General features: G+C 45.5%; 1 protein-coding gene across 1 annotated transcript; it reads left to right on the top strand.

Moving 5' to 3' along the window:
- The first annotated feature begins 19,132 nt into the window (after positions 1–19,132).
- Positions 19,133–66,764, top strand: LOC137347631 (alpha-N-acetylgalactosaminide alpha-2,6-sialyltransferase 6-like). The gene is made up of 8 exons (XM_068012239.1): positions 19,133–19,304; positions 35,028–35,162; positions 53,543–53,718; positions 55,147–55,219; positions 56,446–56,634; positions 61,506–61,912; positions 63,781–63,888; positions 65,576–66,764. Exons 4-8 carry the CDS (start codon positions 55,208–55,210, stop codon positions 65,757–65,759), a joined length of 900 nt encoding a protein of 299 aa, XP_067868340.1. The 5' UTR covers positions 19,133–19,304; positions 35,028–35,162; positions 53,543–53,718; positions 55,147–55,207; the 3' UTR covers positions 65,760–66,764.
- The last annotated feature ends 5,325 nt before the right edge of the window (positions 66,765–72,089 follow it).

The raw sequence follows: 72,089 nt of genomic DNA, 5'->3' as shown, positions 1-72,089 counted from the left end.
AGGCTTTGATCAGTTATACTGAAGATGTCCAGCCATGGCCAGGTGAGAGATTGCTGTTCAAGGCACTCCTTCTTTCAGAGAGTGCTTTCACTGTTTGGTAGGTGATTGCCGACTTCTTGGAAGGCACTTCACCTGTCAGGCACTTCACTTACTTTCCGTTGCACTTTCCTGCTGCCAGCCTTCAGCTTGGCAGCAGCTTATCCAGCTCCACCGTCCCCCTCTGCTGAGGGTCAAGAGCAGATGCTGTACCACCACCAACTGCTCCAGCAGTAGCAGGAGCAACACCAGCAGCAGCACCAGCTGCCTTCGCCTCAGTCGCATGCCTCACCATAGGGAAGAAGGGATGGACCCAGCTGGAGGGAGGCAAGACCCCCAAAACAGGGTCTAAGAGAGATCAGCTCTCTCGATGTGTTTGAGCACCAGTGCCTCAGGAGGCTCACTCTCTCACAGCAGATCGCTGCTAACATCTGGAGCCTTCTGGAAGAAGACCTCCTTCCCAATGGAGCAGGTGGGCACACATGGCCAATGGCCAACAGGGTGCCTGTCACTGGAGGGCCATCCTGTCCCCCTCTGCCCCCTCCCCGCCCCCATGAGTCTCTGCCCCTCTCCAAGTTGAGTACACTTCTCTCATGCAAGGAGAGAAAGCAGAGATATGTGCGCTGGTGATGGCTTGTGTGGGGAGGAGGGTGGCTGTGAGGCATGGGTGTGAGAGAGCAATAGGCTGAGGGTGAGTGTACTGCTCAGATGGGGATGTGAGGTGCCTGCAGGGAGAGGAATGAGTGGAACTCCAAGGTATGATGGCCTGAGGCTTCCTATGAAGGAGAATGCTGGGCATGTCATAATGCACAGTCCGGCATCCGCAAGTGTAACACTACGCACCTGTCATCCCTCCTGAGGTCCTGGATTCTCTTGGTACATTGTTTCCAGGTTGGAGGGAACACACTCCTGATACTGATTTCCTCAGCCACTTCCATCCACACCTACTTGGTTGGAGAGGTTGTCCTCTTTCTCCCATCCTTGGGAGAGCTCACCTCACTGCAACCCCTCAGAACTTCCAAGTAAGAGAGAGAGTTCCAGGGGGCAGCCTTGCAAGATCTCCTCTCAATTCTTGTGGACTCTGTTGCCTGAAAAATTCAAGTGCTGTTTTGCTTTTCTGACTTTAATTAGAAATCCTTTCTTTGACAACATGGATGCATCATCTGGTAGGCCCTCAACAATTGGTCGGGGAGCCCAGAGGCAGGATGATAATTGGTTTGGATGATAGAGGTAATGAGCAACGACCAGACACTTCATCAGACGAGTCGGGTTACAGACTCGAAAAAGGCTCCACCATTCCAACTGTAAGATTATTAAACATTTAGCTGTACTAAAAACCCTTTTTGTATTCTTCTTCTTTGGCCTCCTTATCTCGAGAGACAATGGGTAAGCGCCTGGAGGTGGTCAGTGGTGTGTGGAGCAGCGCCTGGAGTGGCTATAAAGGCCAATTCTAGAGTGACGGGCTCTTCCACAGGTGCTGTAGAAAAATTTGATTGTCGGGGCTGTGACACAGTTGGCTCTCCCCTTGCGCTTTTGTCTTTTTTCCTGCCAACTGCTATGTCTCTTCAACTCGCCACACTTTAGCCCCGCCTTTATTTCTACCCGCCTGCTCTGGCGAATGCTGTAGAAACATAGGGAATAGTATAAAAGATGCCAAGGCTGTGGGAAATCGTGTCAAGCTGTAAAAAGCTCACTGCAGCTAAAGCTAAAGGTCCTTGAAAGCTGTCTGAGTCTGTATATACTGCCTAGCAGGAATGCAGAGGCCCCTCCCAAGTAGGTAAGAGATTATGGGATGTAGGAACCTTGAGATAAGGAGAAAATAAGATAGTGATGAAAAAAGTGGAATTACGTAATTATGTAGGATTGGTAACACCTACATGAACAAATACCTGATTGGCCAAGAAAGGCATGCACAGCGCATGATAGCCACAAGGATAAACCTGATTGGGAACGGGGAGGGGTTAATTAGATAAGAACCAGGATAAAAGAGACACTCCCAGTCAGGTCTGTACAGTGGAGAGAACGAGAAAGAAGAAAACAAAGAGAAAAGAAGAATAGATTGAAAACCAAAAGCTGCAAGAGAAGATGTGCGTTCCCTATCCAGGACGAATACCTAAGTATATAGCCCGTATTAGACTGTAAATTGCTGCCTGTTTTTATTGCCACAGTTTGCATGAAACTTGTTTGGACTTTGTCTCAATAAGTAGCTTCATAACTGAACTGTTGTCACGTCCGATCCAGTTGCGTGTAAGGGGTTAAATCTTCACAGCTTGACTCCTGTCTACAGACAGTGCCTAAGGTGTGAAGATTCCGCCTGTGTTATCTGGAGCATCATGAATAGACACTTCCTACCCGCAACCAACACAGCCATGTAATTTCGTAGGAGAAACAAAATACTGGGGAGGAAAAACTCAGGGCCAGTAAGAGAAAAAATATCATGGAAAATTCATCTCCCACCCACTCAGGCGATCGAAATCAGTCCAAGAAGATCACCTGGATCAAGTGTTATCAGTAAATTGACTCACCTTCCAAAGGCCCCATGGTGCTTCACAGGGAGTTTACTCTGACTGTAACTTGCCAGGCGCGTATCCATTGTCTCTCGAGATAAGGAGGCCCAAAAGAACACTATGGAAAAGAACTTGTCACAAACCATTAGGTTTGTGTTAAGAGAAAAGGAATTCAGGTGCTCCAGGTAAATTGATGGAAATGGGTGTTTGTAATGCTTGGTGTTGAATCCCATGGAATGATGAAGTGCTGATGTCTAACTAACCATCAAATGGTTACGGGCTTACTAATAGCTTGGGAAGGCTCTGTTAAAATCTGTAGGATGACTCTGGCTATGACCTAACAGTACACATGTTTTTTAAAATGATTAATAACTGTGTAGCAGCAGGTGGAGAAGGATGGAGAGAGGGGATGCAGAGGGCATGGGAGGAGTGTCGCAGTCCAAAGATATCTGACCACCACAAGGGTCTGAGGTTTAATATGGATGGAGTGAGCGAGCTCTGCTACCTTGTTCATTGCAATCACAGCCAGAGAGATTCCTTCATGACTGCCTGTTTGAGTCTTGAGACATAGAGACGCTTCTGGACTTTCATGCCCTGGGGGCGTCTGTGGGGATGGATCTTGATGTTTAGCTTCGAGATGGTGAGATGGTGGTCAGTCCAGCAGTCAGTGCTACACATGGATTTTGTTACACACATATCTTGCCTATCTCTGTCAATTAGATGCCAATGCATGGAACAGGATACATCCAAGACATCTGGTTGTGCTTAGGGATGTGGAAAACTGTGTTGATTAAGAGTTCATGCTCAGCTCGTGTCTTCAGCAAGAAGAGACCATTGCTCTTACATATGTCAATCCAATGTTTTGCGATGGCATATTCCGATGCCTGGTGATCTGCACCAACTCTTGTGTTGAAGTCACTAAGAATGATTAGCTTGTCTGACTTTGGCACAGCAGCAATCAAGGAGGGGAGGTCATCAGAAAATTTATCCTTGACTTCATCGGGGTTGGTCATGGTAGGGGCGTACACACTAATGAGTGTTACCTGCCTGTTGCTGTGTAGGGGGAGTTTAAGCACCATCAGACGATCTTTAATACCTTTGGGATGGCAAGTCAACTTACTGACGAGATAGTTCATGACAGCAAAGACTACACCAGCTTCGTGTGGTTCTTCTTTTCCGTGGCTGCTCCAAAGGAATGTGTAACCTGCACCAATTTCCCTGAGCTGATCCGCCTCAGGTAGATGAGTCTCATTGAGGGCGGCGATCTGGACATTGTACTTAACCAACTCTCTACCAACAAGAGCAGTTCTTCCCTCAGGTCTGTTGGCTGTGGCGTTGTGCACGATGCTGTGCATGTTCCATGTGCCAATGGGGACTGGGGTCACCCTTACTTTCTTTTTTTGAAGGATGACAGATAAAGAAAGATGATGAAAGTGACGTGCGCGCTGATTGGATTTTAGTGAGGGAGAGTTACACATCGTCAGCCTTACTGTCTCATCCTGGCCTATTTTGTTCCAGTGGCAGGACAGGTCTAGATGGCTGGAGATAGATCTAGGTGCAGTGGGTGACCAGGATGTCTTCTGTGTCTTGTCGAGCTCTACGCGTCCCACAACATGGTGCTGAACTGCCTTCAAGGCCGTTGGACCATAGATTGGTCTCGTTTGCCCAATCTGCTGGAATCCATCTTTGCAAGCCAGGGTAGACACACCCTAATTTGTCAAGGGTAGGAGACCCGATGGCCAACCTCAGCTGGTTTGCCCTGCCCGTCCAAGTGGTTTACTGTGGTGTGGCTACCTTTGCATGCTAACAGCTGCTTGGTGCCACTGAGAGCTGGGCGACAGAACAACACAGGACGAGCCACTCCAAAAAGTGCAGCAAACCTGCCTGTGACAGGTGCTACCCCTCCCTTACGCCCCTTACACTCCTTTAGAAAGGGTATTAAGATGACACAGGGAGTTTATAATGACAGCAGGGCAAAGCAGTTCCCACCTTGTTAAAGTGCAGTTACCTTAGTGATGTGTGTAAATGGTGACTATTCAGCTATCTCCCTTGTTTCTGTCACAAATTTGGAAGGAAGAGTTACTCTTTGTTCTAAATTTTCAGCATTTGCAGTTGCAAAGTGGAGACCATTAAGCCTGCTTTTAAAAAAAAGTTACATCCTTTCTATTTTGGTTTTACCATCTCCACAAGCAAATCACATTAACACCAATGCACCTGCTATAACTAGCGGGGAGAGTAAATCCAAGAGCACACCACTGCCGTTGCATGATCTTCCAATTTTGTTAAACTATCGTCTTTTTTTTCCCTTCAAGTGTTTATCCCAGGAATCAGAGCCCGTTATTATCACTACCGCAGGTGCAGAAGGCTCCCCATAAAAAATTATACCAAGGCCATCATCGAGAAGGCAGTCCTGGGTGGTTGGGCTGCCAAGAGAATCAAATTTTCTCACCCATCATGGGCTTCAGGTGATCATGCATGATGTGCAAAGGCACTCTTACAGCTTCTATTAGATATGCATTGTTGCATTGTAATAACCTTCTGCAAGATTCTTGAACTCCATTTTGAGAAGAGGGTTGTGAATCTTTGGAATTCTCTACCCCCCGAGCGTTGTGGACTCTCCATGTTTGAATATATTCAAGGCTGAGGCAGACAGACTTTTGATCTCTCAGGGTATCAAGTGTTATGGGCAGCAGGCAGGAAAATGGAGTTGAGGTAGAAAATCATCCATGTTCGCATTGAATGGCGGAGCAGGCTCAAAGGGGCTATATGGCCTACTCCTGCTCCTATTTCTTACGTCCTGATATTATGGCTTTCCTTTACTTTTCCTGGATGAACTTTCAAACGTGGCTTCGAATTCTGTCAGCTTCTGGATGAAAATCATAAAGCATGTGATCCTGAGAGATTTCTAATTGTACTTGGGAACTGAAGGACAGAGTCATTTGGAATGGAATGCTAATGTATGATGATTTTTGCCTCTGTTGCATTTTCTTTCAGTCTGTGGTATTGTATGATAATAACATGTTGTGGGAGCCACTAATTTCAGTTATGCCAGTAAGAATATTGCACTGTTGTCTTGAACTATGGCCTATATTTTCTGCTTTGAGCCAACCACTCCATTACAATACTTCATTGTCTCCAGTGCAAGGTTTTTGTGAAAGACACAAGATGTACCTTTGCAATCAATGATGCTCGCACCCTGGGAAACACAGTATTGTTTTCCCAGTGTGCACTGGTACTGGGGTGGGTTTGTCTTCCTGTCATTTTCTGATATGGATCTAGTGATGGCTGAGGTTCTCCACTATGAGCCCATACATGGAAAATGATGACTTTCATGGCCTTGAGAAGTCCCATTCTTCTTGCTTGTACTTTTAATTTGGTATCAATATACAGACCTTGGGCTGGATTTTATGGGCCCCCTGAGGCAGGGTTGGAGGTGGGCGGCCCGTAGAAGAGCAACAGGTGGCGGGGGTTGGGGGGGGGTGGGTGCGTGGTCTGGAGGGCACATCGCCACTTCATCGCCAAGCGATTAATCCCAGAGGCGGGATAGGCTGACTATGGTCTTCCCACCCACAAGCCAATTGAGGTCCTTAAGTGGCCTATTAACGGCCACTTAAGGGCCTCATCCGCCCACTGTTGGGAGCTAACCAGCGGTGGCGGGGGTGGGGGGGGGTGCTTCTGCCACGCAGGGAGGGTGCCTTATAAAATGAGGCGCCCTCTCTGCGGGCTTGGTGGAGGGGGTCCCTCCTGTATGGGGAACCTGTGGCCCACAGAGGGCCCCAGTCGGGAAACAATGCACCACCCAGGACCACCCCCATCCCCGGGACTTTACGACCACTCCCCCAACCCCGCTCGCCGGCCTAGCCGCAGCTACCCCTCCTCGCTTGTCTGAGGTCCGGGGTTCCAGCACTGTGCCTGGGTCCAAGGCCTCTGCAGTACCGACAGGAGCCGCTGCTCCCGGTGGCGCTTCCGATACTGCTGAACTGCTGGCCATGTGGTTGGCCGGCAGCTCCTGGAGACAGGATGCCCGTCTTTAAAGGGATGGAGATCCTGGTGCTGGAAACTGCCTCTGGAACAACGGACGATCGTGCCGGGGTGTCCACATCCTGAGAATGGATTTTTAAAAATCAGTGGGGGTGGTATTACGGGCCTCAGTGTCCCGGATTAGGGAAGAAATTAGTGAAAGTTCTCACTCCCAGTCAGTGACCTCAACTGGAAAGTGGAACACTGTGAGAATGTTGTGTGTGGACTTTTTTAAAAAATTCATGGGATATGGGCGTCGCTGACAAGGCCAGCATTTATTGCCCATCCCTAATTGCCCTTGAGATGGTGGTGGTGAGCTGCCTTCTTGAACTGCTGCAGTCCATGTGGTGTAGGAACACCCACAGTGCTGTGAGGAAGGGAGTTCCTGGATTTTAACCCAGCGACAGTGAAGGAACGGCGATATAGTTCCAACTCAGGATGGTGTGTAGTTTGGAGGGGAACTTTCAGGTGGTTGTGTTCCCGTGCAACTGCTGTCCTTGTCCTTCTAGGTGGTAGAGGTTGTGGGTTTGGAAGGTGCTGTCTAAGGAGCCTTGGTTCATTGCTGCAGTGCATCTTGTAGATGGTACATGCTGCTGCCACTGTGCGTCGGTGGTGAAGGGAGTGAATGTTTGTGGGCTGCTTTGTCCTGGATGGTGTGGAGCTTCTTGAGTGTTGTTGGAGCTGCACACATCCAGGCAAGTGGAGAATATTCCATCACACTCCAGACTTGTGCCTTGTATGTGGTGGACAGGCTTTGGGGAGTCAGGAGGTGAGTTACTCGCCGCAGGATTCCCTAGCCTCTGACCTGCTACTCCAGTTCAGTATCTGGTCAATGGTAACCCCAAGGATGTTGTTAGTGGGGGATTCAGTGATCGTAATGCCATTGAATGTCAAGGGGAGATGGTTAGATTCTCTCTTGTGGAGATGGTCATTGCCTGGCACTTGTGTGGGTGAATGTTACTTGCCACTTATCAGCCCAAGCCTGGATATTGTCCAGTCTTGCTGCATTTCTACAGGGACTGCTTCAGTATCTGAGGAGACACGAATGGTGCTGCACATTTTGCAATCATCAGCGAACATCCCCACTTCTGACCTTATGATTGAAGGAAGGTTATTGATGAAGCAGCTGAAGATGGTTGGGCCTAGGACACTACCTGAATCAGGTTTGGTTGTGAGTTCCTCCTGTCTTTGAGTAGCCTGTGAACACTCAATATCAGGGCTCACATACAAAGTATAACCACCTGAAAGAGGGCTGTTGGCATCTAAAGATCAATTCTCCAACAAGAATTAGCATCGCTATGAACTGTACTCCGATGTTGCGTTTATTATGTGGTTCTCATGCAACATGATGTACAGCTCTCCAGAACCCTGAATTCATAACTGATATTCAATGTGAGCCCACACAGTTGGGCTGCTATTTCTCCATGGAGGGTACCACATCCATTCTGATCCTGCTCTCACTTGATGTTGATGCACACCACATGCACACACCAACTTTCACTGCAGCACCGTTGGATAGCGTCCAGGAATGGGAAACTTAGCTGCTCATTCTGCTGCCTCGTCCAAACCCAGCTGCTTCCCTGACTGACAGCACAGACACTTGGGGAACAATAGGGATGAACATGGGTCCTTAAAGTCTGTAGATGCTACACCTTTAACTACTTAGGGCATCAGGGGAACTTTTCAACTGGAGTAAGACTAAGAATGAAAGGAAAGCTTACATTCATAGAGAGCCTTTCATGAGCTCAGGACATTGAAAAGTGCTTTACCTACCTTGAAGTCCAAGAAGGTACATGGGATGAAGGGAGAATAGCTCTGATGAAATGCAGGTTAAACTCATTATATTGCCTGGAGATGAGTAAGTTAAGAGGTGATTTGATTTGAGTTGTTTAATGTTTGAAGGGAATTGACAGGGCAGTTAGGACAAAGGAATCCGCAATGAGGAAAAATGATCCTAGAACTTGGATTAATCCAATAAATTGAATACAGAAAAAAAATCTTCCTGCAGAAAGGGTTTTGAGAAGGTAGGATGTACTGCTCCACAAGGGCTTGGATGAAAAAGACAATGACTTGCATTTATATAGCGCCATTAACATTAAAAAACACTACACAGTGCTTTACAGGAGTGCAATCACATTAAATTGACACGGAGCCAAAGAAGGAGATAGTGAGACAGGTGAATAAAAGCTTGGTCAAAGAGGTAGGTTTTAAGAAGCATCTTAAAGGAGGAGAGAGAGTTGGAGAGGTTTAGGGAGGGAATTCTAAAGCTTGGGGCCTGGATATTTGAAGGTACAGATACCAATTATGGCATGAAGGGAGTGGGGAATGCACAATTCCAAAGATGAAGGAACAAAGAGTTCTTGGAGATTTGTAGGGCTGTAGGAAGGAACATAGATAGAAAGGGGTGAAGTCATGGAGGGATTTGAACACTAGGATGAGAATTTAAAAATCACAACATTGGTGAACCAGGAGCCAATGTAGCTACGATGAAATATACATATTTGATTCAATGTAAAATTATGCAAAGAACATGAAATAAAGAGATGGAAAGAAATATGGTATTAGGAGATAAACATTTTTTTAAAAACCTATAATCTAAATTTTTAGTTTAAAAAAAATCTCCAATATTAAAATCTGAAGGAATGAGACTCCACATTTGTAAAGGTAAATTTTCAGTACCAAAGAGATTAACACTTATCACACCATTAAAACTTCACTTACACTTGAATGGACAAGCTCTACCTTTTTCTGGCATGGTTAGAGGGTAACTAGTGGGTAAGTATAGCAAGTTCACATCCTTCATGTGTTTGAATGCTGAATCTCTCATTGACGTAGTGAAACTTCTGGAGAAGCAGGGCAAAGTGGACAACAACTTTCTGACTTCTGTGTTTAACTGCGCATGTGTAGACACTGGAAGTTGCTGTCTAATTTATCCCATAATAACGGTGAGCGCCGATAGATGTTATACTTATAGCAACATCCAGACCACTTTAATATGTATAAGACATATTTATATTGTAAGTCCATCTGACCTCATAACTGATAAGGGATGAATTCACGCATCTTCTAAAATCCTATATTCTAGTTTATATGGTATAATGTTTCTCTTATAAAACATATCCTCATTATTCAATCTGTTCCTGCTGCACCTCCACAGACAAGATTCCCCCCGACCACCTTTATGTCCTGTGTGTTATTTGATTATTTCTTAAAGCTTTTGACAAGGTTCAACATGTGTAATTACTGGTCTGGGTGAACAGTCACGGCAGCAGTGAAAATATGCTACTAGGCAGGTAATTGGCTTAATAATTGGAAGCAAATGGCAGCTGGTTGCAAAGAGATTCTGAACATTGCATCCCAGGAATCATTTTTAGGCCATTTCCTTTCTTTTCTATCTATTATCTTATAAAAATGACAAAATTTGGTACGCATTTCCTGCTGAGGGGAATTGCCAACATTGAGGAGAAGTCGGACCAGACTCTGGTGCATTCTGACCTGCCAACAGGGGGCATGGGCAACAGGCCAGTCTGGCCAAGGTCTTTTGAAGTTTCCAAACCGTTTTTTCAGCTACACCTTGGAATTTAATGCACAGATTTGAACAGGATTCCTGGGGGAGCTTCCAAAAGTGACATCGGCATGAGAGGATCTGGGGAGAAGATGCAGAAGAAGCACCCATAGTTGAAAGCTACTAGAGGAGGCCAAGGAAACATGGTGGGAAAGAGGTCCTTCTCAAAGAGTTGCTCCTGCACTCTGAACAGTCCAACTTTCAACCCAAAAAGGAGTGGAAATTCTAGGCTACTGTTACTAGTTCATCTCCCATAGCATTGCTATGGGAAGTCAAGATCAAGTCCTGTCTTCAGGTGAAGCAGGGTTAGGGGGAAAGGATAGATAATTAGACCCAGGTACATAGATGCAAAATTGAGGCACCATAGCACAACTGTTGGTGGGAGGCTGTAATTACAGTGTGGTAAGTCTACACTGGCAATTGCCATTATAAATATGGAACATAGGTATTTATAATGAAAAAGTGACACAAAATGTGGCAGAAAACATGACAATAGGAAATTAGTGCAGATCTAAGATTTTTAATCTATTATAGATTAGTGAATATCCAGTGGCCTAGTTCACGTAAATGAGCGGATGTGCTGAGATCGATAGATTTTTGGACTCTTTAGGGAATCAAGGGATGTGAGAATCAATGGGACAGTGGAGCTGAGGTTGAGGATCAGCCATGATCTTAGTGAACAGTGGAGCAGGCTCGAGGGGCCGAATGGCTTCCTCCAGCTCCTATTTCTTATGCTCTTATAAGAACAGGAACATTATGCAATGTAAACTAGAATGTAGGGGCTGGATTTTGTATTCCTGCCGCTGCTGCGGAACGTGGCGGCCATCCCCCCCCCCATGGGACCTGTGCCGATGTGATTATGCAGTGGGCAGCCATTTTACATATTCATGGGGCTGCACCCCCCCCCCCCCCCTCAACCCCCGCAATCACATGGCGGGGTTGCTTTGGTGACGCCAGTCACAGTGCCACCTGTTGAAGGAGCGGGCGCTGGTGCCATTTTTAAAAGGCTGCCATCCCTGCAAACATAGGAACATTGGAGCAGGAGTAGGCCATTCAGCCCATCAAGCCTGCCCTACCATTCAATATGATCATGGCTGATCATCTACTTCAATGCCTTTTCCCCCACACTATCCTCATATACCCTTATGTCATTTTTATTTAGAAATCTGTCAATCTCTGCTTTAAACATACTCAATGACTGAGCTTCCACAGCCCTCTGGGTTAGGGAATTCCAAAGATTCACAACCCTCTGAGTAAAGACATTTCCTCTCATCTCTGTCCTAAGTGGCTTCCCCCTTATTTTGAAATTGTGTCTCCATGGTTCTAGACTCCCCAACCAGGGGAAACATCTTACCTGCATCTACCCTATCTATCCCTTTAAATATTTTGTAGGTTTCAATGAGATCTCTCATTCTTCGAAACACTAGAGAATACAGGCCCAGTTTCTCCAATCTCTCTTCATAGGACAGTCCCGCCATTCCGGGAACAAGTCTGGTGAACCTTTCCCTGGATGGGAAAGTGAAGGTGCGTGAGTGCAACACATCGCGCTGAGGATCGGGAACAGAAAGTAGGATCGCTGCGGGTTATATTTTAACTCATGCAAATATGTAATTTAAATATGCTAACTTGGATCGCATTGCGGAGGGGCTGAGGGGCCGCCATGGAGCTTCCCCGCCGCCAAGTAGATCGGGCCCGACAATCCCGGTGTCGGGTTCCATGGTGGCCGTCGCCGCTCCGATTTTCTGGCCCCCCGCTCCCCACCCTGCCACAGAACCCGACGTCAGGCTGGGAACAAATTCCAGCCCTAGGTGAGTGTCTCTTTAAGAGTAGGAGTTGTCATTCTTTTGGGTTTATTGTAATTAATTTGTGTGGGGCCTGCAGTAGCCTTTGAAAAAGGAGAGATGATGTCTAGGAGTTAATCACGCATACAATATTGCATCTAGCACACTTTTTGTGGGTTACAATTTAGGTATCACTCCTGTACAATGCCACTTTCTGTGTCATACATGTGCACAATAGGCTCAAATTCCATGTAGATAAAATATTTTTTTTTAAATTATTTAGGGACTGCAACAATCAGAACATAATAGACATTAATGAATATAACCAATCATGAAGTTCAAAAAGAATTTCCATAAAATGAGCTATACCCTTAGAAAAATGTGTTGCATCTGCTAGTAGTCTCTCGAGGGAGGTACAAACAGATTTTGTGGCACTGATGAAAGGTCACAGACCTGAAACGTTAACTCCGCTTCTCTCTCCACAGATGCTGCCTGACCTGCTGAGTATTTCCAGCACTTTCTGTTTTTATGCCTGGCACTGTGCTGATTTGCATTCCCACTGGTAAAGGTTAAGAGAGCAAATGGGCTTGTCTCTTTCACCTCATTCTTTAATAAGGTCACTGTGTATCCAATAAATATTTTTATTACACTTGTACAGAATTATGAACACTCAATCTGTGCCCAGTGGGAAGGAGGACATGGCCCCTAATATAATATTCAGTACCATTTGTATCCTTTAAAATTCTCCCTGCCTCTCTACTTCCCCTTTTGCATTACACTTAAACATCTTGTGCTATGTTCATCTTTTGGCACCTCTCGTATCTATTTAAACCACTTAAGCAGATTTCTGTATTCCTTCCTGAGCTCTTCATTTTGTAGCTTTTACAGTTTTTTTTTCTTCCCATTTTAATTGTGTGACTTATTAATTTTGGAGACTGCTTATATTTATTTTTCATGGCTACATCGTGTTCAACGTTGTAGTTTTAAAAATATTTCATTTTTTCTTGACTGCGCTATCCTCCTGCAGTTTTTCTCCATTCATTTCAGCTCATCCCCTCATTCCAATTGAAGTTAGCCTTGCTTAAGTTAATATATTTTTGCCCAGTACATTACTAGGTGATGATTGCCAATTAAATCATTTTCTGCAGCCACTTGCCTAAAAGGCTCCACCATTTCAATAAGCATGAATGTTAGTTCAGTCACTCGCAAGAAGTGGAGCCTGAAAATGACTGTCAGTGCTGTTATCATGTGAATGATTAACGTGTTCCATTCTGCACTATTTTAGTGGAGCTGTTAATCCATTCAAATTTTAAATGGGTTACAGCCTCCGTAAAAGAGCAGAGAGAAAAGCTTGAATTGAAGATGTTCATACACACTATTATCACTTGCAACAATTTCTAGGCTAAGATCGAGATAGGAAGTACATAACATGGGGTCTGTAATATTTTGGGACAAAGGAATATCTGTACCACATTCACTGGTTCTGATTCTATCTCCTCACTTCCAGTAATGTTCCTCCTGTTTCTTCCCTCTTGGTAATCTGTATAGTGTGTGCTCTCTATTAACACTGCTTCCAGGTGATACCCAAGTGGTAGGTTATTCATGGTATTGAGGTTGCCCTGTCCCTCTCTGTGCAGGCTCATGAGACGATTCTGCAACTGCTCTTGCCACACCTGATAACATAGAGGCTGTCTACTGCTGCTAGGTACGTGGACTTCCTACAGTCTAGCTAGCTTGGCCTGATGCATTACTGCCCTGAAAGGTAGCAACCTCATCCATGTCTCTCTTGCCCTACATGGTATGGTGTCAACATTTAGACTAAGTGAGTAACAGGGTTAAAATTTACATCCAGTTCACATCCCCAAGTGTGAAATTCAGCCATTTGTGCACAGACTCTACTTTGTGTCTCCATCTTGGCTTTTCCTTCCTTTAATCCTCACCTATTACTGCTCCTTCCCTCTGCCTCCCTCTCCATGCATACAGCCTTCCCAAAGCCTGCAACATTTGTTTAGCTACAGATGGAGTCACTTCCTTTTAAGTGGCTGAATCCTGTGATTTCTTCCCTTCCAACATAGTCATGCTCTGTGTACAAGACACCAGTGGCATAGGGAATTTAGCAAGGCTTCCATAATCTGGAAAAGTCAGCACTCTACTCTGACAGCAAATGCAGTGGTCCAGACATGCGATTCCTATTGGTGCCTTCATTTCAGTTCTGGCTTTTTTCTTAGTTTGTTTAGTGTCTTTGTAGCTTGTTTACTTTGCCTGGATTTCTTTTCTGTTTTATGTTACTCTCTCTGGTGTGGTTTTGGCTTAGTGGCAGCACTCTCACCTCTGAGTGAGGGGGTCATGATCTTCTGGTCTACTTTACAGACTTGGACACATGGTCCAGGCTGACAGCTCAGTGCAGTACTGACAGAATACTGTACTATCAGAGGTGCTGTCTTTCGGAAGAAGAGCAGGACAGTTTACCTGTTGTCCTGGCCAATATTTATCCCTCAACCAACACCACTAAGGCGGATTATCCGGTCATATACATGACTTTTTGTGGGATCTTGCTGTTGGCAAATTGGCTGTTGCCTTTCTTAGATTGCAACAGTGACTGCTCTCCAATAGGTTCATCACAGGCTTTGTGACATCCTGAAGTCATGCAAGATGCTATATAAATGCAAGTCCTTTCCATTTTCCTTTCCCCTCCTTCCAGTAGCTCACTCTCCTACCTCTGTTCATGTATAATTACACACATACCCACCCCCCCACCCCTCTGTGTCTAGTATAAATGAATCTCAATTCCTTCTTCTACATAATCAGCTAATTTTTCTGATTAGGTGCAGCTTGTCTTCCTTGTGTTATTTATTTATTAAACCTGATGCCAACTGCCTTTCCACACTTTATACTTCATAGCACCATTTTTGTATTCTATTCCCTTTACAAAGACCAGTAGTGACGCAAAATGCATAGCTTCATGTCAGGTATATTTGCAACTTTCAGACCACTAAATATTTTTCTAGTTCTTAAAAAATGAATTCCATCTCTGTCGGTTAATAACATTCTCAGGCTAAGGCCTTAAAAATGCTCTCGAAACACATATTGACGAGATTTTAACTCAAACCCATCCACTGGCACAGAGTTAAAATGGGGCCAGCAAGAAATGTGGCTGAAATAAAAACAAGAAATGCTGGAACCACGCGGCAGGTCTGGCAGCATCTGTGGAAAGAGAAGCAGAGTTAACGTTTCGGGTCAGTGACCCTTCTTCGGAACTAGCAAATATTAGAAATGTCAAAGGTTATAAGCAAGTGAGGCGGGGGTGGGGCAAGAGATAACAAAGGAGGTGTAGATTGGACAAGGCCACATAGCTGACCAAAAGGTCATGGAGCAAAGGCAAACAATATGTTAATGGTGTGTTGAAAGACAAAGTATTAGTACAGATAGGATGTTAACGAACTGAAGATTAAACAGCAGCAAGTACAAACATGAAAAAAACCAGTGGGTAAGCAAACTGAACAAACTAAGATGAAATGAAATAAACACAAAAAAAAAAGATTGTAAAAAATGTAAAAAAGAAAATAAAAGAGAAAAAATAACTAAAAATAAAAGTAAAATGGGAGGCCCGTCATGCTCTGAAATGATTGAACTCAATGTTCAGTCCAGCAGGCTGTAGTGTGCCTAATCGGTAAATGAGATGCTGTTCCTCGAGCTTGCGTTGATGTTCACTGGAACACTGCAGCAATCCCAGGACAGAGATGTGAGCATGAGAGCTGGGGGGAGTGTTGAAATGGCAAGCAACCGGAAGCTCAGGGTCCTGCTTGTGGACTGAGCTAGTCTGTGTTTGGTCTCCCCAATGTAGAGGAGACCACATTGTGAGCAGCGAATACAGTATACTACATTGAAAGAAGTACAAGTAAATCGCTGCTTCACCTGAAAGGAGTGTTTGGGGCCTGGGATAGTGAGCAGAGAGGAGGTAAATGGGCAGGTATCACACCTCCTGTGATTGCAGGGGAAGGTGCCATGGGACGGGGACGAGGTGGTGGGGGTAATGGAGGAGTGGACCAGGGTATCGCGGAGGGAACGATCCCTTCGGAATGCTGACAGGGGAAGGGAGGTGAAGATGCGTTTGGTAGTGGCATCACGCTGGAGGTGGCGGAAATGGCGGAGGATGATCTTTTGGATATGGAGGCTGATGGGATGGAAAGTGAGGACAAGGGGAACCCTGTCACGGTTCTGAGAGGGAGGGGAAGGGGTGAGGGTAGAGGTGCGGGAAATGGGCCGGACACGGTTGAGGGCCCTGTCAACAACAGTGGGGGGGAATCCTCGGTTGAGGAAAAAGGTCATATCAGAAGCACCGTCATGGAAGGTAGCATCATCAGAGCAGATGCGTCGGAGACGGAGAAACTGGGAGAATGGAATGGAGTCCTTACAGGAGGTAGGGTGTAAAGAAGTGTAGTCGAGGTAGCTGTGGGAGTCGGTGGGCTTATAATGGATATTAGTAGACAACCTATCCCCAGAGATGGAGACAGAGAAGTCGAGGTAGGGAAGGGAAGTGTCAGAGATGGACTATGTAAAGGTGAGAGAAGGGTGGAAATTGGAAGCAAAGTTGATAAAGTTTTCCAGTTCGGGGCGGGAGCAGGAAACGGCACCGATACAGTCATCAATGTACCGGAAAAAGAGTTGGGGGAGGGGGCCTGAGTAGGACTGGAACAAAGAATGCTCGACATATTCCACAAAAAGACAGGCATAACTACGACCCATGCAGGTACCCATAGCAACACCTTTTACTTGAAGGAAGTGAGTGGAGTTGAAGGAGAAGTTGTTCAATGTGAGAACAAGTTCAGCCAGGCGGAGGAGGGTGGTGGTGGATGGGGACTGGTTGGGCCTCTGTTCAAGGAAGAAGCGGAGAGCCCTTAAACCATCCTGGTGGGGGATGGAGGTATAGAGCGATTGGACGTCCATAGTGAAGAGGAGGCGGTTGGGACCAGGAAACTGTAAATTGTCAAAAGAGTCACGGATGTAGATGGGAAGAGACTGGACCGGCGGAGAAAAGATAGAGTCAAGATAGGAAGAAATAAGTTCAGTGGGGAAGAACAGGCTGACACAATAGGTCTGCCGGGACAGTCCCGTTTGTGGATTTTGGGAAGGAGGTAGAAGCGGGCTGTTCGGGGTTGCGGGACTATGATGTTGGAAGCTGTAGAGGGAAGATCTCCAGAGGAGATGAGGTCAGTGACAGTCCTTTGGACAGTGGCTTGATGTTCGGTGGTGGGGTCATGGTCCAGAGGGAGGTAGGAAGAAGTGTCTGTGAGTTGGCGTTGAGCTTCTGCAAGGTAGAGGTCGGTACGCCATACAACAACAGCACCACCCTTGTCTGCAGGTTTGATGACCATGTCGGGGTTAGACCTGAGAGAACGGAGTGCCTCAAGTTCAGAGGGGGACAGGTTAGAGTGAGTGAGGGGGGCAGAGAAATTGAGATGACCAATGTCTTGCTGACAGTTTTCAATGAAGAGATCAAGAGCGGGTAAGAGGCCAGGGGGAGGGGTCCAGGTAGAGGGAGAATGCTGGAGGCGGGTGAATGGGTCTGCTGGTCGGGGCGGGGATTCCTGGTCAAAAAAGTGAGTCCGGAGAAGGAGGTGACAGAAGAAGAGCTCAACGTCATGCCGAGTGCGAAATTCATTGAGGTGGGGACGTAAGGGGATAAAACTGAGACATTTGCTGAGTATAGAATGTTCAGCATCAGAGAGGGGGAGGTCAAAGGGTATAGTGAATGCACGGCAAGGGGTCAGATCAGAAGGGGTGGGGTCAGAGGGAAGTGAAGCGGAAGGAGGATCTGGAGGAGCATTCGTCCCCATCAGCTGCTGGAGCTTGTGTTCCTTGACATCTGAAAGGAGGAAAAAAGGTTTTTTGTTAATGCATCGGATGAGACGAAAGATGAAATGAAACTGCGGAGTAGAACAGCTCTGAGATGAGGCGGTGCTGCTGGGGAGAGAGTTTCAGTGTGTGCATGTGGCAGCACATAGCACTGAGTGTGGATCTCAGGATTCGGCGAGAGTAGCAGTCCGAGGAACGTTGTATTTCTCGGAGATACCTGTGATCCTGGGTGGATTCAAAACATGATGGGTGAAAATGCAGTTGGAAACCATGTGGAATAAGTCGGAGCCGGAGACAGTCACTGAGGAAGGAGATGTGGCTGTGAAAACCAGTTTTGGGAGACACTGTATCAAATACCAGGAGGGAAATAGAGTCATAGAGTCATAGAGTTTTACAGCACAGAAACAGGCCCTTCGGCCCAACGTGCCTGCGCCGACCATCAAGCACCTGTCCTAACTAATCCCATTTCTCCACAGTTGGCCCGTAGCCTTGTATGTTATGGAGTTTCAAGTGCTCATCTAAATATTTCCTGAGTGTTTCTGCCTCTATCACCCCTAAGTGTAGCAAGATTTTGCACTGCTGTCAACTGTGTTCCTGTGCCCCATAAACAAGCTCTCTGACTTACTGCTGTTCATACAACATATATAATAACCTAATAAATACTGCTATTTTAGACCAGGTAATGTGTAATGAGACAGGATTAATGACCTGATAGTAAAGGATCCTCCAGGCAAGAGTGATCATAACAAGATGAATTTTACACTCAGTTTGAGGGTGAGAAATTTGGGTCTGAAAGTAGTATCTTAAACTCAAATAAAGGCAATTACAAAGTTAAGAGACAGAATTGGCTAAAGTGGACTGGGAAAATAGGCTAAAAGCTAAGATAGTAGAGAAGCAGTGGCAGGGTGTCAAATTGAAAGAAAACATATACAATCCTGCAAAGATTAGTGGTAAAAGCAATGAAGGCGAACAAGGTAAAAAAGACAAACGAAAATCCCGTCGGAGAGAAGAGCAGAACTCCTTCAAGGTAGGCATTCCTGGAAGAGAAGTGGCAGTGAATTAAACACTAAAATAAAAGAAAAATACTGCGAATGCTGAAAATCTGAAATAAAAACAAGAAATGCTGGAACCAGTCAGCAGGTCTGGCAGCATCTGTGGAGAGAGAAACAGATGTAACGTTTGACCTTAAGAAATGTGGCTGACTCGCCGTCCCTGGACGGGCGCGCCTGCGCACATTGCCAAGTGCAGACGCACAGTGCACAGTGCGCGCCCGGGTGCGAGCCGGTGCGCGGCCACGAGGAAGTGGGCTGTGCGTTTGCGCGGTGGATGCCAGCCGCTTGCTGGGGGGCGGGGGTTGGGTAGGGGGGAACGGAAGCGTGCGGGAGGGAGACCGAGACAGCTGGAGTGACATCTCCAATGTAACAAGAAAACGATACAGAGCAGCCGAATGGATACAGTGAGCAGCGGGCCGGAGCATGGCTGTCAGATACAGCAGCGATACATTGTAACACAGCGGGTCCGTTAATCACAGCGGACGGGGTAAGTAGCAGCCTGGTAACACTGTCAACACACAACCCACTCACTGCCAACACCAGCACGGGGGCAGCGTCACTGTTCCAGATAGGGGGGTGGGGGATTACTGTTCCAGACTGTGGGGAGGGGGGAATTCATAGGGGCAGCTTTACTGTTCCAGATTGTGGGGAGGGGGGAGGAGGGGGGTACGGTTCCATATCGGGCGGGGGGAATGCATGGGGGCAGCTTTACTGTTCCAGACTGTGGGGAGGGTGGGAGGGGGGGAATTCCAGCTTTACTGTTCCAGATTGGGGATGGGAGGGTGATTACTGTTCCAGACTGGGGGGAGGGGGGAATTCATAGGGGCAGCTTTACTGTTCCAAATTGTGGGGAGGGGGGTACGGTTCCATATCGGGCGGGGGGAATGCATGGGGGCAGCTTTACTGTTCCAGACTGTGGGGAGGGTGGGAGGGGGGAATTCCAGCTTTACTGTTCCAGATCGGGGATGGGAGGGTGATTACTGTTCCAGACTGGGGGGAGGGGGAGGGGAGGGGATTCATGGGGGCAGCTTTACTGTTCCAGATCAGGAAGAGGAGGTTTTATAATCTAGATGTGGGGGTTGGAATCATTGCACTTGGCCAGGGGGAAGAGGGTTTATTGTTCTCCACCAGGAAGGGGACGTTCCCTATTCTAGAATGGGGTGGCAGCGGTGTTGCTGTTCTAGAACAGGACGGAGGGTGCTTGTTATTTTTCATTAGGAGGGGCAGTATATACTGTTCTCGATGGAGGAGGAGGCAGCGTTTACTGTTCTCGATGGGGGAGGGGGCAGCGTTTACTGTTCTCGATGGGGGAGGGGGCAGCGATTACTGTTGTCGATGGGGGAGGGGGCAGTGTTTACTGCTCTCGATGGGGGAGGGGGCAGCGATTACTGTTCTCGATGGAGGAGGGGGCAGCGATTACTGTTGTCGATGGGGGAGGGGGCAGTGTTTACTGCTCTCGATGGGGGAGGGGGCAGCGATTACTGTTCTCGATGGGGGAGGGGGCAGCGTTTACTGTTCTCGATGGAGGAGGGGGCAGCGATTACTGTTCTCGATGGAGGAGGGGGCAGCGATTACTGTTCTCGATGGAGGAGGGGGCAGCGATTACTGTTCTCGATGGAGGAGGGGGCAGCGATTACTGTTCTCGATGGAGGAGGGGGCAGTGTTTACTGTTGTCGATGGGGGAGGGGGCAGCGTTTACTGCTCTCGATGGGGGAGGGGGCAGTGATTACTGTTCTCGATGGAGGAGGGGGTAACATTTACTGTTCTCGATGGTGGAGGGGGCAGTGTTTACTGTTTGCGATGGGGGAGGGGGCACTATTTACTGTTCTCGATGGGGGAGGGGGCAGTATTTACTGTTCTCGATGGGGGAGGGGCAGCGTTTTCTTTTCTCGGAGGAGGGGGCAGTGTCTACTGTTCTCGATGGAGGAGGGGGCAGAGATTACTGTTCTCGATGGGGGAGGGGGCAGCATTTACTGTTCTCGATGGAGGAGGGGGCAGCGATTACTGTTCTCGATGGAGGAGGGGGCAGTATTTACTGTTCTCGATGGGGGAGGGGGCAGCGTTTACTGTTCTCGATGGAGGAGGGGGCAGCGATTACTGTTCTCGATGGAGGAGGGGGCAGCGATTACTGTTCTCGATGGAGGAGGGGGCAGCGATTACTGTTCTCGATGGAGGAGGGGGCAGCGATTACTGTTCTCGATGGAGGAGGGGGCAGCGATTACTGTTCTCGATGGAGGAGGGGGCAGTGATTACTGTTCTCGATGGGGGAGGGGGCAGCGATTACTGTTCTCGGAGGAGGGGGCAGTGATTACTGTTCTCGATGGGGGAGGGGGCAGTGTTCACTGTTCTCGATGGAGGAGGGGGCGGCGATTACTGTTCTCGATGGGGGATAGGGCAGCGTTTATTGTTATCGATGGGGGAGGGGGCAGCGCTAACTGTTCTCGATGGGGGAGGGGTCAGCGTTTACTGTTCTCGATGGAGGAGGGGGCTGCGTTTACTGTTCTCGATGGAGGAGGGGGCTGCGTTTGCTGTTCTCGGAGGAGGGGGCAGTATTTACTGTTCTCGATGGGTGAGGGGGCAGCATTTACTGTTCTCAATGGGGAGGGGGCAGTGTTTACTGTTCTCGATGGAGGAGGGGGCAGTGTTTACTGTTCTCGATGGAGGAGGGGGCAGTGTTTACTGTTCTCGATGGGGGAGGGGGCAGCGTTTACTGTTCTCGATGGGGGAGGGGGCAGCGTTTACTGGTCTCGATGGGGGAGGGGGCAGCGCTAACTGTTCTCGATGGGGAAGGGGGCAGCGTTTACTGTTCTCGATGGAGGAGGGGGCAGCGTTTACTGTTTTCGGAGGAGGGGGCAGTATTTACTGTTCTCGATGGGGGAGGGGGCAGCATTTACTGTTCTCGATGGAGGAGAGGGCAGTGTTTACTGTTATCGATGGGGGAGGGGGCAGTATTTACTGTTCTCGATAGGGGAGGGGGCACTATTTACTGTTATTGATGGGGGAAGGGGCAGCGTTTTCTGTTATTGATGGGGGAGGGGGCAGTATTTACTGTTCTCGATGGGGGAGGGGGCAGTATTTACTGTTCTCGATGGGGGAGGGGGCAGTATTTACTGTTCTCGATGGGGGAGGGGGCAGTATTTACTGTTCTTGATGGGGGAGGGGGCAGCGTTTTCTGTTCTCGATGGAGGAGGGGGCAGTATTTACTGTTCTCGATGGGGGAGGGGGCTGTCTTTACTGTTCTTAATGGAGGATGGGGCAGTGTTTACTGTTCTCGATGGGGGAGGGGGCAGTGTTTACTGTTCTCGATGGGGGAGGGGGCAGCGTTTACTGTTCTCGATGGGGGAGGGGGCAGCGTTTACTGTTCTTGATTGGGGAGGGGGCAGCGTTTCCTGTTTTAGATGGGGAGGGACTGTGTTGACAGAGTTGTATTTTTCTTGGTATTGTTTACATCCCACTTTCTTTCTCGCCGTCCCCCTGTCTCAGTTCCAGACTTGATTTCGAGGTGAGACGATACATATGACAGCCTGCAGCAGCAGAATCTTTGTCCAAATTATTTCTGCCATCCCAGTTCCCTGTGCCCTTTTTACAATATGTAACCTCCGACAAACTGTGCACAAAAGTGCAAGGGAGACTGGAAATTCGATCTTCTTGTTTCTCGGGTACATGAATTCAAGTGCTGACCTGAGACCAATATTCATTTCATTGATAGCTGTGGAAATGTGAAGTGCAATTAGTTTGAATATTTCCAGCCTTTTTCTTTCTCTGGTCAAAATCCATGACTCCAACCTGGCAATGAATTTTCAGCCTGGATCAGAAAGGCCACAAACGTGACAGCTGATTAGGGACAGTTATTCTGCAGCAGTTGGGTATCTGCTTATTAACTGTTTGTTTGTAACATCTTCTGGTCCTGAGAAAAGGGCACCAGCCTGAAATATTAACCCATTGTGTTTCTCTCTCAACAGATGCTGCCTAACTGGCTGCGTGTTACCAACCGTTTCCGCTTTTGTTTCAACAAAATACCTTGCCCCTCATTTACATCTCTTTAAATATCTAATACACTTCTCCTTTTTTGAGGCTGGCGTAATGTATTTTGACCAGAGTATATGTTGTTGTCCAGCTGGGGGTTGCTTCATCGTGATATCCAGCGGTTGGGGGGAGATGAATGAATGGAAAATATCTCCTTCCACAGCTATGATATGGTGAATGCAAAGGAGAAATAGTGCTTGGGTTGTTGGTTTTTAATTCTTTCATGGGATGTAGGCATCACTGGCAAGGCCAACATTTGGTGCCCATCCCCAATTGCCCTTGACATCTGAGTGGCTTGCTAGGCCATTTCAGAGGGCAGTTAAGAGTCAACCACATTGCTGTGGGTCTGGAGTCACATGTAGGCCAGACCAGGTAAGGATGGCAGATTTCCTTCCCTAAAGGATATTAGTGAACCAGATGGGTTTTTACAACCATTAATGATGGTTTTACGGCACCATTACTGAGACTAGCTTTTAATTCCAGATTTTTTATTAATTGATTGAATTTATATTTCACCAGCTGCCAAGGTGGGAATTGAACCTGTGTCCCCAGGACATTACCCAAAGACTCTGGATTACTAGGCCAGTGACATTACCACTACGCCACCATCTCCCCATTACCTTGGGGTACATTGCAGAGCGGGAGAGAGAGAGAGAGAACGTATCCGGGAAGTGTTGATGAACTTGGGGAAAGAATGGGTCTGGTTCTGATGGAATATTGTCATTGCAGTTGAGTGTGGAACATCCAGCACTGGAGAGATTAGAACAACTAAATTGATAAGCTTGTGAAGAGGCTTTGGAAACTAGGAATATGAAGAGTGGAGAAGGGAAATCATCTGGGGAATTTCAGTGAGTTGTTCAACCTAATAGGTGTAAATCAATAGAACCCCAATACTATATTCCTTAGAAACTTCACAATGTAGAATAGAATTACTTGGAATTTTGCAGCACCAAAATGGCCCAACTGATCCATGTCAGTGTTTCTATTCCACACGAATCTCCTCCCATTATACTTCATCTCATTCCATCACCATAGCCTTCTGTTTCTTTCTCCCTTATGTGCTTATGTAGCCTCCCTTTAATTGCATCTATGTTATTCAACTCAACCATAACAAGTTAGCACGGCCTCGAGTTGTGAAGAAGGAAGGTGAACAGTTTGGATTATTTTATGCAAGAGTGCCTGGGAGGGAGTGGGGGCGGAAAGTGTTTACAAATTCAAAAGGGGAACTATATTAGGTATTTAGCAAGGAAGTAAACGAGGGGGAAGGTATTTTGTTGAATCGAACGCGGAAACTGTTGGAAACACTCAGCCAGTTAGACAGCATCTGTCGAGAGAGAAACACAATGGGTTAATATTTCAGGCTGGTGCCCTTTTCTCAGGACCAGAAGATGTTACAGACAAACAGTTAATGAGCAGATACCCAGCCAGGATAAAAGGGGCCAGCCCAGGAAAGATAGAGAGGGGTCTGTGATTAGGTGCAAGACAGAAGATGTTTAAATGACAAAAGTGATGATGAGAGAAAGTAGAGAAGCAAGAGAAGTGTCCAGGGGATGTGTGAATGGTTTCATCAGATTACAAGATGGGTGAGAGAAGGATGGAAAATCTGGCAAAGCGGAGAAGGCTCCACGGCCCAGGAATGTGGCAGAAGAAAGGTACACAGGTTCAGGTTTTATTTCAGATTTCTGGCACCTGCCGTATTTTGCTTTTTGGTATTTTTTTAAAAAAACAACCTTTGTCACAGCTAGACAAACAATCACACTCCACCATTCAACAATGTTTTAAAGCACAAATTATTTTATCTACATGACAATAATGACTGCACTTCAAAAAGTAATTCATTGGGTGTGCAACGATTTGGGGCATCCTCAGGGCTTGGATCATGTGATACAGTCCTGGTTTTTCAACCTAATTCAGATTTATGGTTCACAGTATATGTGCACATTTCACCCTGGGGGAAATATTTGGCTGGGATTTATGTTTATCGGGGCTTACACACATGAGGCTATTGGCTTTTGAAATTTTGAAATCGAAAAGCCCAGCCACATCATCAGGAATGCAACACATCACTACTGCCATTTAACATCTCGGCTGACTTTAAAAACATCAATGGTTGACAGGGTACAATTGGTATATTACTAATGACTGCTTTATTTAACCACATCCATCACATTGGTGAGTTGCTATCATAAGGAGGGGTTCCTATTTTAAAGGTGTCAAAATAAATCAGGCTTCCTTTGTTATGTGGGATTCTGGGATTTCTCAGTGTATTGGGGATAACATTTCACAATTCCATCCGTTTATCATTAGGACTACTGGTGACTGATGGAGTCAAATTCCTTTTTATAATTAAATGGATTCATTGAGATGTTTACCAGTGTTTTGGATGTCATGTTCTTTAAATGTTTCGGCCAAAAACACAAATTAGTTTATCAACCTGACAACAGTGACTATGCTTCAAAAGTAATTCATTAGCTATGCAGCGATTTCAGAAGGTGAATATATGTGCAAGTCTGCCTGTCTTTCTTGATCATGAGATTTAGAATTCCAGTTGTCAGCCTTGACTCAGACAGTAGCACTCTTGCCTCTGAGTCAGAAAGTCAGGGGTCCGAGCTCTAATCCAGGATTTGAGCACCTAATCTCAATGCAGTACTGAGGGAGCACTGTGCTGAAATGTTGAAGGTGCTGTCTTTCAGAGGTGGCATCAGCTGCTCTCTCGAGTGGCTGTAAAAGATCCCAAGATCCTATTTGAAGAGCAGCAGGAGTGTTTTCACGGTGTCCTGGCTAACATGTAGCCCTCAACCAACACCATCAGAAGAGGTTATTTGGTGATTTATCTACTGCTGTTTGTGGGAGCTTGTTGTGCCCAAATTGGCTGCTGTGTTTCCCTACATTACAACAATAACATTAGTACAAGTAGGGTACTCATGCTTTGTCTTTCAACACACCATTAACATATTGTTTGTCTTTGCTCCACGACCTTCTGGTCAGCTATTCTGTGACCTTGTCCGATCTACACGTTCTCCTTTGTTATCTCTTGCCCCACCCCCGCTTTACTTGCTTATAACCTTTTACATTTCTAATATTTGCCAGTTCTGCAGAAGGGTCACTGACCTGAAATGTTAACTCTGCTTCTATCTCCACAGATGCTGCCAGACCTGCTGAGTATTTCCAGCATTTCTTGTTTTTATTTCAGATTTCCAGCATCCGCAGTATTTTGCTTTTATTACCCAGTCTAGGATAGCCTGTTCTCTAGCTGGTTCCTCAATGTATTGGTTGAAAAAGCCGTCACATACGCACTCCAGAAATCCTTTTCCACAGTATTTGACCAATCTATATGTAGATTAAAATCACCCATGATTACAGTTGTACCTTATTGCATGCATCTCGAATCTCCTGTTTACTGCCATTCCTTACATCTCCACTACTGTTTGGCGACCTATAGACAACCCCCACCAACGTTTTCTGCCCTTTGTTGTTTCTTAGCTCCACCCATACAGATTCCACATCAGGATTCTCTGAGCTAATATTCTTCCTCACAATTGCATTGATTTCCTCCTTTACTAACAAGGCTACTCCACCTCCTTTCCCTTTTTGCCTGTCCTTCCTAAATATTGAATACCCCTGAATGTTCAGTTCCCATCCTTGGTCACCCTGCAGCCATGGCTCCGTAATCGCAGCCATATCATAACCGTTTATATCTGTTCGCGCTGTTAATTCATTATTGTGAATGCTCCGTGCATTAAGACACAATGCCTTAGACTTGTCTTTTCAACATTGTTACTCAGCTTAGCTTTATTTTGCACTGTGGCCCCATTTGTTTCTCGCCCTTGTTTTCTCTGCCGTCCACTTTTGATTCTTACCTTTCTGTTTTTCATTTTTATCCTTGTTTCCCCCTCCTCTGTCTCCTTGCTCAAATTCCCATCCCCCTGCCATTCTAGTTTAAACCCTCCCTGACAGCACTGGACAACACCGCCCCGCCTGGTTGAAATTGGTCCCGGTCATGGCCAGATTCAACTCGTCCAGCTTGTATTGGCCCCACCTTCCCCAGAACCGGTCCCAATTTCCCAGGAATCTGAATCCCTCCCCCTACGCCATTTCTCCAGCCACTTATTCATCTGATATATCCTGCTGTTTCTGCTTTCGCTAGCACGTGGCATACATTAATCCTGAGATTACTACCTTCGAGGTCCTACTTTTTAATTTACATCCTAACTCCCTTTATTCAGCTTGTAGGACTTCATCACTTTTTTCTTACCAATGTCATTGGTACCGATATGTACCACAACAACTTGCTGCTCAGAGACATCCTTGACCCTATCACCAGGGAGGCAACATACCATCCTGGAGTCTCTTTTGCGGCTGCAGAAATGCCTGTCTGTTCCCCTTACGATTGAATCCCCTATCACTATAGCCCTGCCACTCTTCTTCCTCCCCTCCTGTGCAGCAGAGCCACCCATGGTGCCATGAACTTGGCTCTTGCTGCTTTCCCCTGAGCCATCTCCCCCAACAATATCCAAAGTGGTATATCTGTTAGAGAGGGGGATGGCCACAGGGGACTCCTGCACTACCTGCCTTCCTCTACTCAGCCTGGTGGTCACCCATTCCCTTTCTGCCTTTGCAGCATTTGCCTGCAGTGTGACCACCTTGCTAAACGTGCTGTACATGATGATCTCAGCATCGCAGGTGCTCCACAGTAAATCCATCCACAGCTCCAGCTCCGTAATGCGGGTAGCCAGTAGCTGCAGATGGATACACTTCCTGCAGGCATGGTGTCAGGGACGCTGGAAGCGTCCCTGATTTCCCACATAGCGCAGGAGCAGCATATCACGGGTGCAAGATCTCCTGCCATGACTTCCTTTAGATTACTTAGTTACTCCCTTTCATTAAAAAATACTAATTATGCTAGGGGCCTTGTTCTACTCCAAAGACTACCCACTACAATCTAATGCTGTAATTAACTGCTTAGTTATTTTGTTCAACTATTTTATTTTCCTTTTTTAATATATTTTATTAAGTTTACCACTAGTTCCTTTACTATTTTAAACTTTAGGATTAGAATGGATCTTAATCACTTACCAGATACTCACCAAACAGGTAGCCTCTTCCCTGCTCCCTCTGTTGATTGTGACCAATCAACATCACTTCAGACAATCTGAGCAATCTGCTGACATAAGTGATTTTAAATAGGAACAGGTTAGCTATACAAACATGGTTCTGATGGGGGATTTGGTATTGAATATATCACCAGCACTAACAACATACATTTACATAGCACCGTTAACATCGTAAAAAGTCCCAAGGTGCTTCATTGCAGTGTAATCAGACAAAATGTAATACTGAACCGCATAAGGAGATATTAGAACAGGTGACCAAAAGCTTGGTCAAAGAGGTACATTTTAAAGTGTGTCTTAAGCATCAAATTAAAATGGTCCTTTTGAGTGAAGGGAGAAGCAAGGAGAATTTTTTAAGCAAAGGTTTGTTGGAGCAAAGAATGCTTTGGGACAGGGATCAGTTGAGGCAGAGACCATTGCCTCTTTGAAGGGAAAATGGGACAGCTATTTAAAACAGGGCAATGAAGGGGAGAAAGCAGAACAGTGGGATTTAGTTTTGGATTATTCTAGCAAAGGGCCTGCTCAGATGTGATGGGTCAAATGTCTTTTTCTCTAAGTAAACATCTGTGATTCCAAATTGTAACCATTATGTAATTTCCTCCCACTTCCACTTTCAGTGGGAATATTAGTGGGATGTATACTACTGCGGATAGCATTGCATAGAGATGAAATCATCAGCAGTAAGGCTAAGCAAAAGTTCTCTTGCCTCTTATCCCAAAGATTTTGGGGGTCATTTTGTCTTCATTCGAGAGTGTAAAATGAACAATATTGATGTGGCTGACCATTAAACACATTTCCCGATTTTATTAACTTCAATGGAAGCTAAAATCAGGGGAGGTGTTTAACAGGTGGTCGAGCCGATATTGCACCTTTTACACTATCATTTAAAGCCAAGATTGCCCCTTCTGTATTATGTAGTATAGTTGATCCTGTAAATTGAGTGTAACCCACATCTGCAATTCCAGTTTGTCCTTTGGCCATTTCGACCCTCTCTGGACTGCCCTACAAACAACAATGAGATGAAGGACCAATTCATCTATTTTTGTTAATATTACCTTAGAGAGGATTCATCCAAAACACTGCTGCCCAGATCCCAACTCGCACCAAACCTCATTGACCCCTGTGCTTCATGGCCTACATTGGCTCCCAATCTGACAATACCTCGATTTTAAAATTCTCATCCTTATTTCAAATCCCTCCATGGCCTTGTTCACCCCTCCCTATCTTTGTACTCTCCTTCAGTCCTACAACTCTCCAAGATCTTCGCACTCCTCCAATTCTTGTCTTTTGCGCATCCCCGATTTTCATTGCTCCATTAATGAAGGCTGCCCTAAGCTCTGGAATTCCTTCTCTAAACCTGTCCACCTCTTGATCTCTCTTTCCTCTTTTAAAACTCTCTCTATAACCAAGCTTTTGATCACTTGTCTTAATATCCCCTTATGAGGCTGGGTGTTTTGTTTGTTTTGTTTGTTTGATAATCGCTCCTGTGAAGCAGCTTGGGAAGTTTTACGACATTAAAGGCACTATATAAATGCAAGTTTCTGTTGTTGTTCTTGAGCAGGACACTGGGAGGACTCCCTGCTCTTCATCAAATAGTGCTATGGGATTTTCAGCATTTATCTGAACCACACAAACAGACAGGCAGTAGTTCCTATGCAGGAGACTGAGGGCAATATTAACTCCTGGGCTTCATTTCCATTTGACTGACAGACTGCATCTTCTGATTGCGTCGGGGGTCGGGTGACCTGCCCACATGACGTGTACAATTTCCGTCCCCACTTCCTATTTAAAGCAGGGACGAGCATCTTGAAGCAAATTTGCATTCCTTGAATTCATTATTTCTGGAAGAACACCTAAAAATGACTTAGTAGCACAGATGAGTGGAACAGCTGTCCCTGGTTTTGTGGCACATCTCTGGAGGGATTTGGACCCCTCTGTATGGCAAGGTTATGTGGTATATAGGACATCACCACTGTAATATTCCAGAAAGCCAGTTGGTGAAGGATAGTACTGGAGCCAATCTTTACTCTGTCTAACATTTATTTACAGAGTGAAGCATTACAAGCACACACCTCCTAACCCAACCATACCAGAGTTTCCGTAAGTGTCTCCTTATACGTGCTCAAGTGAAACCCTAATTAATGCCCTCCATCTGCATATAATTAAGCACAATTAATATACAATTAAGACCCATGATGGGAAGTTCCCCAGATCTGTCGAGACATAGGAACCTCTGCTTCAGCATCCCTATGGTGTACTGAATGGTGAGCCAGTGGTCCCCTGATTTTACGTATCCCGGTGTTGCTCAGGCAGTGTGATGTTGCAATGTGTTGTCATTCGCTGCTTTTAATGGGAGTATCCCTTGTTCTCTTGTGATTGCAGTGCCAATGCCTAATGCACCACCACAAGGTTTTAACTTCTTAACACAAGCTTCTAGATTACTTGAAGTTTATTTAACTAACCTGTTGGAGTCTTTTGAGGATGTAACTAGCAGAATAGATAAGGGGGAACCAGTGGATGTGGTATATTTTGATTTTCAGAAAGCTTTTGATAAGGTGCAACACAAGAGATTAGTAATCAAAATTAGAACACATGGGATTGGGGGCAATATACAGGCATGGACAGAAAATAGAGAGTAAGAATAAATGGGTCAATTACAGGTTGGCAGGCTGTGATTATTGGGATACTGCAAGGTTCTGTACGTGGGCCCCAGCTATTCACAATCTATATCAGTGATTTGGATGTGAGGATTAAATGTAATATTTCCAAGTTTACAGATGACACAAAACTAGGTGGAAGTGTGAGTTGTGAGGAGGATGCAAAGATGTTTCAAGGGGATTTGGAGAGGCTAAGCGAGTGGGTAAAAATTTGGCAGATGGATTCTAATGTGGAGAAATGTGAGGTTATCCACTTTGGTAGGAAAACAGAAATCCAGGGTATTTCTTGAATAGTGAGAGCCTGGGAAGTGTTGAATTTCAAAGGGACTTGGGTGTCCTTGTTCATGAGCCACTGAAAGCTAACATGCAGGTACAGCAAACAATTAAGAAGGCAAATGGTATGTTGACCTTTATTACAAGAGGATTTGAGTAGAGGAGTAATGATGTCTTACTGCAATTAAATAGAGTCTTGGTTTGACCGCATCTGGAGTATTGTGTGCAGTTTTGGTCTCCTTACTGTTACAAGGTTTTTGTTTTGCATTAAACTTAGAATTCTGTGTGTTTTTAAAAAACTGAAAAAGGATTTTTCAGTGGACATTGACACCTGTAAATAGCTGAAATTTTGGAATGTTTTGAAAGGAAGCTGACTTTGTATACAAGGACAGGAAGGCAAGCAATTTCAAGGAACCCAGCAAAGGGTTTGTCCTCTTCAGAGCAACTCTTTGAATGACAAGGGACACTCTATGTCTGGACATGTGACGTGTTTAGGAAGGTTTTGCTTTCCCTTTGGATCCTTTAAAAAAACAGCGATTGGGACAAAGAGCAGGCATTTGAAATTTGGTTTTGACCTGCCTGGAGATCAGAGAGGAAGACCCAGAGAAAATGTTACCTTCTCTCTGTAAAGAAATCCTGCATCTCTTGAGAAGAAACCCTGTATTTCAGAGGTGGCAATTCCTATTGCCTTCTGTCTCTGAAGAATCCTTGCATTAAGTGTGGTTCCTGTTGCCTCCTGTGTTTTAAGAAATCCTGAAATCTGAAGAAATGTTCTACTGCTAACCTGCAGCTGTAAAACCTAAGAAGACTTGTTGCTGCTCCCTGATGAAAGACCTATATAAAGGCTGCTGCAGTTGAATTGCCTTGAACACCTTCCCATCACAGACTGTTGATAAACCTCACCTGGACAGACTTCGAGTGGTATCTGATTATTCGACTCTGGGACACCTCACCAAACCGAAGAACTTCCTACCAGAACATGTGAAACTAAGTTATTTTATAATTCCTCCATTCCTATGAAACAGCTGTAAACCAAAATCCTTTTTCCCCCGGTTAACCTTTTTTTGAATGTGTGTGTGTGTGCGTGAGGGCTAGGCAAATAAGGAGCTTTACGTATATAGATTTATCTCACTATTGGTTAAGACTTGTTTTTATAATAAATCGTTAATTTTGTTGTTGATTAAAGAAACCTGGTTGGTGTGCTTTATTCTATGGGACGAATAGAGTATATAATTGGCTGTTTTTCGGTAGGTGGTAAGATTTATTGATACGCTGTGGCCTGTGGAGAAGTGGGACCTAATTAACAGTGCACTCCTCCCGTCTCGGTCATAACATTACCTAAGGCCATTAACTGGGCGGCGCAGTGGTTAGCACCGCAGCCTCACCGCTCCAGCGACCCGGGTTCGGTTCTGGGTACTGCCTGTGTGGAGTTTGCAAGTTCTCCCTGTGACTGCCGGGGTTTCTTCCGGGTGCTCCGGTTTCCTCCCACGTGCCAAAGACTTGCAGGTTGATAGGTAAATTGGCCATTGTAAAAAAACTGCCCCTAGCGTAGGTAGCTGGTAGGAGAATTGAGGGAATGTGGGGATGTGAGAGGGAAAAATGGGATTAATATAGGATTAGTATAAATGGGTGGTTGATGGTCGGCATGGACTCGGTGGCCCGAAGGGTCTGTTTCGATGCTGTATGACTCTATGACTGTATATACTTAACATAGAGGGAGTGTAACGAAGGTTCGCCAAACTAATTTCTGGGATGGAGGGATTGTCCTATGAGGAAAGATTAAATAGAATGGACCTTTATTCTCTGGGTTTTAGAAGAATGAGAGGTGAGCTAATTCAAACATACAACGTTCTTACAGGGCTCCACAGAGTTGATGCAGGAAGGTTGTTTTCCCTGGCTGGAGAGTCCAGAACTAGGGGACACATTTTCAGAATAAGGGGCAGGTCTGAGACGAGGAGGAATTTCTTCACTCCAAGGGTGTTGAATCTTTGGAATTCTCTGCCCAGAGGGCTTTGGAGGCTCAGTCATTGAGTTTTTTCAAGACTGAGATCGATAGACTTTTGCATATTAAAAACATCAAGGGATATGGGGATAGTGCAGGAAAATGGTGCTGAAGTAGAAGATTAGCCGTGATCCCATTGGTGTAGCAGGCACGAGGGGCTGAATGGCCTACTCCTGCCCCTATTTCTTATGTTCTTATGTTGTACCTTCCACTCTAGGAAAGACCAGAAGTTTGGTTGTATGTGGGCTTCAGTTGGGGTGGAAACTGAATGACTGCAGTCCTAGGTTGATGAGGAACTGGCTGCTGTAGTCAGGGTCAGGCTGGATGGAGAGTTGAGAGCTGTAGTTTAGTTTAGTTTAGAGATACAGCACTGAAACAGGCCCTTCGGCCCACCGAGTCTGTGCTGACCATCAACCACCCATTTATACTAATCCTACAGTAATCCCACATTCCTATCACATCCCCACCTGTCCCTATATTTCCCTACCACCTACCTATACTAGGGGCAATTTATAATGGCCAATTTACCTACCAACCTGCAAGTCTTTTGGCTTGTGGGAGGAAACCAGAGCACCCGGAGAAAACCCACGCAAACACAGGGAGAACATGCAAACTCCACACAGGCAGTACCCAGAATTGAACCCGGGTCGCTGGAGCTGTGAGGCTGCAGTGCTAACCACTGCGCCACTGTGCTGCCCCAAGCTGAGAGCTGCAGTCAGGGTCAGGCTGGATGGAGATCTGAGAGCTGCAGTCAGGGTCAGGTGAAGAGCTGAGTCAGCGTTGCAGAGGGCAGGGAGCTCACTTGTATGCTTGAGACTGGAAATCTCAGGGAGCAGACAGCTGCAGCAGGTTTCTGGTGAGTGAGGTTAGGAGGGTATGGATCATAAGATGGCACTGAACTTAGGGGCATTAGGACAGGTCGGGCAGAGTGAATAAAACTGTTGTCATGCAGGATTACTGGGAGAGGGGCGGAGGAGTGGGATGAGTTACCAGGGCAGTATCTCAATGGTTGTAACTTCCAAAAGTTTCATTTGGCCTGGGGTGTCATTAGTTGACATTCACCAGACAACAGTATTAGAGGATCATTCGGGTATTTTTTTTATAACACAGGGAAATGGGACAGGAGAGGGGACATGCAGAATTGTTAAGCTGTTGTGTCATGTTACACCATCCAGGACAAAGCAGCCCGCTTGATTGGCACCCCGTCCACAAACATTCACTCCCTTCACCACCGACGCACAGTGGCAGCAGTGTGTACCATCTACAAGATGAGCTGCAGCAACGCACCAAGGCTGCTTTGACAGCACCTTCCAAACCCGCGACCTCTACCACCTAGAAGGACAAGGGCGGCAAATGCATGGGAACACCACCACCTGCAAGTTCCCCTTTAAGTCACACACCTTCCTGACTTGGAAATATATCGCCGTTCCTTCACTGTCACTGGGACAAAATCCAGGAACTCCCTCCCTAACAGCATTGGGTCTATCTGCCCCACATGGACTGCAGCGGTTCAAGAAGGCAGCTCACCACCACCTTCTCAAGGGCAATTAGGGATGGGCAATAAAGGCTGGCCTAGCCAGCGACGCCCACATCCCATGAATGAATAAAAAAACCCGAAAAAACATGTGCTCAGATGCTCTGTGTGTAGCCTAATTGAGGCAAGTCAAGTTTTACTATTTTTAAAATGCTGTGATGCATTTTTTTATTCATCACTAGGATCCTATATAAACTAAGTCTATTAAAATAAAGGTAGGTCAGAAGCGTCAAGGGCGAATGAGGAGGATGATGTTACATCATAGACTAATCAGCTTTGATCAATTCTAGTTTAATATAACCAAAGTACTGAAGCCAGAGCTGATGGCCGTACATGCTTGATAATCAAATTTGTATCCAATCTTCAGAATTCACTTGGTATCCAGGGAACACGATAATATGTAAGCAACAGGTTTACAAGCGGATGTAGTATTTACAGAATGACAGGCAGGTACTCTCAGTACCAGACCTGTCAGAATTTGCAGGCAAGGAGTTTGGATTTGCTGTATCAACAGAGCAGAGGCTCGGACTGATTCTGCCTGTATCTAGGATCGAAGAACATGGTCATGGGTTGCATTGTAACAGTTTACCTTCTTTTACCCAATTAGGATTCAAGCCCAGAAAGGAGCAATCTACTAGATCTGGGTTGTTGACGTTGAAACAAGAAGCAAGAGGAAAGGGAACATTTGTTTTACATGAATAAATTTGATCCCGGGAGCGGTGCAGATTAACTTTCTACTGAGGTAAAAGATGCTGATTACCTGTGTGCAATTTTGAGTAAAACCGAGATTGTGAAGTAGTGAGATTGTCTGTCTTGTCAATATGGATTTTCAGTTAAAAAATAATGACTTACTCCCCCTGCCCCTCAAGTACCTGAGCACTCAGTTGATGGCCACAGAAGGTGTCGGCTTTGAATCCAGACGAGATTCACTCAGTCTTTTATCCATCTGAGTAGAATAAAAGGCTGATCATGTCTTAGGGTGCGGGGAGAACATAATTGATTGAGTGCAGTACTTGTCCACTGTGTGGCTCAGTTGGTAGCATGCTTGCCTCTGTGTCACAAGGTTCTGGGGTCAAGTCCTACTCCAGGGAGTATTGTACTGTCAGAGGTGCTGTGTTTTGGATGAGACATTAACCCAAGGTAAAAGATCCCATGACACTATTTTGGAGAAGTGCGGGGCAGTTCTCCCCAATGTCCTGGCCATTATTTATCCTTCAATCAACATGACAAAAACAGATTATGTGGTCAATATCACATTGCTGTTTGTGGGAGATTGCTGTCCGCATACTGGCTGCTTCGTTTCTTACATTACAACAGTGACTACACTTTAGAAAAAGTACTCATTGGCTGTAAAGCGTTTTGCAATGCCCAGTGGTTGTGAAAGGCACTATATAAATGCAAATCTTTTTTTACCTGAGATATTCCTGGCTGTTTAGCAATGGAAAAGCAGCTTAGCACTGCACCCAAGCACATAAGTGTCTAATAATTAAGTCCTGACTTGAACTTCCTCCTTGGCGCCTACCCCCTTACTCATATCATCTCCTGTTTTAACTCGTGAGTTTCAGGATGTGTGAGGCTGTGGCAGTGTCTGATGAGTTCTTTTGGACCCTGACATGATTTTAACCCTGGTCCTCACGAGTCGTGCTCAGAGCTGATCGCGCCGGGGATAGCTGTCGCTAAATGGTCACACGCTGGGAATTCTGCGACGAGTAACTCACCTCCTGTCTCGCCAATGCCTGTCGATCTACAAGGCACAAGTCAGGAGTGTGCTGGAATGCTCTTCTCTTGCCTCGATGAGTGCAGCTTCAATAACACTGAAGAGGTTCAGCACTATCCAGGACAAAGCAGCTCGCTTGATTGACACCCCATCCACCACCTTCAACATTCACTCCCTCTACCACCGATGCACAGTGGCAACAGTGTCTACCATTCACAAGATTCACTGCAACAACTCACCAAGGCTCCTTTGATAGCACTTTCCAAACCCGTGACCTCTACCACCTAGAAGGTCAAGGGCAGCAGATGCATGGGAACACCACCACCTGCAAGTTCCCCTTTAAGTCACACACCATCTTGACTTGGAACTATATCGCCGTTCCTTCACTGTCGTTGGGTCAAAATCCTGGAACTCCCTTCCAAACAGCACTGTGGGTGTACCTACCCCACATGGACTGCGGTGGTTCAAGAAGGTGGCTCACCACCACCTTCTCAAGCCAATTAGGGATGGGCAATAAATGCTGGCCTGGCCAGCGATGCCCACATCCCCCGAATGAATAAAAACAAATTAGTTGCCAGTCCTGTTCTTTATGTAGCCATGTTTCAGTTATTCCTAATGCATCTGTTTCCTCACTATAGATTATTGCCTCCAGTTCCCCTGTTTTATCTTGGATGCTGTGTACATTGGTGTACGGACAGTTTAATTGTTGTTACTTTTATTTTAGTTTTAACCGTCCTTTTATACTAGTATTTGACACAAAGTTGATATTTTATGGACCAAAATCAGGAACAAGTGGATTTAGTTCCCTATAATGGGAAAATGTAAACCGATAGAAAGAGGTGCACTGTCTCTTTAATAACTGCATTAGTAATCCCAGGCCAGCCATGCTGCTGCAGATTCACTTCCCCCGCACCGTCTGCTCCTTTTGATTTTCTGTTATTTATGTGTACTGCCACTGAAATTAAAGCACAGCTCTGCTAGTCTGTGAAAATTCGTTCGTTCATTTTTTTTTCAGTTCAAAGTAGTGAACTCATTGCAAAGATTTAACTGAGTTGAGAATTGGAGACGTACACTGCAGTCTTAGGTTAGGCTGGGAATTGAACTCGTCGTTCACACCTGCTTCCCTCTGATGATCTGACTGCGTAGTGTACATGGGTTTACTATTACCTGCCAGATGTATCTTGCAATGGTGAGTGGGCCATCTAACTCACAGGAGGTGAGAAACAGAATGCATAGGGATTGAAATAAAAGGTAAGAAGGGATCAATCACATTAACAGGAGTGTATGACAGACCACCTAATAGTGGAAAGGAGTTGGAGCAAGAATTATGGAGGCAAATACGTGAATTGAATAAAGGACATAGAATAATATTCATGGGAGATTTTAACTGCCCCCAAATAACTGGTAAGAGGTAGCAAAAGGGGAAAATGGAATGCAGTTTTTACAATGTGTGTGGGACTCCTTTCTTATCAAGTGAGCTGAATTTTCCGCCCCCCCCCTCCCACTCCCCCAACCGAGGGCTGGAATGGAGGATGGCGTGTCCAAAAATACCGGCACAAGCTGGCATGTCAGTTTCAGGACGTTGTTCCTGGCATCGGCAATGTTATCCAGGCCAGGGAGAGGGCGGGACAGGAATCCTGCTTTCCTCTCTATTGAATCTAATTAATATAGTTTAAAAACTTAAGAGCTTGTTGGAGGGGGAGGGTGGAATTTGAACGGGCGTACGGGTTTCAGGAGCTGTCCATTTCTGATCAGCTAAAAGGAGATGGATACAGAGTGGGGAGCCAGTCATGGCTGCCCCAGGGCATCACCCCAGCCCCATAATAGGGTCAGAGAGGCAAAGCGGGACTCGGCATTTACAAAGGAGGTGCCATTGGCACTGCACAGGTGGCAGGGAGAGTAGGCACAGTGTTTGAGCATTGGATGGGGTTGTCACCCACCTAGCATCGATTGCACCCATGTGACGATCAAGGCACCAGCAAGTGAGATCTATCAACAAGAAGGGCTTCCACTCCCTCAACATTCAACTGCGGCCAGAGAAGAGCTCCCTCTGTGTGTGCGCTCACTTTCCTGGCAGCTGCCATGATTCCGTCATCATCTGCTAGTTCAGGCTGCCTCATGTCTTTACTCCAGCCTGCAAAGTGTGTGGATGGATCCTAGGGGACAAGGGATATCACATGAAAACATGGCTACTCACCCCTCTACAGGAGCCCCAGACAGAAGTGATGCAACCAATGCCACCTGATCAGCAGGACAACTCCTGAGCAGGCCATTGGGCCTCTGAGGATGCCCTTCCAGTATGTGAGCTGGTCAGGTGGCGCCCTCCAATATGCTGCTGTGAGGGTCTTGGTCGTTGTGGTGGTATGTTGCGTTCTCCGTAACTTGGCCTTCCAGAGAGGTATGGACCTTGAGGACAGTGAAGCCCTGGAAGGAGATAGCTCACTGGGGGAAGAGCAGGAGGTGAGAGAGGAGGATTAAATGGAGGCAGGGAGAGTTGATGCTGAATGGAGAGGTGCCCCGGCTGCACAATGAAGTAGCTGGACGTAGCTCGGGGTGCGAAGGACTCTTGAGGATGCCGTGAATATCAGGGATCTCCTGATCCAGCAACGTTTCAGCTGAGCTCCTCTGATCCAAGTTGAGGAGCAGGCATGGAAGGGAGTCTGAGATATTTGTGCTAACACATGCATGCAAGACGCAGCCTGGAACATCTAATGCTTACTGCCAATGAAGGAAGCGCATCTGCCCAGAGGCTTGCCCTCACCAAGGAGGATCCCTTTATCTCTTTCACCACCCCATACCACTTTACCCATCATAGCAGCAGTAATAGGAACCCCAGACATGTGGTTAAACGTGTTAACATTTATACAGTGCAAAGAGAGGAAAACAGTAGACAGAGACAGTAAGAAGACAACCCAGTCACTCAATTAATGTTCTGCATGGTGCAGTGGCCTCCTCCAGGAAGAGGACCTCCCTCCTCTCCTTCATGGTCTGTAACGTTTGATACAGATCGGCATCGATGAAGCAAGGGGCAGCCTTGTCCCAGGTGCCTGGCCTCTGGCTCCCCTGTGACATCTCTCTTCCCTCTGGTGCTGTGGAAGGCTTTGGCACAAAATGCAGATTTCTCTCTCAAGACAACCAGCAGCCTCAGTAATGCTGCTGTGGGGAGTCTAAATCAGTCCCACGCTTCACCTGACCTACCTCCGCTCCTGTCCCCACTGGCTCTAATTGGACAGGAGACCTATCTCCATATCATTTAAGGGCTCACCCCCATGAACATCTTAACTTTAATCAGTTTCCCACTGGAGGCAGATTTCTGACCCGAAAACAAACCTGCCTTCTGTTTCGCACCTCCATGGCAAAAATTCAGCCCAGCATGTCAAAAGCCCAACAAGAGATGGCGCACTGCTGGATCTAGTAATGGGAAATGAACCAGATAGGAGAAGTAACTCTAGGGGAACATCTAGGTAATAGTGATCACAACGTAATAAGGTTTAAGATAAAGACTGAGGAGAGAGACATGCATACATACACTTGCACGCATGCACACAGTGATCATGCACATATGCTGATCACAGACACGTGCGTTCATGAACACACACACTCAATTAAATCAATGCAGCCCTGCAAATCTGGCCTTCTAAGACAGATATTGGATTTTTAATAGCAGTTGTCATTAAGTACAATCTGTATTGTCTCATTCTAAACTGTCAGTAAAGAGTATCAAAGTGGGAACTTTTACAAAGGTGGGTAAGCAACATATAAGACACAGAGCATCTACCAGGTTGCAATATTGGTGGGTTGAACATTAACAGCTTGAGATACGCAGATGACACTGCACTGATTGTAGAGTCAGAAGAGGCTCTACATGAAATAGTGAACAAAGTGAATGCAAGGAGTGTGGAACATGGATTAAGAGTCAATGTGAAGAAATCCAAGACAATGGTGATAAGCAGAAACCTAACCCCGGAAGTGAAAATTGAAGTAAATGGACAAGCTCTGGAACAAGTAAGAAGGTTTACATACATTGGGCAGGTTATCACAGATGATGGGAGATCTGACTGTGAGATCAAAAGGAGAATTGAGATAGCCAAGACCAGCTTTGTCAGAATGAAGGACTTGTTAACATCAAAGAAACTGACTCTGAATCTTGGGAAAAGAATGCTGAAGTGCTACATTTTGACTTCTATGTTATATTTCTCAGAGACATAGACAACAAGCAAGGAGATTATTGATAAGCTGAATGCATTTAGAGGTGGACATATCGGAGGATGTTCCGCATATCCTACACAGACAGAAAGACTAATGAGGAAGTGCTGGAAATGGCTGGAGGAAAGAGGAAATAAGTGCATCACATCAAAGAGAAAAAGATACAATACTTCAGACACATTGTTAGAGCAGGAGGTAGACAGAGACAATTATTAGAAGGAAAGATCGATGAAAGATCGATACATTCACGGAGAAGACTCGGAGGGCGGAGTTCCAGACCGGTAAGTATAAAAAACTTACCTCGGGGATTCGCGGCCTACATTCACGGAGAAGACTCGGAGGGCGGAGTTCCAGACCGGTAAGTATAAAAAACTTACCTCGGGGATCCGCGGCCTACATTCACGGAGAAGACTCGGAGGGTGGAGTTCCAGCCCGGTAAGTATAAAAAACTTACCTCGGGGATCCGCGGCCTACATTCACGGAGAAGACTCGGAGGGCGGAGTTCCAGCCCGGTAAGTATAAAAAACTTACCTCGGGGATCCGCGGCCTACATTCACGGAGAAGACTCGGAGGGCGGAGTTCCAGCCCGGTAAGTATAAAAAACTTACCTCGGGGATTCGCGGCCGACATTCACGGAGAAGACTCGGAGGGCGGAGTTCCAGACCGGTAAGTATAAAAAACTTACCTCGGGGATTCGCGGCCTACATTCACGGAGAAGACTCGGAGGGCGGAGTTCCAGACCGGTAAGTTACCTCGGGTGGGGAAAAAAAACTGAAAAACTGACGTCACAGGAAAGCTGTGACCTGATTGGCCGGTAGGGAATCTGTACCGAATTTGAAAATAAAACTGATAAAAATTGATTAAAATCCTAATTAACTAATTAATAAGTAGAGTAACTAAAGGAGGAAGTGATTACTGTATTTAGTTAGCATTTAATATTTATTGTAGAAATCTAGCACCAGGGACCACATAGTTAAGTGTATTGTAATTTAGTAAGGATTTAATAAGTATTTATTTTAAATTAATTTATTAATTAGTGATAGAAATGTCAGTTAGAGGGGTAAAGTGCTTCACCTGTGAGATGTGGGAGGTCCGTGATGCTTCCAGCGTTCTGGACAACTACATTTGCAGGAAGTGTACCCAGTTGCAGCTCCTCACAGACCGCATGGATCGGTTGGAGCGGCAACTGGATGCACTTAGGAGCAAGCAGGTGGCGGAAAGCGTCATAGACAGGAGTTTTAGAGAAGTGGTTACACCCAAGGTGCAGGCAGATAGATGGGTGACCGCTAGAAGGGGCAGGCAGTCAGTGCAGGAATCCCCTGTGGCTATCCCCCTCTCTAACATGTATACCGTTTTGGATACTGTTGGGGGGGATGGCCTATCAGGGGAAAACAGCAGCAGCCAGAGCAGTGGCACCACGGCTGGCACGGTTGTTCAGCAGGGAGGGACAAAGCACAGAAGAACAATAGTTATAGGGGACTCTATAGTCAGAGGCACAGATAGGCGCTTCTGTGGACGTGAAAGAGACTCCAGAATGGTATGTTGCCTCCCTGGTGCCAGGGTCAAGGATGTCTCTGAACGGACAGGGGGCATTCTGAAGGGGGGGGGTGAACAGCCAGAGGTTGTGGTACACATCGGTACCAATGACATAGGCAGGAAGAGTGATGAGGTCCTGCAGGGGGAGTTTAGGGAGTTAGGTAGTAAGTTAAAAAACAGGACCTCTAGGGTTGTAATCTCTGGATTACTCCCTGTGCCACGTGCCAGTGAGGCTAGAAATAGGAAGATAGTGCAGCTAAACACGTGGCTGAGCAGCTGGTGTAGAAGGGAGGGTTTCAGATATCTGGACCATTGGGCTGTCTTGAGGGACAGATGGGACCTGTACAAGAAGGACGGGTTGCATCTAAACTGGAGGGGCACTAATATCCTGGCTGCAAGGTTTGCTAGCGTCACTCGGGAGGGTTTAAACTAGTGTGGCAGGGGGGTGGGAACCAGAGCAGTAGGACAGCTAGTGAAATAAATGAGGAGGACATAGTAAATAAGGCCAGTAGGACTAAGAGGAAGAGCAGGCAGGGAGATGTTGCTGAGCACAGCGGGACTGGTGGTCTGAAGTGCATTTGTTTCAATGCGAGAAGTATAACAGGTAAGGCAGATGATCTTAGAGCTTGGATTAGTACTTGGAAATATTATATTGTTGCTATTACAGAGACTTGGTTGAGGGAAGGGCAGGATTGGCAGCTAAATGTTCCAGGATTTAGAAGCTTCAGGCGGGATAGAGGGGGATGTAAAAGGGGTGGGGGAGTTGCATTACTGGTTAAGGAGAATATCGCAGCTGTACTGCGGGAGGACACCTCAGAGGGGTCATGCAGCGAGGCAATATGGGTGGAGCTCAGGAATAGGAAGGGTGCAGTCACGATGTTGGGGGTTTACTACAGGCCTCCCAACAGCCAGCTGGAGGTAGAGGAGCAGATATGTAGACAGATTTTGGAAAGATGTAAAGGTAACAGGGTTGTGGTGGTGGGTGATTTTAACTTCCCCTATATTGACTGGGACTCACTTAGTGCTAGGGGTTTGGATGGGGCAGAATTTGTGAGGAGCATCCAGGAGGGCTTCTTGAAACAGTATGTAGATAGTCCAACTAGGGATGGGGCCATTCTGGACCTGGTATTGGGGAATGAGCCCGGCCAGGTGGTCGAAGTTTCAGTGGGGGAGCATTTCGGGAGCAGTGACCATAATTCCATAAGTTTTAAGGTACTTGTGGATAAGAATAAGTGTAGTCCTCGGGTGAAGGTGCTAAATTGGGGGAAGGCTAATTATAACAATATTAGGCAGGAACTGAAGAATTTAGATTGGGGGCGGCTGTTTGAGAGTAAATCAACATCTGACATGTGGGGGTCTTTCAAATGTCAGTTGGTTAGAATCCAGGACCAGCATGTTCCTGTGAGGATGAAGGATAAGTTTGACAAGTTTTGGGAAGCTTGGATAACGCGGGATATTGTGAGCCTAGTCAAAAAGAAAAAGGAAGCATTTGTAAGGGCTGGAAGGCTAGGATCAGACAGAGCACTTGAGGAATATAAAGACAGTAGGAAGGAACAAAGAAAATTACAGCACAGGAACAGGCCCTTCGGCCCTCCAAGCCTGCGCCAATCCAGATCCTCTATCTAAACATGTCGCCATTTGGAACTTAAGCAAGGAGTTAGGAGGGCTAACAGGGGTCATGAAAAGTCATTGGCAAACATGATTAAGGAAAGTCCCAAGGCTTTTTATACATATGTAAAGAGCAAGAGGGTAACCAGGGAAAGGGTTGGCCCACTCAAGGACAGAGATGGGAATCTATGCGTGGAGCCAGAGGAAATGGGCAAGGTGCTAAATGAGTACTTTGCATCAGTATTCACCAAACAGAAGGACTTGGTGGATGATGAGCCTAGGGAAGGGAGTGCAGATAGTCTCAGTCATCTCATCATCAAAAAGGAGGAGGTGTTGGGTGTCTTGCAAAGCATTAAGGTAGATAAGTCACCAGGGTCTGATGGGATCTACCCTAGAATACTGAGGGAGGCAAGGGAGGAAATTGCTGGGGCCTTGACAGAAATCTTTGCATCCTCATTGGCTACAGGTGAGGTCCCAGAGGACTGGAGAATAGCCAATGTTGTTCCTTTGTTTAAGAAGGGTGGCAAGGATAATCCAGGAAATTATAGGCCGGTGAGCCTTACGTCAGTGGTAGGGAAACTATTAGAGAGGATTATTCGGGACAGGATTTACTCCCATTTGGAAACAAACGAACTTATTAGCGAGAGACAGCATGGTTTTGTGAAGGGGAGGTCGTGTCTTATAAATTTGCTTGAGTTTTTTGAGGAAGTGACGAAGATGATTGATGAAGGAAGGGCAGTGGATGTTATCTATATGGACTTCAGTAAAGCCTTTGACAAGGTTCCTCATGGCAGACTGGTACAAAAGGTGAAGCCACACGGGATCAGAGGTGAGCTGGCAAGATGGATACAGAACTGGCTCGGTCATAGAAGACAGAGGGTATCAGTGGAAGGGTGCTTTTCTGAATGGAGGGATGTGACTAGTGGTGTTCCGCAGGGATCAGTGCTGGGACGTTTTCTGTTTGTAGTATATATAAATGATATGGAGGAAAATGTAGCTGGTCTGATTAGTGAGTTTGCGGACGACACAAAGGTTGGTGGAGTTGCGGATAATGATGAGGATTGTCAGAGGATACAGCAGGATATAGATCAGTTGGAGACTTGGGCGGAGAATTGGCAGATGGAGTTTAATCCGGTCAAATGTGAGGTAATGCATGTTGGAAGGTCTAATGCAGGTGGGAGGTATACAGTAAATGGCAAAACCCTTAGGAGTATTGACAGGCAGAGAGATCTGGGCGTACAGGTCCACAGGTCACTGAAAGTGGCAACACAGGTGGATAAGGTAGTCAAGAAGGCATACGGCATGCTTGCCTTCATCGGTCGGGGCATAGAGTATAAAAATTGGCAAGTCATGTTGCAGCTGTACAGAACCTTAGTTAGGCCACACTTAGAATATTGCGTGCAATTCTGGTCGCCACACTACCAGAGGACATGGAGGCTTTGGAGAGGGTACAGAGGAGGTTTACCAGGATGTTGCCTGGTCTGGAGGGCATTAGCTATGAGGAGAGATTGGAAAAACTTGGATTGTTTTCACTGGAACGACGGAGGTGGAGGGGCGACATGATAGAGGTTTACAAAGTTATGAGTGGCATGGACAGAGTGGATAGTCAGAAGCTTTTTCCCAGGGTGGAAGAGTCAGTTACTAGGGGACATAGGTTTAAGGTGCGAAGGGCAAAGTTTAATGGGGATGTGTGAGGCAAGTTCTTTACACAGAGGGTGGTGAGTGCCTGGAACTTGCTGCCAGGGGAGGTGGTGGAAGCAGATACGATAGCGATGTTTAAGAGACATCTTGACAAATACATGAATAGGAAGGGAATAGAGGATGGGCCCCAGAAGTGCAGAAGGTTTTAGCTTAGGCAGGCATCAAGATCGGCGCAGGCTTGGAGGGCCGAATGGCCTGTTCCTGTGCTGGACTGTTCTTTGTTCTTTGAAAATGTAGGAGAGGGAAACAGAAAAGAAAATGGATGACAGATATATTGGACTGGATGCAGTTGGCCTATGCAGAACGTGTAAGGACAGCACAGGACAGACAGAGGTGGAGATTTATGACAGTCAACCTTCTGGGAGGAAGATGACACCATCGGACGAACCAAAGTCCAACTTTATTTTTCTAAGTTTTGTCTCATTTGGTGATTTATTTTGCTTATTAAGGTGAAGAAATAGCAATACTGAGGAATGGATACATTTCCACATGAGGCACAGTTTCAGTATTAGGGTGTGGTGCAGGTGAATGCAGGGTAAAGCTCCTGATGCTCTACCCCAGCAATGCATCACGGATTAACTGATGAAAGGTCTTTGCTGAAGCATTAACATGTCCTTTCCCTTCGAATGCTGATGTGCGTTTCTAGAATTTTTTTGTTTTTATTTCATTAAAAAAAAATTTCAGCCAACTGTCACCTACTACACCACAGTGTCATTTCATTTCATGATACCCGCCAATCCTGTGGCTGGGGTGTTAATGCCAGTTAAAATTAAAGTGGGGTAGCTTTGTGGCTGAAATAAACGTAAAATACTGCAGATGCTGGGAATCTGAAATAAAAATAAAAAGTGCTGGAAATACTCAGCAGGTCTGGCAGCAGCTGTGGAGAGAGAAGCAGAGTTAACGTTTCAGGTCTGCAGAAGGTTAATGGGTGATTTGATTGAGGTTTTTAGGATTTTTGAAAGGAATTGATAGGGTAGATAGAGAAAAACTTTTTCCACAGCTGGGGGAGTCGAGGACAAGGGGACAAAACCTTACAATCAGAGCCAGGCCATTCTGGAGAGAAGCTCGGAAACACCTCATCACACAAAGGGTGGTTGAGGTGTGGAACTCTCTCCCACAAAAAGCAGTGGATGTGAGCTCACTTAATAATTTTAACTCTTGCGATTGATAGATTTTGGCTCGACATAGGTATTAAGGGATATGGAGCCAAGACGGATGGATGGAGTTGAAATACAGATCAGCCATGAGCTCATTGAATGGCAGAACAGGCTCGAGGGGCTGAATGGCCTACTATTCCTGTATCATAATCCATCGTTTCCAAATGGCTTGATATCAAAATATCCCCTCCCAAGAGTATCCAGCCTCTGCTAAGCAGTGATTCATTGGGGTAGGTTTCATATGCGCAGACACTCTGGTTCCTCATCTGACTGCCTATTGAAGGGGTCTGAGGTTCCTTTTTAATATAAACCCTCCACCTGGGAAAGACCATCTTGAAATATCTATTAAGTATTGAATCATTTATTCAGTGTATTCAACAGGCAATTGTGTAGTTAGCTTGGTTAAAAGCCTGTGATTAAACTTAGTCATTATAGCTTGGACCACACGGGGTAGTTTCAGTATGCTTTCAGCTCTCTGCATAATATGTTTTTTTAAACTTCTTGAATAATGCAATCTTGCATGTCTGAGAAAAGAGGCAGGCTGTTCTTTGCCAAGGAGAGATAGGCAAGCAACTGTGAGCATGGCCTTGATGAAGACAGTGCTCCACAGAGACTCTGGGACCAGACTTGGGTATGTGATCAACCGTTTGTCGAAAATTGCAGCAGATCGGCGAGGAAACTGCACAAAGAAAGGTTAAAGGTCTGCAGCCTGGACTGAGGTAACCTTTAGACATAGGAACATCACCTGACCTAGGTCCTACTATTGGTAGCCTTCGACAGGCCCCTTCTAATTAGGAGATGTGGGGAAGCAGCCTTCAGGGGGTAATGCTTGCTGATCATCAGTCATTATTTTCGATTATAAAAATGAGCTCAAATGTCATGCTGTTGGGTAGAGAAATAGCATGACTAGGGCATACCAGCCTGTTGCAACTGTGCTGTTGCTAGAATACAACTTTATCCTCAACACAACCTGGGTGAGCCTTACCTTTGTTTCTTCGTATTAAATTGCTGTTTGGTATACTCTACCTGACTCTTGTTCCAAAAAAATTACTCAACTGTTACCAATTGGTTCATGTCAGACAATCCTTTATCTTCCTGTGAGGGGGTACAAAAGCCAACTGGGGTCCTCTAAACACTGCAGCCTGAATGTACTGCCTCCCATGGCCCTTTGTTGTTGAACTTTAGACCATGACGCCTATGTGGCCTCTGTAGGGCAATATTACCCCACTGTTTATGTGTGATCTAGACATGAGTGCCGTCAGTCTTTTTGGCTGCAGAAGACATTACAGCTGAGCTTAGTCCTTTCCTCATCTGGCGTCCAGTTGTGCACTTTTCACCAGGGGTCACTGGATGGTGATCAAGAGCGGGAGCCCAAGCTGATTGCTTTCTTTCCCTCTCTCTCTAGAGCAAAAGGCTGTGGGTGCCAGGATAATTGGAGCTTTCAAGAGTAAGATTGATAGATTTTGTTAGGTAAGGATATCTGGGGATGTGGAGCAATGTAGTTGAGGTGTAGATCAGCATGATCTAATTAAATGGCAGAGAACGCTTGAGGGGCTGAATGGCCCACTCCTGTTCCTGTGTTCCAAGAGGCGCTGAGGCCAGTGGTGGTTCTCAGCATTGATTTGGCACAAATCGGGAATTAAACCCAAGACCTTTCTCGTCTTTATGGCTCAGTACTGCAACACACAGAGCATTTACCTACTGAACCAGAGGGGATACACACACGCAAAAGAAAAGACTTCGATTGGGAACACCCATCTCCTCTCAAGACTAGAGGAAATATCATTCGCATTCTGTTCCCTCCCGGACATCGCCATTCATAAAGCTGTAGAGTATTTTAAATTTAAAAAAACATACTATTGCTTGTCATGCTCCACTCCGCAAAATGATTTTGCTTCAGAGAAGCTGGGAATACTTTGAAAGTTGAAAAGGGTTTTCAGGGATCATGTGACATGTCAGAACAAAGAGATAACAGGAAATGGATGAGCAATTGAATATTCCTTACAATTTTGTTTTTGATTTTTGAGTCTGTATGTTTATCCCAATGGTACAGCAATGATGCCTTGCACCCCTACTGACAGTGACTGTGTGTGCCTGATCTCAGCTATAATGCTATGGGGAGGCGTTAGCGGAGAGGAAGGGAGGAAATAATCACAAGAAGATTCCCCTCACCCTGGCTACCACCCAACTGCGCTCATATACACCATCGCAGCTGGTTCAAAGCAGGGCTGCTACTGTAATAAACAGCCCAGGGAAACAGAAGACTGAAACAGAGATCCATTCCCTCAAAATGAAATGGAGTTGAGCGGATGGCAGTATCGTCGAGAGCATTTTATTTTTCTGCCCGGGATAACAGTGTTCCGAAATGTTGAGCTGAATTTTTACCAGCCCCTCGACACCGTGGGTTGTGGTGGGAAGGCCCATGAAATACTAGCGGGATCAGCCCGGCCCACGACGCCCAGCGGCTATTAGTGGTGGCGGCAAGGCCTCGGTGTGGCCTTCGTTAAAATATTGAAATTAGATGCATTAACATGCAAATAAACTTACCTGCCGCCGCCGGCTGTCCCACGCCGATTTTACGGCCAACCAGCCACAACTTGCACACCTTCGGCACTCCATTGGAGTCATCGGGGGTGGCTGCTCCGCCTCCTCAATTTAAATGAGCCCCTGTGTATAATATCGCGGGGGCTCTGCGGCGATACTCCTGTGTCGGCAGTGTGCTGATAATATTCAGCCCCGGTAGTTTTACCCTTTTCTTTTAGTGCTTTGTGTTTGAAATTTGATCTGGGTATTTAGTGATGTAACTGAATCCAAACCCTCAGCAGCAGTATTAGCAAATGAATATTGTAAACGTAAACTGGAAGTTACTTTTCGTAAAGTAACATTTACCTGTGGAGATGCCGTGGCCACAATAGGAAAACAAGCTACAACCATGACTGCAAAACGTAAGACTTACTTTATATAGTAAAGAGATTTCTTTATGCAGTCTCTGCCATGACATTTTCCTCACCCCCTCCCATGTACTGCTTTTACTTTTGGGGCTCTGAATCTGTATTTTCTCTTCAGTTTCTCTGTTTAATTTCTCATAGGCAGAAGCCTTTGCCAATGCCATTTTTGAGCCAGCTGCTATTAGCTGTACAGGGTAATTTTGAAATACTTTCATCTACTGGGGAAAACTTCTGCAAAAGTTATTAAGTCTTACCTCACGCACTCCCACCCAACCCACCACAATCAGGTCCTGAAATAAATGTTGTGCTATACAAGGTTAAATTGGTCTATTGATTATAGCATTCAATGAATCCGTGGGATTTCTTGGGCCGCCAGCTAGCATAATTATCCTGCCCTCTGGATCATGCTATCTGAAAGAGAGTTTGCTTATTTTGAATGCAGTCCTGATTTCTCAGCTTCACTGTCGCACAGGTTTGAGGGGCGTCTCGGTGAAGTGGAGCTTGGTTGTTTTCTTGCTTTGTAGGTACCCCAATATACGGCACTCATCAAAGCAGTATTCAGGTTCTGCCAGGCAAGCTTTGTTCTGGGTTTGTCGCTGGCTCTGATTAAAGTGGGATGCGATGTAAAAGCTTGATCACAGAATTACTGTGTAGGCAGTAAGTTATGTGGACACTAATGGGTTCTGCAAAGCAACCTGTCGAGTTGTAAATCTGATGAATTGCTGTGGTGAATTCATAAACTATGGGAGTGTTTGACTCTCTCCACAGAACCTGTTATTTTATGGAGCATAAATATGTATGTTTAATTTTTCCGATCTCTAATTTGTCCATAACAATTTGTCTCATTGATCTTCATGTTTTTAGTGTTATGGGGGTAGAGTTGTTGGCAGCAATAATTCATTTACACTACTCCATGAAAGGTTTTGATGGGGATAAACTGTTTTCACTGGCAGGTGGCTCAGCAACTGAAGGACACAGATTTCAGATGATTGGCAGAAGAGCTAGAGGGGAGATGAGCAGAATTTATTTTACACAATGAGTTGTTAGGATCTGGGATCGGTTATATACTTGAATTGGATATATATTTGAAAAGAAAAAGTTCGGAGAGCTATGGGGAAAGAGTGATTCATTGGATAGATCTTTCAAAGATCCTGTACGGATATAATGGACTGAATGGTCGTTTCCTGCGAGATATGCATTTATGATTTATAGGTCTGGAAATTTTGTAAATAGATATATCTATCTTGAAGTCCAGGATGATGCATAGGATGAAGGTTTATTATAGATATAGTTATCTATGGTGAAATGTCTGCTTTTGTGCTGTATGATTATAGCTATAGTATAAAAGGTGATCCTGCGCTCGTAGATGGGAGCAGTGTTCGATGGGGGTACACGTTGGGAAATCTCCCAAGATCCTTTCCCTGCAGGGGCCCCCACCCTACTGGCAGTGCCAAATCACCCTTATGAACAAGGTGGTATAACTTCCATTGAAGGCTCACAGTATCATCATATACATCTGTTTTATTACTGATTACTGATGAGGGGTGGGGCAGTGCAGGATTGGGTGGGCAGTGTTGCAGGTAGCAAACATATGCGTTTAGCACCCATGCATGGTACCAAAGTGGCTTGTCACGTGGTTTTCCTTTCCGGACTTTCTCTTAACATTTGAGGAAATCCGCAGTTGCACAGGAATGTTGAGCATGTGACCTTTTACAGCATTTGTGCAAATCTGGTAAAAGTGATTCCACGGTCTGACTGGGCTTTGGATCTCATTTGTAAACAGTGGGGGTTTATTCTCAATCCCAACAGTAAATAATCAAATCAAACTTTAAAGTTTACCAGGAGAAGCCACTTGAAATATTGGGTGGTCACATTACGTTGCTGTGAAGTAATTTCTGCTTTGAAGAAGTAGAAATTTATTATTAACATTTTGAGAGTCTGGCTGTTCCCATGTCTTGGGTGCAGTGCGAACACATGCGAGCAGAGGGAGTGTGATCCGCAGCCTGGTGCATTATTTGGACGTTGCCAGCTGTAAACCAAGTGCTGCAGCTCCCAGCTTGAGACTGATAATGCAGTATAACTTCAGTCATGGGCCTGCACTGTTTGTTTTTAAACTTCCTACTAGTATGTCTTGGAATTATTCCGTTACTTTGTGTTTTTCCAACAAATGCCTGTAAGAAACATTTCTTTTTTAAAGAGTGGGTGTCACGCGATTGAAATTGTTTTTAAATTTATACAAAAGTTTGTCAAGTGTAGATATATAACAAGGCATTTATAGAAACTTCACCTGTTTATTAACACATTAATTATGATTCCCTACTCACACCCACAGTAAAATTAATCTTTGTTGGTATTGCTACTGATGTTGACCAATTACACCCATTTTGTTTCCCGTGCATTATCATCTTTTTTAAAAGAAAGCCATAATGGTTTAATTAAAGAATTATGCCTTCATGTTTGTATTGTTTTACCAGTTTGAGACTGCTAACTGTTTGACATGTCCTTTTTGTTTCTGTTTAATTATTCAGCCTATCCTCAATGGGCTGTGAAGAGCCTGTTACACTGTTTAAAGGGGTGTCCCACTCTATTTTTTAATAATTTAATTTTTTGATCCCCTTTTCCCTTTGTGGATCTTCCCTGATGCGCGATGCAGGATACGCGACTTGAGGGCACTGAACCTGTGGTTGACTTCAGGGGGTGCCAACTCTTTGACCTCGTTTTTGCTGCCACCAATGATGTTACTGTTTCAGTCTCCTCACCACCTTACTGAATAAGACAGTCGAGCTCAGGAACCCAGCATGTGCCACAGTGTCTTGGGTTTTAGTGCCCTGCAGTCCGGTGCTGACCTTTTTATATTTGTGCTATTATCTGAAATATAGATATATATATACAGGAGTTCCTGTGTCAGCCCTGACTCAGTGGATAGCTCTCCCTCAACTATAAGTCAGAAGGTTGTGGGTTCAAGTCCCACTCCAGTGACTTAAGTACAAATACAGCCAAAGACTTGCGGGTTGATAGGTAAATTGGCCATTGTAAATTGCCCCTAGTGTAGGTAGGTGGTAGGGGAAGGTGGGGATGTGGTAGGGAATATGGGATTAATGTAGGATTAGTATAAATGGGTGGTTGTTGGTTGGCACAGACTGGGTGGGCCGAAGGGCCTGTTTCAGTGCTGTATCTCTCTGTGACTAATTTCTGGACTCATGCTCCATGAGGGAGTGCTGCATTGTCGGAGGTGCTGTCATTCAAATGAGACGTTAAACTGAAGCCCTGTCTGGCCCCTCAGGTGAGTGTATAAGTTGCCAAAGCACGATTTTGAAGAAGAGCAGGGGTTATCCCCGGTGTCCTGGCCAATATTTATCCCTCAATCAATATCACAAAAACAAATGATCTGGTCATTATCACACTACCATTTGTGGGATCTTGCTGTGTGCAAATTGGGGCCGCATTTCTTGCGTTACAACAGTGACTACACTTCAAAAGTACTTAATTGTCTCTGAAGCACTTTGGGAGCGTTCTCTGGCATGAAAGGCGCTATATAAATCCAAGTCTTTCTTTCACTGCTTTTCCTTCATGGAAAACAGCTAGGTCAACAACAACAACTTGCATTTATATAGCAGCTTTAAAGTAGTAAACTGTCCCAAAATGCTTCACGGGAGCATTATCAAACAAAGGTTGACACCGAGCAACGTAAGGAGATATTAAGGCAAATGACCAAAGGCTGGATCAAAGAGGTAGGTTTTGAGGAGCATCTTAAAGGAGGAAAGAGAGGTAAAGAGGCGGAAAAGTTTAGGGAAGGAATTCCAGAGTTTAGGGCCTCAGCAGCTGAAGGTATGGTCACCAATGGTGGAGCAATTAAAATCGGGGACGCACAGGAGGCCAGAATTGGAGGTGCAGATATATTGGAGGCTTGCTGTAGTGAGCACGTGTTCTTTTCTTTCTTTTGCATGTTCTTTTGTTTTGCTTTTTGTTTCTTTTGTAACCTTGCAATGTAACAACCATATACTGCAATGAAAGTTAAGGTCGGACTTCATCTCTCTTTGTAATTGATGGGATCCAACAGTTCCTCCTGCCAGTAATGAAAACAGATACATCTGTCCTTGTTAAAGTTGCCTTTGACTGCTTCCTGTTTAGAATACAGTCAAGACACCACAAAAAATTATTTAATCGAATGACTTTTTATCAATAATCTAAATGGTGTGATTTTTCCTGAAGCCTTTTACATTTCAGTTTATTTTGTTGTTGCTTTCAGTTTTTAAGTGGCAGAAGAACATAGTGTGAGCATTCTCTGTTCAATCTTCCTGAATCAAGAGAAGTCTGCTGCCTTGAAGTGACACCGAGTCCTGAGCACCGGCAGTTTTCTGTACACGTTTTGGGGCATAATTTTGTGTTGGAAGCTGCCCAGTTGGAGCAATCTGCATTGAAAAGGTATTGCATTTCATTTTCTTTCCATTTTGTATTGAGAGTTGTCTTGGATGCCTGGTGCTGCCCTTTGGCAAAAATGATCTCGCCGCCCTCTCAACTGAGGCACGGACGTTCTCCTGGAACTTAGTTTCCCCTTGCTGCTTCTGACCAAAGAACATGTTGGGAAGCAGGCATAAACGGGATGTGCTTGGGGAAAATCAGTCTGGCTGCCCTCTTGGAGACTGGCTGCCTGTGCAGGCTGGAAAGTGCGCTTCAAACATTGGAAGGCTGCAGGAACTTCCTCTTGTCTTCACTGGTTTTCCCTGTTCTTCCAGGGGCTGCAGAGTAGGATGATTCATGTAATAAAGCAGATGGTGGTTGAGCCCACCCAGCATGTCAGTGATGCAGTTTTCCCATTCACCAAGGGAGTTGATGACCAAAAATGAAAGTTGTGATTGATTGGTACACTTGCAGTTTTTGCACTGCTCCAGGAATTTTCCCAACAGTATAAATGGGGTGGATTCCAATGCACCAGGAGTTTCAGCATCAAGTAGAAGCAGTTGGAACATGCCATGTCCTTGATATGCACGCCTGACAGCACGTGTTCTCAAACTCAACCCTATAAATTCAACATTAGATGATCTTTTCAGGGTCCGCTTTTCTGTGTCTACTGTCGTCGGTGAAATAAGGGAGCTGGTTTTACCAGTGCAAATGTGGGGATTTTGAACTGATGTTCTATTGCTGCAGTCCAAACTTCATTGCTCAACCAACACTAGTCTATTGAGAAGTTTTGTTGTGAGTTATCCTTTTTACCCAAATAACATTGGAGTTAGTACTATATGGAAGGAGGAGGTTTACAGTGAGGATTGATCCTTAATAAAGGCCTGCTTCCCGACCCGAACCCGACGGGACCCGATGACTTGTGTCGGGTTGGGTCGCTCCTGCGGGTCCGACTTTCGGGCTCGTGTCGTGTCGGGTCCGTGTCCAGGTCAGACACATACAGGAAATCTTGCATTTTGCTTCGCTGGAGTGGAGAGTGTAAAAGTTAAAAAACTTACCTGAGCTGGAGTCCAGGATGTCAAGGAGAAAGACTCAGAGTCAGCACAGTGAGTGTCTCAATGACGTCATCATGCTCATGCTGCAGCTTCCTTTATCCATCCATCCAAAAGCGGTACAGTGAGTGAGTGCACTATGGAATCAAGGTAGGTAACCATTCCGGTGATGGGTTGGGTCGGGCTCGGGCCAGGTCGGGCGCAGGAAAAAGTGGAGGAACTTGGGCTCGCCTCGGGTCGGTCTTGGGTCAGATGTGGTTCGGGTCGGGTTTTTATTTCCTGACCTGAGCAGGACTTTAATCCTTAATGCCTGACTCGGTTTGCTTGATTCAGTCAATCGTGCCCATTTAAAAAAAATTTCCATTGAATGAATTCAGACCTTTATTTTATTTCATTCCAGGCATCTTTAAGGTAAGGACGCAATATTCACAGAACTAGTCCTGCTACCAACTTCAGAAGACATGAAAAATATGGTGAGCTATTTACTGTTTCTAAAACAAAGCTGCTGGAGATACAGACAGCAGGTCGTCTGAAAGAGAAGTTTGTGCTTTGCTGAACTATTCACTGGTTTTACAGATGCTGGTCTCTGCATTGCCAACAATCGCTGTTTTTATTTCAGCTTCCCTGCATTATCCATTATTTTTGTCACTGTTATAATTGCTCCCACTAAATGGACAAGTGATTAAAAGAGGTTTTAAATGTGATCACAAACCATTTTTCTAAGTAGTAATGAATGCTATGAATGTAGTAATCCTCTGTTTCTGAGTTTAATCCTTTTAATTCATTCATGCCAGTGTTTCCTCTAGACTCGACTATTCCTAAACTCTCCTGGCTGTTCTCCCATCTTGCAGCCTGTGTAAACTTGAACTCAAAGAGAATTCTGCTGTCCATATCCTAACTCACACTAAGTGCCTTTAGCCTATCGACCCTGTGCTCTGTGACCTACATTGGCTACGGGTCTGGCAACAGCTTGATTTAAAATTCTCGTTGTTGTTTTCCAATCCTTCAATGGCCTCGCCCCTCCCTATCGCTGTAACCTGCAGTGCTACAACCCTCTGAGATATCTGCACTCCTTCAATTCTGGCCTTTTGCTTATCCCTGATTTTCATCGCTCCACCATTGATTCAGGTCCTAACCTTTGGAATTCCCTCCCTAAATCTCTCTTCCTTCTCCTCCTCCTTTAAGACACTCATTGAAACCTAGCTCTTTAAACAAGCTTGTGTTTACCTGTCCTAATCTGACTCGGTGCCAGATTGTATTAGGCTCTCCTGTGAAGTGCCTTGGCACATTTTACTATGTTGAAGGCACTATGTAAATGCAAGTTGTAGTTTTCGTTTGCAGTGTCGTAGATTCGCAAACTACCAGTAACACAGATTTCAAATGGGAGGTCAATACAGGAGGAGCCGAAATTCTAATTTGGATCGAGCATGTGGAGGGTGGTATGAGAATTACAAACCTTAATCTTCCATGTATGTGTGGGAGTTGGCGGGGAGAGGGAGGGGTGCGGGAAGAGAAAATAGAAAACGGAATTGGTATAAGACATAGCCCCCCCAACCCCCCAAGTTCCCTCTAAACAATTCACTCCTGATAATCATTTAAATATCAGTCTGTCAGAAAAAATGGCCACAATTACAGTTTTAAAGCCAGAATCCTATATATACCCTGTCAAAATCATTCTTTTGTTCAATTTCTTTTGCAGGCTGAAACATATGTGGTTGCTACAGCGATCTTCACATTGACAACTCTCTTGATAATCTACAGTTCCAGCAGTGGCAATAACTCATCAGGTTACAAAGGGGGTTTTGTCTACAATGTTGTCACTCGGGCGCCATTAAGTTTAAAGAAATGGGTCACAAAAGATGGTTACTTTCCAGCTGTTGGAAACAAGGTAAGAAAACCTCTCCAACCTTTTCATCTGGTGAAATAATTTAACACCTAGAAACAATAAATTCAATGGGGAATTTAGAGAGAAATGCTTTACCCAGAGAGTGGTTAGAGTGTGGAATTTCCTGCCACAAAGAGTTGTTGAGGGGAGAAGCACAGATGCATTTAAGGGGAAGCTAGATAAACACATGAGGGAGAAAGGAATAGAAGGGTAATGTTGATGGGATTAGATGAAGAAAGGTGGGAGGAGGCTTGTGTTGGGCCAAATGGCCTGTTTCTGTGCTGTTGATACCATGTAATACTTGGTAATGTTCTCTGGCTTCCAGTACAAGTTCAGTCCCACAGGCAATTGCTGGTATCATTCCTCCAATTTTGCCATTCTGAACCATCTCTCGAACTCCAATGTTGTCTCTCCTCAATGAAAAGCAAAGTACTGCAGATGCTGAAAGCCTGAAATAAAAAGAGAAAACGCTGGAAATACTCAGCTGGTCAGGCAGCATCTGTTTAGGGAGAAACAGAGTTAATGGGCTGGATTTTTTTCTCTCTCAGGCATAGGGTTCCGTGGCCACGCCACGCAGTCCGATGTGGGAGGGCCTGTCCCAATATTACCGGCGGCGGTGAGGCCTTGTTGCGGCACCCTCCCGCCGCTCACCAACGGGGTCCCAATTTGCATATTTAAATAAATTAAAATGAATTAATTGATGACACTCTCATTGCCGCCCAATGTCCCGCTGTGATCTTTGGCCCACTGGCTGGCACTCCCGTCCGAGGAAACGAGGTGCCATAGTGGTTTGGGGGGGCGGTGGGGGGAGGAGATAAGTTTCTCAGTATGGGGGTGGGGTGGCCGGAATGGGATCAAATTAGTGTCATGGGTTTAGGGGATAGTGGGAAGGCTTGTAGTTGAAAGTTTGTGCACTTTCTGGAGGGGAAGATCAGAGGGTTTTGGGGGAAAGGGCAAATAATTAATTTAGTTGTTATGGGGGGGTGGTACAGGGGCAAAAGTAATGTATTTTTTAAAATTTCCATTTCCTTTTAAATATTTAAATTTCCTGGTAGGGCTGACAACCCTTTAAAAATGGCGTCAGCAACGGGAATGTGATCATTGGGATAAGAACCAGAGGGGAGATGAGAATTTTTTTTTACACAGCAAGTTGTTGTGATCTGGAATGCACTGCCTGAAAGGGCGGTGCAAGCAGATTCAATCTTAACTTTGAAAAAGAAATACTTGAAGGGGGGAAGATTTGCAGGGCTGTGGGGGGGAAGAACAGGGGGAGAGTGGGACAGGCACAATGGGCTGAATGGCTCCTCCAAGCCTCTGATTCAATGAGATCAGCGAACTCAGTACTTACTGGGGTTGTGAATGGGTCCTCCCAGTGCTGTCTCAGTACCACAGTAAGCATTGATCTCCTGGGCAAAGAGAGCAGCTAACAAATACAAAGGGTAAAATAGCATGGAGAAACGTAGGAGCTTACAAAAATAACAGGGCGGTAAAGACCAACTGGTCCACCAAACCTACCCTACACTCATGATGGCTGGAGCATAATAATTGGAGACTTCCCACCCTATCCCCACTCCCATTAACCGTGTGATCTCCCGGCAGAGGCAAAGAAATCGGAAAAACCCCAGGTCAATAAGGGAACAAAATAAAATCTGGTGAATTCCTCTCCAACCCCCTGCCCCCAGCCCCCCCCCCAGCTTCCCCTTCAAGTGATTGAAACCAGTCCGGGACACCACATTGTCCATGCACCCGTTAACTTGCCTTCTATATGATGTGACCTTGGACTGACTGATACGACACCAATTGCTAGAGCTCGTCGGGAGGGTTTAAACTAGTTTGGCAGGGGGATGGGAACCGGAGCTACGGAACAGTGGATGGGGTAGCTGTTGAACAGGCAGATACAGAGTGCAGAGAGTCTGTGAGGAAGGGTAGACAGTTGACAGGGCAAAGTTGCAGCCAGTATGATGGGTTGAAGTGTGTCTATTTTAACGCAAGAAGTGTCAGGAATAAGGGTGATGAACTTAGAGCATGGATCAGTACTTGGCCATTGTTGTGGCCATTACAGAGACTTGGATATCACAGGGGCAGGAATGGATGTTGGATGTTCCAGGGTTTAGATGTTTCAAAAGGAATAGGGAGGGAGGTAAAAGAGGTGGGGGAGTGGCATTGCTATTCAGGGATAGTATCACAGCTGCAGAAAGGGAGGTCGTCGAGGAGGGTTTGTCTACTGAGTCATTATGGGTGGAAGTCAGAAACAGGAAAGGAGCAGTCACTTTGTTGGGAGTTTTCTATAGACCCCCCAAGAGCAACAGAGACACGGAGGAACAGATTGGGAGGCAGATTTTGGAAAGGTGCAGAAGTAACAGGGTTGTTGTCATGGGTGACTTCAACTTCCCTAATATTGATTGGAACCTCCTTAGTGCAAATAGTTTGGATGGAGCAGTTTTTGTCAGGTGTATCCAGGAAGGTTTCCTGACTCAATATGTAGATAGGCCGACTAGGGGGGAGGCTATGTTGGATTTGGTGCTTGGCAACGAACCAGGCCAGGTGGCAGATCTCTCGGTGGGAGAGCATTTCGGTGATAGTGATCACAACTCCCTGACCTTTACTATAGTCATGGAGAGGGACAGGAGCAGATGGGATGGGAAAATATTTAATTGGGGGAGGGGGAATTGCAATGCTATTAGGCAGGAACTGGGGAGCTTAAATTGGGAACAGATGTTCTCAGGGAAATGCGCGACAGAAATGTGAAGGTTGTTTAGGGAGCACTTGCTGCGACTGCTGGATAGGTTTGTCCCGATGAGGCAAGGAAGGGATGGTAGGGTGAAGGAACCTTGGATGACAAGAGATGTGGAACAGCTAGTCAAGAGGAAGAAGGAAGCTTACTTAAGGTTGAGGAAGCAAGGATCAGACAGGGCTCTAGAGGGTTAGAAGGTAGCCAGGAAGGAACTGAAGAATGGATTTAGGAGAGCTAGAAGGGGACATGAAAAAGTCTTGGCGGGTAGGATTAAGGAAAATCTCAAGGCGTTCTACACTTATGTGAGGAACAAGAGGCTGGCCAGAGTGAGAGTAGGGCCGATCAGGGATAGTGGAGGGAACTTGTGCCTGGAGTCGGAGGAGGTAGGGGAGGTCCTAAATGAATACTTTGCTTCAGTATTCACTAGTGAGAGGGACCTGGTCGTTTGTGAGGACAGCGTGAAACAGGCTGATATGATGGAACAGGTTGATGTTAAGAGGGAGGATGTGCTGGAATTTTTGAAAGACATGAGGACAGATAAATCCCCGGGGCCAGATGGGATATACCCAAGGATATTAAGGGAAGCGAGGGAAGAGATTGCCGCGCCTTTGGCGATGATCTTTGCGTCCTCACTGTCCACTGGAGTAGTACCAGATGATTGGAGGGTGGCAAATGTTATTCCCTTGTTCAAGAAAGGGAATAGGGATAACCCTGGGAATTATAGACCAGTCAGTCTTACGTCGATAGTGGGCAAATTATTGGAGAGGAATCTGAGAGACAGGATTTATGATTATTTGGAAAAGCATAGTTTGATTAGAGACAGTCAGCATGGCTTTGTGAGGGGCAGGTCATGCCTCACAAGCCTTATTGAATTCTTTGAAGATGTGACAAAACACATTGATGAAGGAAGAGCAGTGGATGTGGTGTATATGGATTTTAGCAAGGCGTTTGATAAGGTTCCCCATGGTAGGCTCATTCAGAAAGTAGGGAGGCATGGGATACAGGGAATGTTGGCTGTCTGGATACAGAATTGGCTGGCCCAAAGAAGACAGGGGGTGGTAGTAGATGGAAAGTATTCAGCATGGAGCTCGGTGACCAGTGGTGTTCCACAAGGATCTGTTCTGGGACCTCTGCTCTTTGCGATTTTTATAAATGACTTGGATGAGGAAGTGGAAGGCTGGGTTAGCAAGTTTGCCGATGACACGAAGGTTGCTGGAGTTGTGGATAGTGTGGAAGGCTGTTGTAGGTTGCAACGGGACATTGACAGGATGCAGAGCTGGGCTGAGAAGTGGCAGATGGAGTTCAACCTGGAAAAGTGTGAAGTGATTCATTTTGGAAGGTCGAATTTGAATGCGGAATAGAGGCTTAAAGACAGGATTCTTGGTAGTGTGGAGTAACAGAGGGATCTTGGGGTCCATGTCCATAGACACCAAAGTTGCCACCAAAGTTGATATGGTTGTTAAGAAGGCGTATGGAGTGTTGGCTTTCATTAACAGGGGGATTGAGTTTAAGAGCCGCGAGGTTATGCTGCAGCTCTATAAAGCCCTGGTCAGACCACACTTGGAATATTGTGTTCAGTTCTGGTCGCCTCATTATAGGAAGGATGTGGAAGCTTTAGAGAGGGTGCAGAAGAGATTTACCAGGATGCTGCCTGGACTGGAGGGCATGTCTTACGAAGAAAGGTTGAGGGTGCTAGGGCTTTTCTCATTGGAACGAAGAAGGATGAGAGGTGACTTGATAGAGGGGTACAAGATGATGAGAGGCATAGATAGAGTGGATAGCCAGAGACTTTTTCCCAGGGCGGAAAGGGCTATCACCAGGGGGCATAATTTTAAGGTGATTGGAGGAAGGTTTAGGGGAGATGTCAGAGGTAGGTTCTTTACACAGAGAGTGGTGGGTGCGTGGAATGCGCTGCCAGCGGTGGTAGTAGAAGCAGATACATTAGGGACAATTAAGCGACTCGTGGATAGGTACATGGATGATAGTAGAATGAAGGGTATGTAGTTAGTTTGATCTTAGAGTAGGTTAAAGGTTCGGCACAACATCGTGGGCCGAAGGGCCTGTACTGTGCTGTACTGTTCTATGTTCTCTATGTTCTATGTTCCAATTGTCACTTTAACTACAGTTACGCCTGTTTCAGACAATGAACCTTCACTGCGGTCAGTGTGCTCTCATCACAAGTTCCAGCCACTTACTGGGCAGCGAGATAGGGTCAGAAATCGACAAGACCGAGTGCATCATCCGCATGAATGACGCACCCACGACGGGATACGAGAAGGACGTCGGGAGTAAAACCACTCTGCGGGTTGTCGCCCATTCCAGCATTTACCGAGTGATAAGGAAACCCCAGGAGTTCTTTAACAAAAGCCAGGAAACGTTCTTTATCTTCTGGGGGCCCCCACAGAAAATGCAGAAGAACAGAGGCAGTTCCTACAAACTGATTCACCGAGTGGTCTTGGCCTTCTCAAACCTGTCTGTGTTCATTATTTCTCCTAAGAGAATGCAGCAATTTGATGATTTATTTCAGAGGGAAACAGGGAGAGACAGGTACATTACCAATGTAAACATTTATTTATTGAATGGGGATATTTGGCTTGTATGTTCTTACCCTTATCACCCCCACTCCTCACCCCCCCCCCCACCCCACCAACAATTTTCTCCCTTTCCTGAAGGCTCTGAACTCTTGTAAGGTTCCATTATCGCACTGGCCATTCTTTATACATGAGCATAGACAATGTTTGCCCACAGTCTGTGCCACCCAGTGTCAGCACATTAGCCCTTCCCAACAGGTGTCACTAGATTGTGATCAGGAGTGGGAATTCTGGTTCATGACTCTTGCTTTTCACCCTCACTAAGCCCCCGCACCACTATCCCCCCATCAACCTTCCCCTGATGCTTTCAAATTCATCCTTCAGATAGTCAGCTATGCCTCAGTTGGTTGCACTTTCGTTTCAGAGTCCCACTCCGGAGACTTGAGCTCAAAAACCCAGACTGACACTCCAGTGCAGTGCTGAGGGAATGCTGTACCTTCAAAGGTGTCATCTTTCAGATGAGACATTAAACTGAGGCTCCATCTGCCCTCGGATGGATGTTAAAGATCCCATGGCACTGTTTTGAAGAAGAGCATGGGAGTTCTGTCTGGTGGCCTGATGAATATTTATCTCTTGATCAACAGTGCAAAAACAAGATAATTTGGTCATTAACACAATGCAGTTTGTGGGAGCTTGCTGTGCGCAAATTGGCTGCCACTTTTCCAACATTCCACCAGTGACTATACTTCAAAACAACTTCGTTGACTGTAAAGCGCTTTGGGATGTCCTGAGGTTATGAAAGGTGCTATATAAATGCAAATCTTTCATGTCCTTGGCTATTTCAACAATCTTTCATGGATTACATATTGAATAGTTTATTTCCTACGTGTCTTACTTTACACTTGTCCGCATTAAATTTCAGCTGCTGTTGCTCCATCCACTCGCACATTTTGCCCAACTCATTTTGTAATTTCTGAACTGTGCCCTTCAGAAGCCACTGTCCCTTCCAAGTTTGGTATTATCTGCAGTTTTGACCACTGAGTATCTGAATCCAGGTCATTGATGTAAATCAGAACACAGTGAGAATTAACACTGCTGTCTCAGCTAATGATTTGGAGATGGTGCGGGATTTACAGCCACGAGCAGCAAAAACTACAGCAAATGGAGCCCATGACAGAAACTACAACAATGTCTCCCAATAAAAGCAGGATTATTTCTCTAGCAAAATGCAGTGAGTGGAGGATAGTTACATAATACAGGTTATGTGTTTAAAATCAGTATCAGTTATTTACAGCAGGGCAGGATCCAGGTGTGATTGACAGGAGAATTATCCAATTATCTCCATTCTGGATGGGAATAATTGTCACTATATGCAGCCATATTGGAAACAGTAGCTGTCCCAATGCTGATCCCGGGGCCCCCACTCAGCTCTCCTTTTACTCAATGTAACTCCTTTAACAAGTAACCCTGGTATTCCTTTCTTCAGTCATGTTCTTATACAATCCCAAGATCTACCCCGAATCTCCACAGCTTTGAGCTTAACTAAAGCCTTTTATGTGGAACTTTGTCAGATTTCTTTTGGAAGTCTAGGAACAACCTCTTAAATTGAGCTCTATACAGTAGAGGGCAGAAACTGAGGTGAGATAGCGATCGTTTATTGAACTTCAAGCTTGCTCTTGTAAGATGTCCAGTTCTTCGACGGCTGCAATTTCAGGTAATCCGCGGAAGTAAACTCTCAAGGCACTCCCTGGATTCAGTTGCTATTTTAGGCTCATGTGGAGCATAAACACTCGTATAAACCATTGGACCAAATGGTCTGTAAATTCTATATTTTGGATGTTGTTATTAACAGGACTTTCTTTTCTTTCTTGCTTGGCTCTGAAGAAAGAAATCCCATTCCTGGCTGAGCACGGGCTGGTTCACTATGGTGATAGCCATTGAACTCTGTGACAATGTACAGGTGTATGGAATGGTCCCTCCCAATCACTGCAGGTAGGTGCTTTTCTTTGCTGTTTACACCAAAGCAGAGATCAGTGTTGGGGGAAAAAGAAAAATAGGAGCAGTCGTGGGCCGTACAGTCTCTTGAGCAAGCTCCGCCATTCAATATGATCATGGCTGATCTACCTCCACTATCCTGCACTACCTTCCTGCACTATCCCCATATCCCACAGTACCCGGAGGTCTATCTATTTCCATCTCCAGTATACTCAATGACTGAGCATCCACAGGTCTCTGGGGTAGAGAATTCCAAAGATTCATAACTCTCTGAGTGAAGACATTTCTCCTCATCCCAGTCCTAAATGGCCGACCCCTTATTCTAAGATTGTGCCCCCCTCGTTCCAGACTCTCCAGCCAGGGGTAACGCGCTCTCAGTATCTACCCTGTCAAAGCCCGAAAGAATTTTGTATGTTTTCAGTGAGATCATCTCTCATTCTTTAAAACTCTAGGGAATATAAGCTGATTTATAAAATATAGAGTGAGTGGGAATGGTATCTGAGTTCTGCTGTGCCTTATAATCTCTGGGTGGGTGGAGGTGGGATTATCTCTATTTCCTCTTTTAATAAAATTCTAAATATGTTTTTTTCACATCTTCTGTTACAACTGGTGAACAGAGATAATCCAAACCTCTCCCTCAAACCTGTGCCAGCCTATTGTTCCTCAGCTGTCTGTCTCCCCTTGTGTAATGCCCCCTTTACCAGGCTAAACTGCTATTTACAAGGTGGCAGCTTACCACAGCCTTGTGGCATTACCAACATTACTGAAGCAATGCTCCAATATTTTTCATTTGAAGGGCTAATTCCAGCAATTTTCTGCATCCCTTTCCTGGGCTGGCCTTTCCCTCTGGGGGCAGGAAGCAGAAGCCGGGACTGTTTCCGGATCCCGAAACCACTCCTGGGGGAAAGCAGTCACTCATTGGGATTTTCACGGGGGTGACCCCTTAATTTGTATGGAGACAGGTCCAGTTAAGAGTGGCTGGTGGGCTGTCGAAGCTGGAGGGCCAATCAGAGACCTTCCAGCTTGAGAGTAGCAGCGGGCTGCAATGGGTGGTAAGTAAGAGAGAGGGCGCTTCAACATAGAGGAACCCTCTCTCCAACTTTATTAAATCTTTTAATTAACGAATAGATTCAGCAGCCAGGCCACCACTGTGGTGGGGGGATCCCCTTTACAGGCCAGGCTAAGCTGCTCTTGCACGCAGGCAGTCAGGGAGGGCATCTAGGCCTGCCTGGAGCACTGCCCCCCACCCCCCCAATCCCCTGGCCTGCTGCCAGGTGCCCGCCTCCAGGCACCTAGCCTGGCCCCTGCCGATGCAGGAGATCAGCTAGACCCGATCCCGCCTCTGCAGAAAATGACCCAGAGGCAGGATGGAGCCAGGGAATCGGCATGCCAGCCAGTGGGGCTAATTGTCGGCCCTGCTCGCCTTCGAAACTGGCCCCAGCAGGAGCCAAAGATCCAGCTCACTTTCCAGACCCATGCATGGCCACTTGGAAAAAGAATCTCGGGGCCCATGGAACGGAACCTCATCAAGAGTAGAGAGGAGGTGGGGAGGTGGAAGAAAACTATCTTGGTTCCTGTAACTACTGTCGCAAACACGAGGTGGGGTAGAGGGAGAAACAGCATTTAAAGATATTTTGTGTTCTTGTTGGAAAAGCAATCTCTATTTCTTTTCTTTTACAAAAAGGGAAGCTCAGCCCAAGCATATGCCGTATCATTATTATGAGCCGAAAGGTCCTGATGAGTGTAAGACATTCGTTGGGAACGAGCGAGCTAAGAAAGGGAATCATCATCGTTTCATCACCGAGAAGGATGTGTTTGGTAAATGGGCGAAGCTGTACAACATCTCCTTCTCACACCCCAGCTGGTGATGCGCTTGTGCGACACGTCACAGTTATGCCACCCTTATGGATTTTGCACTTCACGTCTGTAGCTTGGAAACCAAACCATTCTGGCATCGATGCAAGGCTGCAACGAACAGACCTGTACTGACAATGGGTGGGGAAATGCAGGGTTCACAGGGACATTTGCAGTGCATTTTGAGTTGGGGGTGTGGGGGGTTAATGATGGACAGGGTCACCAGGACCACAGTTGGAGGGTGCAGTTGTTATATTTGCCCTGCTGGACTCTAACTGCACTGCTGTAAATGTATTATAGCACCAGCCTGTCCTTAAAATGAACTAATGTTATAACAGGGAAATCTGACCTGTAACCCTATCTGCATTAAGGTGCAACTGTTTGTTACTGAACTGTGGCCTAATTCACACAATGCAATGAGTTCCTGAGTTAAGCCTAGTGATGACCTCTGCAACAGGAATAGTGACAGCACTGAACACATGGAACAATCTGATAATGATTGTGCAGAATGTAGAAGTGTGTTTGACCTCAGACAGTACTTTTTAAAAAGCTTTTTCAACCTCCTGATCTTCACGTTCGATGACAGTCCCTGAATAATTGGTCTGTTCTGCAGATTCCTTCAAGAGCGAACCTCCGTGAAAGAGGAACTGAGTTGTCTGAAAATATTGTTCAAAGGACAGGGCAGTTCCAGTCCGGTGGGTTCAGGAGGTTCTCGACAGCTGTGATCAGAACCATTTCCGCTTGTAGTTTGATGAGATGGTTGCTGAAAATGACCAATTAGAGACTCAGTAGTGATGACAAGCCAATTTCTTGGGATTTGAACCTGGCTGTGGGCTTCTTTATTTCCCAGTTGGCATTGCCATCTTGGCTGGTTTTTGATTGGGTGCATTGCAAATATCTAAAATGCAAAACCAGCTGCCAAAAGTCTTGTATAAAAGCAAAATACTGCGGATGCTGGAAATCTGAAACAAAAACAAGAAATGCTGGAATCACTCAGCAGGTCTGGCAGCATCTGTGGAAAGAGAAGCAGAGTTAACGTTTCGGGTCAGCGACCCTTCTTCGGAACTGACAAATATTAGAAAAGTCACAGATTATAAACAAGTGAGGTGGGGGTTGGGCAAGAGATAACAAAGGAGAAGGTGCAGATTGGACCAGGCCACAGAGCTAACCAAAAGGTCACGGAGCAAAGGCAAACAATATGTTAATGGTGTGTTGAAAGACAAAGCATTAGTACAGATTAGGTGTGAATATACTGAATATTGAACAGCAGCAAGTGCAAACCTGAGGTTTGTTTTTCAGGTTGTTTTTCTTCAGGTTTGCATTTGCTGCTGTTCAATATTCAGTATATTCACACCTAATCTGTACTAATGCTTTGTCTTTCAACACATCATTAACATATTGTTTGCCTTTGCTCCGTGACCTTTTGGTCAGCTATGTGGCCTGGTCCAATCTGCACCTTCTCCTTTGTTATCTCTTGCCCAACCCCCACCTCACTTGTTTATAATCTGTGACTTTTCTAATATTTGTCAGTTCCGAAGAAGGGTCGCTGACCCGAAACGTTAACTCTGCTTCTCTTTCCACAGATGCTGCCAGACCTGCTGAGTGATTCCAGCATTTCTTGTTTTTGTGCCAAAAGTCTTGACTGTTTTCAAGGTGAAATTCTCTTCCCCACTTCATGATGTCAAGAATTAGTTTTTTTTTATTTGCATCTTCAATTAATTTGCATCATGGGCAAAAGATTAGAATTTGACCATAATTCTATTTCCCCCAAGCCCCTTATCCAGCTATGGACTTAGTTAAAAGCCCACCCTGATCCCACTTAGCCCAACTGAGTTTTGTTCTCATTTTTGCACACTGATGATATGAATTGATGTGTATATTTTTGCTTTCATTGCAACGTTTTAATTGCTTTTCTCCCTTTGCTGTTCTTGTTACATTGGTTTGTAATTAAGTTTTGATTTGCACACCAGGCTGACCATTTGAATATTCCCAGATCATGTGTAATATGCGCTGGATGCATAGCAAAAGTTGTTGTTCTCTGCCCAAATAATGTGCCTTAATCTCAAACCCTGAAAAGCACACTACTGCACCAGTGACATTTCACACACCAGTCATCCTTCATGTTTTTCTGCTTCTGTCAGTGATTGATTCACTGTCGGCAGTTTTGAGCTGTGGACTCATATCCACTGAGAACCATGGGCTTGGACCCACCGTCAACTGTGGGCGTGTATCCACTGTGAGGCTCACACCCTTAACTTGAGATTGTTAAATCTGGCTGACACCGAGCCTCAAGCAGGGTTTAGATCTGCTGCTAGAGAAAAGCGCAGCTCCTCTCAATTCCTCATGTCCTCTTCTACCTGCCCCTATGAGCTCTGCAACAGCTCTCGGTATACGAACCATTATACTAACCAGTTTTGCCTACTTCACAGCTCCATCTCGTTCCTTTTGAGGATCTATTTACTCCAGTTAAAGTATGTTATATGTGATTATACATGGAGAAGAACCTGGATAGCAGGTACAGAAAGCTTGGAAAGATTGAAGCGAGAATCGGGTGCAGTGATGGGGTGTGTTGTATGGATGACAAAGGAAACTGAGATGGACAATTTCTCATGTATAGGAGCTAACAGCAAAGCCATTTTTTAAAAGCCTTTTTGCAACATAGATTGTGTCCAACATGGTTGGCCATTTTAGGAAGCCTCACTGGAATTCCTTCTTTCAATCGGTCTGTGGTAACTTCCTGTATTTAACCCTTTCCAGTTCAGGCCGTGGTGCAGGAAATGCCCTTTTCACACAAAAAGACAAATGAAATTTAGCAAGCGGCTTTCTGTACGTCACTGGCTGAAGGATGGTCAGTGTATGTGGACGGCAGAGAGAAGATGTGGTCCAGCTTTAAGCGTAATCCAGGCCATTGAAGCAACAGGAAGGTTGAGAAACATGAGTTTAATGTCATATTCTAAGATCAGGTTTCTAGACACTGCAAATGATTATGGGTCTGGATTGAAGAACACAACTCTGATAAAACTCCAGAATGGGGAAAGGTCGCTAAAAGATCTGCTAAAAATATTTTTACATATTGATTATTTTATTTTAATCTGTTTGTTTCCAGATTTTTAAAAAATGGAATAAGGTAATCGTGGGAAGAAAAGGTTACATTTTATGAAATTGTCTATTGTACAGAATATTAGTAAATATGTTTTTAATTGTGAAATGCCAAATTTTTCAATATTTGCCAAGGAAATGTTTTTACAAAGTCAACACAGAGAGGCTGTGGAACAACATTTCTTTCATTGAACGGGAGCTGGCAAAGTGGGGTCACAGGTCCAAACTAGAGTGCCTTTCCCTCCGGGTGTTCAGCCTGCACAATTCTCAGCTCAGTGAATCGCCCTCAAAGCAAGTAGCATGTTTGTGGACGGTTTATGACAAACCTGTTAATGCAAGTTTATTAAATCTCTTCCTACTTAGAGGCTCAGGCAAGACTTGATATGAGGTGAAAGAGGAGCAGCCAGGTCCCACTGGGGAAGAGGCGACAACTCCTCCGTTTCCAGGAAATAGCCGCCTTGCATAATATTTTAAATTCGGCTTTTCAAAGCTTAAGAATAAGTTTGCCAAATGTTCCCTTTTAAATAAAGACTGTATGATCTATATTTTTATACTGTATATTAACATTTAATGTTCATGACATCTTAATTAGCTACACAGTGATTGGCTGAAAGGTATTGTCACAGGTATTTAGAGAATCTATTTTAATGAATCAATTTCTTCACTCTTTTAATTAAGTCCTTGCTGAAACGAAAGACTAGAGTTATAAATTCTGTACAGAAATGTGCCCCTAATCAACATTGTAATGTGCTGTTTAAAATATGTTTGTGTGTAAAAATAAATAAATATCTTTAACGTTATGATTTTCATCGCTCCGCCATTGGCGGTCGTGCCTTCAGCTGTCCAGGCCCAAGCTCTGGGATTCCCTCGCTAAACGTCTTTGCCTCTCCCTCCTCCTTTAACATGCTTCTGAAAAATTAACATTTTTGACCAAGTTTTTAGCCATCTTTTCCAATATTACCTTATGTAGCTCAGTGTCACTTTTTTTGATAATGCTCCTGTGGGAGGAAACCAGAGCACCCGGCGAATACCCACACAGTCACAAGGAGAACTTGCAAACTCCACACAGGCAGTACCCAGAATCAAACCCGGGTCCCTGGAGCTGTGAGGCTGCAGTGCTAACCACTGCGCCACTGTGCCGCAGCATATTACAATGTTCTCTATTAAGTATTTTGCTGGCCCTGCAGCAGTAATATCATTATGATATACAAAGGGACACTTCACATACAAAGAGGGCGGGCCATGTGTTTTATCTTGTAGATTCAGCAGTTTGCATTTCTAATTAGCCATCATCAGGCTGTTTATTTTTATTTTAAAACTTTCCTAAATTTAAAGTGACCTGTGAAATATTATTTGTTCAGCAGGAGGTAATTCCTCATTGACTTTTCTCCTGGGTTGCTCACATTCGTGTCCAGGAAATTAATCTTTCATTCCTGGAAACTCCAGAACAGTCCTGGAGGGTTGGTAACTGCATATTTGAGAGATGTAATAAGGTGCCATGTGTGTGGGCGGGATCTTCCCAGAAGGAGGAGGTCCCAATGTTGGGAAATTTTTCGAGTGGCCAGCAGGCTCAGACGGGAGGCGGGATTTCCCCCGCGATACTGCCAGTAGGAGGCAATCAAGGGCAGGCAGGCGGGGGATGCGACCAATTAAGGAAGGCAGGTAGGCCTTCCATGTTGCCGGTCCAATCAGATGGAGGGAGAAAGAGAGATGGACACTGCTGAGGCAATCACCTTAAGCCAATGTCTTCTGGTTCGAGACTCTTCCGCCAATGGGAGCTGTTCCTCCCTATCCACTCTGTCCAGACTCCTCATGATTTTGAACACCTCTATCAAATCTCCTCTCAACCTTCCCGACTTTAGCAGGTAAGCCAGCACCTTCAGAGAGAGAAACAAAGTTAATGTTTCAGGTTGATCACCTTTGTCAGAATTGGAAAGGATAGAGATGCACTAATTATTAAACAGGTATAGTGACAGAAAGGGGGAGGGAAGGAAAGGACAAAAGGGAAGGTCTCTGATAGGGTGGAAGGTAGGAGAGATTAAATGGCAAAAGGGAATGGTAATGGGACAAGTAAAGAAACAAAAGGTGGGCCTAGATGAGCTGTAAATGGCAGCGGCAACTTTCTAATTCCCCAATAATGTGCAATGTAGCTTTAAGATTGTTATTGTAGGTTCACATTGCTGTGAGGAAATTGCAGCCGTGCATCTATTTGTAAGATGCAGTATAATATCTATTGGGAAGGACTGAACTGGCTGGGTCTCCTCTAGAAAAGAGAAGGCTGAGAGGTTCTTGAAAATTATGAAGGGGTTCAATGGGAAATTTGGAAAGATGTTTCCAGTTGTCGGAGGGACCAGAAACAGGGGGCATCAATATAAAATGGTCACTAATAAATCCAATAGGGAATTCAGGAGAAACTTCTTTACCCAGAGAGTGGTGAGAATGTGGAACTCACAGGGAGTGGTTGAGGTGAACAGCATAGATACATTTATGGGGAAGCTGGATAAGCAAATGAAGGAATATGAGAATGTGCTGATCAGGTGAGATGAAGTCGGGTGGGAGGAGGCTCGTGTGAAGCATAAACTCCAGCTGAATGGCCTGTTTCTGTGCTGTGTGTTCTAGGTAACATCTGGATTCAGGCCAGAAATCTGATTTGAATGTCAAAGCAGGACAAATGGTAGTGCTTCTAGCAGGCTGTTCTGCATTACTTGGGCTGTGCTACCTCAAGAAAATCATACTTTGAATGTTTGTGAAAGAGGAAACTTTTTCTTGTGCATTCATGAATTCCCTTTTGAAGAGTCACTTGGGAGCGCAGCCAGCAGTGTAACTTCCATCTGCCAACTCCACATTGTACTATCTGAGGTGGATATTTGTTTCATTAGCATCAGCATTTAATACCATTCTGAGTCAAAGGTCATGGGTTCACACTGACACTTGAGCATGTCATCTAGACCAACACTTCAGTACAATCCTGACGGTGTGCTGCATGGTCTGAGGTGCTGTCTTTTGAATGCAGCTGCCTGTTCTGGTGTATGCAGATGACCACACAGCACTATTCATAGAAGAGCAGGAAGTTCTCCTGCTATCTTGGCCAACATTCATTCCAAAATCAATGTCATCAAAACAGATTAACTAGTCAACTACCTGAGTCGCTGTTTGTGGGATCGTGCTGTGTGTAAATTGGCTGCTGTGGTTGTCTATGTAAGAACTATTTCAAAAAGTGATTACTTGGCTACAAATTACTTTGG

This window comes from Heterodontus francisci, chromosome 32 (genome assembly GCF_036365525.1).
Source record: "Heterodontus francisci isolate sHetFra1 chromosome 32, sHetFra1.hap1, whole genome shotgun sequence".
In the NCBI taxonomy this organism is placed as follows: domain Eukaryota; kingdom Metazoa; phylum Chordata; class Chondrichthyes; order Heterodontiformes; family Heterodontidae; genus Heterodontus; species Heterodontus francisci.
This window is presented reverse-complemented; position numbering and strand designations above follow the sequence as displayed.

What these genes read in the sequence shown, in the direction of transcription:
- LOC137347631 (XM_068012239.1), top strand. An exon ending in AGGGAAACAGGGAGAGACAG is followed by an intron (nt 61,913 to 63,780) that starts GTACATTACCAA and finishes TTGGCTCTGAAG; the next exon opens with AAAGAAATCCCATTCCTGGC. An exon ending in GTCCCTCCCAATCACTGCAG is followed by an intron (nt 63,889 to 65,575) that starts GTAGGTGCTTTT and finishes TTTTACAAAAAG; the next exon opens with GGAAGCTCAGCCCAAGCATA.